At 52.4% G+C, this 61,323-nt stretch overlaps 2 protein-coding genes across 4 annotated transcripts; one reads left to right on the plus strand and one right to left on the minus strand.

Moving 5' to 3' along the window:
- Positions 1 to 3,138: 3,138 nt before the first annotated feature.
- On the minus strand, positions 3,139 to 15,642 carry LSG1 (large 60S subunit nuclear export GTPase 1). Of its 3 annotated transcripts, none has more exons than XM_065674851.1 (14): positions 15,516 to 15,642; positions 15,321 to 15,438; positions 14,997 to 15,117; positions 14,330 to 14,416; positions 13,499 to 13,585; positions 12,076 to 12,136; positions 11,177 to 11,362; positions 9,528 to 9,953; positions 9,121 to 9,222; positions 7,368 to 7,511; positions 6,939 to 7,062; positions 6,224 to 6,303; positions 5,404 to 5,577; positions 3,139 to 4,046 (listed from the first exon to the last, which is right to left on the minus strand). In XM_065674851.1, the coding sequence occupies exons 1-14, from the start codon at positions 15,594 to 15,596 to the stop codon at positions 3,867 to 3,869; spliced, it is 1,971 nt and encodes a 656-aa protein (XP_065530923.1). In that variant the 5' UTR covers positions 15,597 to 15,642; the 3' UTR covers positions 3,139 to 3,866. The 3 variants fall into 3 exon arrangements, with proteins under 3 accessions (XP_065530923.1, XP_065530924.1, XP_065530925.1); XM_065674852.1 differs by having other exon boundaries at positions 11,186 to 11,362; positions 15,516 to 15,641; XM_065674853.1 differs by lacking the exon at positions 11,177 to 11,362 and having other exon boundaries at positions 15,516 to 15,641.
- An 8,972-nt stretch (positions 15,643 to 24,614) lies between these two features.
- FAM43A (family with sequence similarity 43 member A) lies at positions 24,615 to 26,704 on the plus strand. The gene has a single exon (XM_065674854.1). The coding sequence runs from the start codon at positions 24,857 to 24,859 to the stop codon at positions 25,943 to 25,945; it is 1,089 nt and encodes a 362-aa protein (XP_065530926.1). The 5' UTR covers positions 24,615 to 24,856; the 3' UTR covers positions 25,946 to 26,704.
- The last annotated feature ends 34,619 nt before the right edge of the window (positions 26,705 to 61,323 follow it).

The following is a 61,323-nucleotide window of genomic DNA, read 5'->3' on the forward strand; positions in this document are numbered from 1 at the left end:
CCTGTGCACAGGGCAGGGTGCGTGTGCGGGGGGGCTCCACCTCTGCTGGGGTCCCTGAACGGGACAGGACCCAGCTGTGCCGTGCCGCCTGCGCGGCAGGGCTGCTCTGCCTCTGCCTTGGAAAGGCCGGCCCCTAACGGCAGGAGGGCAGGATTTCACCCTCCTCCGAAGTAACGAAGCGTTTTTGGACCAGGCACTGCGGCAGAGCTGGAGGGATGTACGCGTGGCAGCCCCGTGCTGCAAAAGTCATCGTCCCAGAGGTCCCTGAGCTGGTCCTTGAACCGGGGCCAGTGTTGCACCAGGATGACCTGCACTGAAACCTTCTTGCAGCCAACACCAGCAGCCTGAGTGGGAAAAGCTCTTGGGAGAAAGTAAGACTATCAGGAAATAGCATAGAAACTTTGAAAATGTACCAGTCTTGTCCCTCTTCTGGTAATAGAACTCCGCTGACCAGTAGGCAGACAAAAAGAGAGAGAAGAGCCAATGTAACACCACCAAGAGGACTCCTACAAAATCCATTCCTTTCACAGCAGCTTCTCTGCAGGACCACACCAGCTACAGTTCACAGTAAAAAGACCTCTGAGTGAGCTTGAGACAGCCTGGAGCTCACCCTGGCTCCAGCCTTGAATGGGCTGCAAGCAAGGCTGGCATATGTGAGATGTAAAGATGCTGTGGTGGTTCACCTATGCCTTGATGTGACAAGCTAGCCTCCATGCTCCTTTTCTGACCTCTGCTTTACAGAGCAGCCCATGTGCCTTGGCAGCATCCTGTGCATTGTTCTGGGATGGACCTGTCCAAATAGGACTCTAGATCTGCCTGCAGCAGAACTGTCACAGTGTGGGGTGGATGCCTCAATGTACACACTGCAGCAGGGCAGAGCGCTGCCATCTGGAGCCAGCCTGCCAAAATCTTCTACCTGTCGTGTCCCCCCCCCTCCCCAGCCCAGCATCCCAGAGCAGCAGGCAGGTGTGTGGCCCATGGCCACCACAGAGGTGAGGCAGGGTGCCCACCTGGATGCCAAGCTGGCTGCCAAGCAGTCCCCCCCAAAGGTGTTGCAGATGTGGTCCAGGAAGCTGTCCAGGATGCAGGACAGATGCCTGCCACCAGCAGGCACCCGCCGGGCAGGTTGGACTTCCAACCAAAACCACTCTGATTCTGCTGCAGGTATCAGTGCAGCAGGCAACTGCATTAGCCAGGAAAAGAACTGCATTAGAAAGAAAAGCCCCCTATAAGGAAGGCACACTGCTGGGATGCCACAAGTGCTGCAGATCCTGAAGAACAGACTGGAGCTGGCTGCAGCCTGCACACCCACTCCACATGCACAAGGCACTTTTAAGTAAACAGCACTCAAAAATGGAACTTGCCTTCTGTAGAAAGCAGCAGGAGTAGCAGAGCAGCTCATTCAACAGGTGGCCAGGGCAAAGCACAATGTGTCCTTTGTGCAGGCTCCTCACAACAGCAGAGTCCCCACATTGCCTCATGCCTGCCAGCTGCTCGAATGCACCGCACTGAGCTGTCAACACAGCCCAGCTGGCATTTCCCAGCAAGGGTAGGGCAAGGCAGATGCTGTTCAGCAACAGACCAAACCACCAGAGGAAAGCATTAATTTAACCATGGTCTTTGCCTATTACCTCATTTGCCCACTGCTCAGTAGCAGCCTAAGATACTAACAAGCTTTTAGGTCCACAACTGCTTATGGTCCTCCTCTTATTGAGGCAAGAGTCCTTCAGCACAGCAAGGAGCAGCTTGCAATTCACAAAACTGAGCAAACATTATTTGCTCAATTGTATTTACATTATCCTCTATTCACTCACACACACTGCAAGTGGTTTGGCAGGTCTTGTGGCCAGAGGTTTCTGCAAGCAACAAGCAGAGTTGTCTCAAGCCTCAGGCCCTGGAGATTTGTTAACTCCCTAGATTTGCAAGGGTCTACACCAGGGGAGAGCCTCTTCAGCAAGGAGGTTCATGGAGACCCAGCTGGCAGGAAGGGGCAGGTACATGCAACATGAGCCAAGAATTCGAGATGCTTTGAAAGAAGAGAAGCAGAACAGAAAAAATATTTTAGAACTTCAATAAAGGATACCCCAACTTCAGTTTGACAGGTAATAGCTTCACACAGGACAGGACAAAAAGACATGGACACTTCTGAGCAATCAGGCCTCTAAAGTATTATAAGGGACAAAGGCAGAAACTGTCTCTCCAAGGTGGGTGGGGAAGCCTGGTCAGAGACTATTTGGGTAGGGCACAACCTCTTCAGGAAACAAAGGCAAAGATCACCTTCTCCAGGAGAACCAGATTAAACAGTCTCGCCTGCAAATCTAATTTCCACCATGATAAACTGACTTAAAACATCAGTGACCATATTCATTCAGTATAATTATGCCTTAGCTGTACAGGTGGCAGGGAAATACCTTCCCTCCAGCGATGTAATTAAGAGCTTGAGAGTAGGGACTTCAGGGGAAGCAGAAGCCAAGGTGAGAGCTCACTGTGAGGGTGCTGAGGCACTGGCACAGGCTGCCCAGAGAAGCTGTGGCTGCTCCATCCCTGGCAGTGTTCAAGGCCAGGTAGGTTGGGGTTTTGAGCAACCTGGTCTATTGGAAGGTGTCCCTACCTGTAGCAGGGGGATTGGAACTGGATGAGCTTTAAGGTTCCTTCCAACCCTCCACACACATAGTGCAAACTGGCTGTACAGTACAAGCACACAAAGGGTCACAAAGTCAAAACCAGCTTGGTCACGCATCCCACATCTGCTGTGGCTTTGCTCAGCAGTTGCTTTCATCTCTCCATCCACACTTAGGGCCTGGAAAGTACAAAATTACAAGAGAGCAATCCCTTTTTTAGTATCAGAGACCAGCATCATCTGTTAGCTTGCTCCACCACCTAAGAACAAAGCACAGTTTGTCTTTGTGAGCCTTTCCAGTCCTATTATTACTCCCTGTGTGCTGGACTAGGAATGAACACCACTCACCAAGCGCACATTTTCTCAGCAGGGTAACCAAGTAGTAAATCTCACTTAAGTCTGACCCAAAGTAAGTGCAGTCTTTTGAGAGTCAAATACTAATTAGTCTCAGAGACAGTTAAAATCTGCTATTACGACACTTCTGTGACCAGGTCCGTGCAACAGAACATGACACCATATAGGAAGTAAAATCTCAAATATATTTAAGGACAAATTAGCACCAGATTGTTGGCCAGTCACACAGAGCTTGTGTTTTAAAATACCAACAGGAAGTCACACAGAAAAACAACTGACACCAGCTCAGTGTGAAGGACCTAAAAGCAGCATTTTCCTTGCACAGTGTGCCACGCTCTGCTTTAAGCTGGGAAAAAGGGAGTGGTTTCAGTACTGGATTGCATGGAATAGGGCTGGCATAGCAGAGAAGGAAGAAGGCAATAAAGATCCTTTACTGTGTTTTTCATCAGATTGAAGAACTGTGTTAAATCAACAAGCTTAAAAAGCATAATGAGCAACAGTGCTACAAAGTGTAACAAACATCACTCACTGCAATTCAAATGTTCCAAAATTTTAGTCAGTTTTACAGGTCTTGCCTTGATCCCAGCTGCTACAAAATACATCCTTTATGGAAGGAAAAAACATTCCCACACAGTTCCATCTGCTCCCATTGAAAGGATGTTTCAGCAGCAAGCAAACGCCTGGGCTGGCTTCCAGATAACACTAACAGCCAGGGCTCTTTTGCCCTCAGAAGGGGTGAGCTCAATTAGCAGAGCCCAGTGTCATCCCCTGGCCGGGACAATCCAGAGCAGGTGAGCTAGTGATGCCCACTTATCCTTTTCTCACCCGCCTCAGTTCAGGCCTGTAGACAGCACAGCACCTGCCCTAAAAAGGCCAGACACCAGTGCCACAGCTAAGCCTCCAGGTGCTTAGTGATCCTGCGGATTTTCTCCTTCTTGTTCCTGTTTCCATGTTTCTTCCAGGGCTTTCCTACAACATTCCCAGGATTGGGTGTAGTCACAGGCACAAGGCCACCGCTGGGCCGGTATCCCATTGCAGCCCGGACCCCTTTCACGAGGGCACGAACATTCTCCTGGAAGAGAAGACAATCACCAGTGACCGTGAGAGGACATCTAACCGCATGGAACTGTGACATGTTAATAAAACCAGATACAGACAAGCTCAAACCCATCAAGACCTGCTCAGCCCCACCTCCAGACCTGCAGGAAAGGTCACACCACACAGCTGAGTTAAAGCCTGCCAACACGCTCCAGTTCTGTCTGCAGCTACGCCTCACTGTGCCAGGTCCTCAGTGTCTACCGCTGCTAGCACAAGAGCGCTGACGAGACACTGAGCTCTGACAGACATGAGCTATGGCACCAGGATTGATTCTCACAGTCTCTGCTTTGCACACAACAAATTGGCTTTGCAAATAAATCTGGTGTGTGTGAAAAGCCAGAGACTAAAATAACTTGCTGAAGTCTGGAGCGTGGGTAGCACTGTCGGGGCTCTCAGCTCACACCAGCACTTTGGGCAGCCAGAGGAAGAGTCTGCTAATTCCAAAAATTCTCTTCAGGTCATAGTTTTTGAAACAGCTCACTGGGGTTTTTTTGAAGAGAGCCTGAATTCTTGTTTTCAGAATGTCTGGCTATCTTTAGCTGTGCTGAAACAAATACTGTTCATATCCAGCTAACCAAACAGACTGGATCGTGCTGTCTATGACCCATCCTCCTCACTGCTAAACACCCTGTTATGATCCCCGTCAGGTATGCAGACTTAATCAGTTCTGGATTTGACATTTCGTTTTGAGCCACTAACAATTCTTTCTGTAGTGTACAGGCAAAACAGATCCCTGTGCAACTTAAAAAGAAATATACAAGTTAAATAATGAAAAAAAAAAAAATCCCATTTTCCATTTCAAGATTTCTCAATTAGAATTTACATCAGTTTGTGTTCTTTTCATCTAATTTAAGGCTTTGAGTCAAAACAACCATATAGTACTAAATCAGTTGTCTTAAAGAAGCTTATCACATTGCCTAAATATGTCATCTCAAGAAAGGAAACTCAGTTTGAAGGACCTGCTAGTCCAAAACCGTGTTCCTGCTAGGTTGCTGTGTCACACCACCCTCCTTCCTTGTCCCAGTCACAATCCTGTTTGCTCAAGATCGATGTCAGGCCCATGATGACAGGTGTCACCCTGCTGACCTTTTAAAAAAAAAAATCAACTCTGTGTTCCTCATTAGCTGTCTTTCAGTCGCCCAGGACATTCCCAGTCACTTAGGGGATAATAAAAACAACAGAGAGGTCTTGGGTAGAAATTAACACGCAGCATATCACACCTTTAACTCAACCCAGCACCCTTCCATCCTCAAAGCTATATGTTTCCCAGTAACTACGGCACGCCACTGCTGCAGCAAGAACTCCTACAGTAAGTCTCCTCCAGAATTTACCTGGTGGAAAAATGTTTTGTCCACCACATTTTCAATTTGTTTTGCTTTGGTGTTCTTCTCAGGCTTCACCTGTCCATTGGCCTGCACAGTTCTGCTCTCTGGGCACCTTTGATGCTGATGCTGAAAATCATTGGGGTCGATGCCAGGAGGTGGATGGCAATATAACAGCTTCCCCTGTGAAAGCAATGGGATACAGTTATTACAAGAAAAAACAAACCCAAAACCTCAGAGATACACAGAGGAAAGAAGACAACACCAAACCCAAGAGGGCCCTGGAAGTCCAGGCACTCACACCGGCTGATTATCAGTACACTTTATTTCTCCTTCCAGGCAACAATTGGCTCAGTTTTTAAGTTAAAGTACCTTGCCACCTCTACTTCAAAGCACCATTTCCAGCTGCAATGTCCAGCTACAAACAGTATAGTGCAAAACTCTGATCCCATTAAGAAATACCCAACAATAAGTTGCTAAGAGGTGCTGTAAAAGCATGCAACATTACAACACCACAGTCCTTAGTGCCAACTACAGGCCCAATTATACAATATGGGTTTGTTTCCTGAATATCTCCTGCCTGTTTTAGAGACACGATTTATTTAGCTGGCACCATATTTTTAAGCAATCATCTTTTTAATATTAAGCAGCTCAGAAGGTTCCATTTATTCTTTTAAAACATAAAAATAGCCCAATTTAAAGAACAGTTTGATATATGGCGATTTTATTCAGAGAAATAGAATTAATTTTACTGTGGTCCTCAGGCTCTAGTGAAACCTTCAATTCATCTCCCAGGGAGAGAGAAAACCCAGATGCAGGAAGCACTTACACTGACATAATCTTTTAACACATATCGAGCTGATCTTGGCTGGTCTGGCTGCCCATGAGCTGTCATAAAGCCTCTCATATCTGTAAATCAAATCCAAAGTACATTCTGTGTCAGTACAACCAGAGAATTAGCAATGTTGTTCTCTGTTGCCTAACTGCGTATTTGTATCCTTTCTCAAAAACAACTCACCAAAAAAAAACAAAACCCCAAAAACCCATTAGAAAGAAGCTTCTGTTGAGGAACGCAGGCACAAAAAGAGAACCTGCTGACTGCAGAGGTACTGCAGAAGCATCCTAACCTGAAATGAGCTCCCTACAGCTCAGTTTTTATTTTTGTTTTAAGGCCAGAGAAGATTGACTGCCTCAGAGAATCAAACAAGGGAGATAATCCTTCACTATATTCTTCAAAGTCTAATTCAAGACAGAGTTGATGGAAGGTATCTAAAAGGATGAGAGCACCACACTGCATAGGCTGGTAGGGCACTTCAACATCCTCAACACAATCACATCATCTGTCTGACAAAACTGGCAAAGCACCACTGAAACAAACACATGAGATTAGCTGTTACCAAAGGTCCTTCCTGAGAGGAGTGCAAGTCTTAATGGGGACTTGCATTCAGTGTGTGACAAATCTGAGTTGGGCCTAACTTTAAATAGTTCTCCTATGGACCATGCATGCAGTGTAGGCAATAGGCTTTGAAGGGATCATCACTCACATCCATATGCTGTTAGCAGCTCTTCAGCTGTTGGTTTTCGATCTGGATCCTCATCTTCCCTTGGCCTTATGATATTTATTCCATAGGTTGCTTCCAAAACATTTCGTGGGATATGCTGGCAAACGTAAGCTAGTGAAGGAAACCACCCAGTTGATTTTCAGCTACACAAATAACCTTGCCCCAGTCATTCCAAAAGCATACATGAAGAATGACTTTCAGGTTTTACTGCAAACCAGAACAACAATGTCAGTCTGACAAGACAAACTTGAAATGAGATGGTGAAACACCAACACAGCAGGGCTGTTTTATCCAATGTGTGTCCCCACCATCCTCAACACATGAGCATGTGTGCCCCTGGCAGGGCTGGAACATGCTAAATTGCAGATCCAGCACTTGCAGATACTCTCACAAACCCCACGCAAAGGATATTAGAGAAATAGGTGGGACATGGTCCCTCATCTGATCTATAGGCAGAATTCCAGAACAAATCATTTCTGCCTTGGTAGAGATGAAAGATGGCATCACCAGACCAGGGCAATCACAAAGACACAGGCCAGGCTCCACATATAGAGTCTACACAATAAATAACCAATTAGTTTACCAAGGCAAGTCAGCGTCCATGGAGGAAAAAGTAACAAGTCAAATACACAGAAGAAACATGGATGCAAATGTGAATAAGCAGAAATTCTGCTAACACAGACATCTGCCCTGCTGGCCTCAGCCACTGAATTAAGGAAATAATAGGATCATAGAATGGTTAGGGTTGGAAAGGACTTTACGATCATCTACTTCCAACCCCCGTGCAATGGGCAGGGAGACCTCACACTAAACCATGTCAACCAAGGCTCTGTCCAACCTAGCCTTGAACACTGCCAGGGATGGAGCATCTATCACTCTTGTGGTTTAAGCCCAGCCAGTAACTCAGAACCATGCAGCTGCTCACTCACTGCCTCCCTTCTTCCTCCCCCTGCTGCCAGAGGGATGGGGAGGAGAATCAAAAGAATGTAACTCCCACGGGTTGAGATAAGAACAGTTTAGTAGCTAAGGTATGATACAAAACTACTATTACCACCAATAATAGTAATGGTAAGGGAAATAACAAGGGAAGAGAATACAACCGCTCACCACCCGCTGACCGATACCCAGCCCAACCTGAGCAGTGATATGGGCCTTCCGGGTAACCCCCCCAGTTTATATACTGGGCATGACGTGCTGTGGTATGGAATACCCCTTTGGCTAGTCTGGGTCAGGTGTCCTGTCTCTGCTTTCTCCCAGCTTCCCCTTCTCCCTGGCACAGCAAGAGACTCAGAAAGTCCTTGGTCACAGTAAACATGACTTAGCAACAACTAAAACCATCGGTGTTATCAGCGCTGTTCCCAGGCTGAAAGTCAAAAACACAGTGCTGCACCAGCTACTAAGAAGGAGAAAAATGACTGCTACTGCTGAACCCAGGACAACCACTTCTCTGGGCAACCTGTTCCAGTGCCTCATCACCCTCACAGTAAAGAACTTCTTCCTTATATCTGACCTGAACTTCCACTGTTTAAGTTTTAAGAAATCTGATTTGGAAGACAGCAGCACTTCCAAAGTTCATAAATAAGGTGTCCAGATGGGGGCAGCAGGACCTTCAGCTCTCCAATCTGATGGGAGAGAAGAAAGCGCTCCAGAAACCTTCAGACCTTTTGAAACATGTAGGAAATTGCACAAGTACAAATCCCACAATGCTCATTATAGCACTGGAGTTGCTACCTCAAAATTAAATTTAATCAGTATGAAATCAGTAGCATAACTACACTCACTCACAGCAATGGCTGTGGACAAGGACAGTTTGAAAGCTTGACCTTAAGCTGTGCAGAGGAGCATTAACTTTTCAGAGGTGGTGTTGAAAAAAAACCAGGGCTAAACTACCTAAATAAAATCAGGAGATGGAATGTACCTCCCACTGCAGAGCAGCTTTCATGAGCAACTCTCAGACTGTAGCAAGAGTCTGGAAGCAAGAACTAAAATTCCAAAACCATATACATCAGCCCACCCCTCTTCAACTTACTCTGCTTGGCAGAGTTCACGTTGGCAAAAAGAGTTCTCAGTGAGCGCACATGGTTGCAACTAATTCATAATGAAGCTCTCTTCCACCGGGGAAAAAAGAAGTAGTAAGAAGTTCAATGCTCTTTGTTAGTAATACCTGAAAGTGTTTTGTATGACCTGGTGTAGCAGACACTGACACCTTCTTATTTCCAAGGATTGTGTTGATGGTCGAACTTTTGCCAACATTAGGGTAACCTACCTAGATGATAAAGAAGTGGAATGGTAACAATGATATCAGGCAGGGCGCTGCCAGAAGACTGGCAGAGCTCTGGCACAAAAGTACTTTAATAAAATGTACTAAAAAATGTAAGGCAAGCAGTGGGGAACACCGAGCTTTAAGAACTTCAGAATTAAACTTTGTACAAAACCCTTAGTAATTTGTGCTTGCTAATCTTTTTACCCCCTCCAGGAAGCCAGGCTACAGGATGAATTTTTCCCATGGAAGGCATATGGAATTAAAATTTAGATTAAGTAAGTTCCATTTAAGCACAAAGTCCAACTCACCAGCCCAACATTTACTTCCCCATCCTTCACCCTTGGTCCATTGTGCATGGTTTTGAATATCTCCAGCAGCTCATTTCTCTGCACCAGATGACTGAAGTTCCTGATGTTCCTGTTCTGCTCCTGCACAATATGCTGCACGTCAGCACCATCGGTCCTGATTTCCGTCCTCTCTGGAGCAATAGCATTTACTTTGTCCCCACCTTCATCTTCAGAACAGGTTTGCCAGTCCTCCTCCTCCTCATCTTCACAGTCCTCATATTCACCACTACTGTCATCATCACTAACCAGAACTTGGTTTACAGTTTGCAAAGAGTTGCCTGGGGATGTACTTTCTGCACTATCTTGTTCTGTTTCACCTTCTTCTTGAATGGAGCCTTCATCCTCAGAATCACTCAGGTCTTCTACTACATCTTCAGCATTTAGTTCCTGCATGAACAGTATTTCACAGGTGAAATGCAAAGACAGTGCTAAGTCTTGCTGCTGACTGCAACTGCTGCAGCGCTGTCCATTGTGTTTTCATCAGCCAGATCCCAAGGACTGACAATTCACTACTTAAATCACAGAGTTTTTTTAGGGGTCTTAAGTAAGACATAAAAACAATTGGCCTGTTTGAGTAGAATGACAAAAGCATACCAAGGGAGACTGTTAGCTTCATTGTGAAGTTGTTAGGGGTTTCTCTCCAGAAGCACAACTGAATGCATGCACACCCACAGCACCCATATGCACAGCAGCAGCAGAGCCTAGCAAATAGTTTTTTAAATTATCCAATGTTCTCAGTAAGAGGAATCAATACAGGGTTTTTTCCAAAATGTTCAGAACACAAAGCCATTTTTTTTTTCAGGTCTAAACATTTCATTAAAATGATTTCAAGTTTTTTCAGTCTAACTCTTCACACTTCTTCCCTGAAAACTGCAAACAGTTCACATTCAAAAAGTAAGACCTTTTCATAGCAATAGTATTTTGACTTTTCTTTCTGAAAAGGAAAGCACAACCAACACTTTGAATCAATCTGTAAAAAGATTTTATCGAAGGGCTGTAAACCAGCTGAACAGACTAGTTATTTTTGGAGGGAGATATGGGATATTCTATAACCGGGTAGCAATGGCTGTAACTAAAACCTGAAAGTGGCATATATGGATAACATGTTAACTTGGGGCAGCAGCAGTTTGTTCCAGTGGGCAAAGAAAGGCCCTCAAGTATTTTAGGTTCTCTAAGAAACACCTCCTCTCCCTCAAAGATCCTGTGTGCAGATACATTCCTCACAGCATCCCTCTTGGAAAGGATTCCAATTCTTTCAACAAGTCAAGGGTTTGCAAACAGATCTACAAGGCATGTTTCTGTAGCTATTCAGCAGCAACCTCAAGGAACAGCTACATTTAGTTCAGCATTACTTATTCAGTCGTAAACCTTGAAATTGTAAGCACTACAGTGACCAAAGGGTGTACCATTTTGTTCACAATTTTACTGTACTCACTTTTGGTCTGAATCAATCATTGAATTACTGTTTATAGCCACATAGGTCCTTAGAATAATGCTTCCCTGAGATAAGGGCTGTTCCTTTGCTAGAAAGGTAATCAGGTATATCACAAGCATAACTGCAAAGGAAGTTAACAGAGGCAGTCATCAGACACCCAGTTTGAACTGGTCACCTGCAGTACCTTTTCTTCTCCAGACAGCCGTTTGCACTCTGCCAAAGCTGACCAGAACACCACCTTAACACCCTCTTTCTCAAAGAACTGTGCCCAGGCAGCCCGCTGCTCCTCACTCAGCAAATCTGCTTTGTTTATCAGGATCATGTTCTCCTTGTCATTGCTGACTTCCTTAACATAACTTTCCTGAAGAAAACAAGAGAAAGATCAGTTTGTACTCTGGTTTAGACTCCTCCTCCCCCTAAGGTGATATAAGAGCAGCAAGACAAGCTATCCCATCCAGCTCCACACCAGTGACAGCTAAGCTTACCGTCCCCTGCACTAGATGGAACTGGTGTTGAGCAGACAGCTACATGAACAAATCAGAACTACAGCAATACAGGGTGTTTCTGGCCACCTGTGCCAACACCTTGTCTGCTTAGAGCTATGACAAGATATTAATCAGCACCTCACAGCAGGAACTCCTGAGATCAGTTATTTGAGCAATTCCGTTAACTCACTGATGCACAGTGTTCTAATTATTACAAAGTTGTCACTTCAATAACTATTGATCCTCCAATTTCAGCGCAGTAATCCTTACCCATTTGTATTCCACCAGGCTTTTAAATAGGACAATTCCTTTAAGTGTGGACACTTCTAGTGAGTAATGAGGAGCAAAGTAATATCTGCAATTTAGTATCTGCAGAACTGCCTCTAAATCCTGAACACTCCATGTGAACGACCAAAAAACATTGAAGAAATATAATTTAATGCCAGAATACTTGCATAAATAAATAAGACATCCAGTTAGGCACAATAGAAGAACAGCTTCAATGTGGATGAATGTATTAAACAAAAATAAATCACACAAACTGTAAGAAATAAAATGAAGACAATATCCAAGAAAGTGATTTACTTACCAGATCTTGGCATCTAAACAGAAGGGGGTTTCTGGCATCTACTATCTGGACTACAATATCACTGCAAAAATAAAAGCAAGCCATATAAACTTTTCCCCTCCTTTTGAAAAAAAAAGAGTAGTTTAACTGCAGGCACTTCCATTAGAAGTCTCCAGGCAGACAATTTTGGTTGCTACATGCTCATTTTATTTTCTTTGACAGTGATTTCCGTTAATTCAGGACAGCTTCGGAACACCACAGGGTGAATGCAAGAATTTCAAGCCTCACTAGGCAGTTGGTTACATATAAAAAATAAAATAAAGATAAAATTAATACCCTCCCAAGGGAGTCATTTAATAAGCCACATTGGTACAAAGAGGTACTGAACAGTTACAGAAATTCCAAGATGAACATGTGAGAAAGCTGACACCATGGTAGTTGAGATGAGATATCGAGAAGTTACTGAATCACACTCCTGGGAGCTAATCTGAAGCAAACACAAGAAAAGGCTGACAACAGATCAAATTATCTGGTAAGGTAAAAGACTGGAAAACTTTTGTTTGATTCTGAGACAACATTCTCACTCTACATGAAATAAAAACCTTCAACAAGAGCGGAAAGGCACTGATAACATATTCCAGCTCCCTCAAAACACACAATATACATACACTGCACGTAACGATACCCTACAGTGGATGCTCCTGACCCAGCTCTGTCCCAGCCAAAGGCTCAGCAGCACCCAGTACAAAGCCACTTCTGTGAAAGGACCAGCTTACCATGACCTCACTGGTGAAGTATTTTTCAATTTTAGAAAATCAGATGAGATGATCTCAAACTTAATTACTAGCGAAATTAAATGCCCCAGTTGGATTAACAAAGCAGATAGCACTCTTATTGTATTATAGGTCTGCAGAGCAAACAAAGCTACTTCTGTGATGTGACAGGCTTTTGCCTTTTGTGCTCTGCTGCAATTTTTCTGTATGGCAAGAAGCCAAGGACCAAGAGGCTCTTTCTTTCTTAACGTTACTTTAGTTGATCTCCCCTGCCACCTGTCCCTAGACGTCAGGCTGCAGCTGTGTGGCTGACAAAGAGGGGAAAGGGTTAATTTGGCTGAAGACCTCAAAGACACATTCTCAGAAGAGGCCTCCCACACAGAATTACAGAAGAGGTCAAGAGCAGCAGCATCTGCAGAACCATCACAGACTCAAGCGAACCGCCTGCAGAATCACAGTGCTGAGGGCAAGCATGAGCCACTAAGCAGCCACCTCTCTTCACATCGCTTTGTGATCACTTTAAAACAAAGTCACTTCAGTGCTGACAGAAAAATGTTACCGACTGTAATTGTTCTTCCTGGGCTCAGACACTTGAAACTTGACTCAGAAGCTTTAATTCAGGAAAACACATTAAACATCACTTTTAAAAAGCAGAGAGAGATGTACTTTACCTTCTTTCAATGACTCTCCAAAGCTGACGCCAAAATTCCAAGTTGCGTTCAAACGGGGTTAGAATTAACTTTTTTTCTTCCTCAAGGCTAAGGTAAAACAGAGCAAAGACATCCCATTTGGCCCTTGTCAGGCAATAAGCACACCACCAGTTTTTTCCTAGATCCAGAAGCTTTTAGTTTCAGGGATAGTTCATAGTTTAGTTTCAGAAGTCAAATCAGACTCATCTATAGGTACTATTTCTGACAGTTTTGCAAACAGATTAGCACCTAGGTAAATGTTTGCCCATGGAATATCAGAGCCGCAATAATAAAACAGAGAAGTTATCCCAAATGTCAGCAGTTCAATCGAATATCACCTGGAAAATCTGGGGATGGTACCTGAAATGGCTCTATGCAACCCTTGAGCTGCTGTTACCACCAGCTGAACAACTTTACTCAGGGCAAGAGTAGGTCTGCTCACAGGGTGTGAGCAGATACCACCTGATTCTGCAGGACCAGGACAAGCTGGCATGGGCTGGCAACACTGCACCCTATTAAGAGCAGCACTGTTGCTCTTAGGAGAACACATTCACCACTACCCCACTGCACAGGCAAAAGCAGAACATCATGCTCCACCCTGAAAAACTGTAACTATAAACACTATAAGAACAAGCACACACAAGAGCTTTGTAGAACTCACCACAAATACATGTCTGGACTGTGGCTAGGACTTCCCGAAGTACAGTGAACTATTGATGAATTAACTACTGGTCTAGCAAGGATAAACACAAGCCACTGCTTCCTGTGTCTCCAAATGCCAGCTACTTAGCCAGACACAAGCAGCATACTCACTGGGCAAGCTGTCGCCTCCATTCGAGAAAGCTCTCCCTCTCAGCTTGCTGCAAGGCCTCCGCACTGGTTGTCTGATCCCAGCGTGGCCTGTAACAAGCATATTTTGGAGTGGTCAGAGGTAGCAGTCACATCAGTTTCACTGCTGGAAACATCTATAAAGAATGCAGGCACCACACATTCAGCTATGCTGAGATGGTTACAGCTCAGATGCAGTGCATTTGTCTTCAGCAGCTTTAAGTATACCTTTTTAACTTGTTCCTTCTAAACCTCGCTAGCTGTTAAGACACTACCCTATGCACACCAGATCTCACAAAGCTGTTTTTTCGAGCTAAGATTTTCAAAGCATTTAAGATGGAAGATGCCCCTCTCTGCCTAGCATGCACAGAGCTGGAAAGGTTTACTAGGTGGCCTGGTTGCACCAGCTCCAGCAGTGCCAGGCTCTGCACAGAAAACCCACATAATCAGGACAGACAGCCTAGTGCTGGCAGCACCCACATGGCACGCAGGCACCCATGCTTCAAGTTACAGCAGGCTCATGCAGACTAGGTAGTGGTTTCCCCGGAAACAGGGTACTGGCAAAGCTGGGCACTGTCCACATGCTCGCAGGCACCGAGCGACTGAACCCACTCAGCAGAGGGGGCTCCAGGCCCAGCCCCACGGGACTCACCTCCGCGGGATGCGCAGGAACTGCCGGTTCTCCTCATGCAGCTGCCGGATGTGCTGGGCCTCCTGTGCCGTGAGCAGGCCGGTGCGGCTCTGGGCAGACACGATCTGGACGTTCAGACGCTCTGCAGGAAGGGACCACAACCATCCAAAGGCAGCTGGCCCCATCCCTGCGCGCCACCCCCCAGCCCGGGCTAAGGACCCCATCCCCTGGTCCCCCACCCCGACAACCCCATTGCCAGCCTCATCCCCGGGTTCCCCTCCCCAGACCCTGGATCTTCGCCCCAGCCCCAAAGTCCCCCCCGCCGCCCAGGACCCGACCCCTCACCGGCCACGAAGCGGGTGCCGGCCAGCTCGGCCGTGGCCAAGAACTCCTCCAGCGGGCTCTGCTCGGGAGCCGACCGCAGGTCCGGGCCGCGCTCACCGCACACCTCGCTGGCGTGTAGCTGCGGGACAAACGCCGAGGTCAGCCCCGGGCCTCCTGGTCCCCCGTCGCGCCCGCCCCCCAGCCTGCCCGCCCTACCCATGAGGAGGCGCCGCGGCGATCCAGCCCTCGCTGCCGCTGCAGGGAGCGGCCCAGCCCCGCGCCCCGTTTCTTGCCCATGCCGCCGCCGGAGACGGAAGTTCCGGTCCCCGCCGGGCTCCTCCGCCGCACGCCGCCTCCCGCGGAACAGCGTTCCGGGCAGCCGCGTTCCGGGACGGCCCCGTGCTCCCTGCGCCAGCCGCCGGGCGGCGCCAGGGCACCGGCACCGCCGCCCACTGAGCGGCCCCCGGGGCCTCCGGGCCCAACGTGGAGCTGCCGGTCCGTCCCATCCACCGGCGCACATCCGCACGCTGCACTGCCCGGCAGCACGCCCCTCCACCAGTACCCCTGCGCATCCCTCCGATCATTCCCACACTGCCCTGCCTCTCCACCCATAAGTCCATCCATCCATGCATGCATCCATCCGTCTGTCCACCCACCCACCCATCCCCATATATCCAACCATCCATCCATCCATCCCCATCTAGCCATCCGTCCATCCATTCATCCATCCACCCACCCATCCCCATTTATCCAACCATCCATCCATCCATCTAATCACCCTTCCATCCATCCATCCATCCATCCATTCATCCATCCATCCATCCATCCACCCACCCATCCATCCGTCCATCCATCCATCTAATCACCCTTCCATCTATCCATCCATCCGTCCATCCATCCATCCATCCACCCACCCATCCATCTAATCATCCATCTAATCATCCATCTAATCATCCATCCATCCATCCATCCATCCATCCACCCACCCATCCATCCGTCCATCCATCCATCTAATCACCCTTCCATCCATCCATCCATCCGTCCATCCATCCATTCCATCCATCCACCCACCCATCCATCCATCCATCTAATCATCCATCCATCCATCCATCCATCCACCCACCCATCCATCCATCCATCTAATCACCCTTCCATCCATCCATCCATCCATCCATCCATCTAATCATCCATCCATCCATCCATCCATCCACCCATCCACCCACCCATTCATCCATCCATCCATCTAATCACCCTTCCATCCATCCATCCATCTAATCATCCATCCATCCATCCCCACATTGCTCTGCACGGAGACATGCCTCTCTGACACCCACCTCCAACCCCCTCACTCCCTCAGCAGCCACCACCCCACCATTAACACATAGCACTAATAAAACCTGGGCACACCTGGAGCCCTGCACTGCTGCAAGGAGCCCTGGCAGAGGGACAACACGCAGAGCTGCGAGCCCTGGCAGAGCCCACAGCAGCACTGATGGCTGCAGGGGCCGGTTTCACTCACTGGTTTGGCCTGGCGCAGATACTATCCCCGGGAAGCAAACAGTGCTGGCAGCGAGGCATGTGAAACCCTGTCCTGGCAGCTGGCAATGGAGGCAGAGGTTCTGTGTGTCCCTCCAGGGAAAGCGGCAAGCTCTGGGGCTGAGGTTGCCCCTGTACCTTGTAATACACGTAGCCCCACGCAGGTTTCCATCCCCAGCACACCAAACAGTGCATATGAGGAATGATGGTGACAAAGAGGGATCTCGGATGTGGAGATGTAGCAATGTACCTCAGATGCCATGAGGTAGCTGCCAAAATTTGATCAGAGTCTGGGCATCTCTGCAGGATGGAGAGCATTGCTTGCCCAGCCAGGGAACCATCAAATGGGATTTGGCAGCAGCCATTGCCGCCAGTCTGAGTCAAGATGGGAGAGAAGGTTAAATTAATAAACAACTTGACCTCTTCTTGCACAGTGAACTGATTTATGAACCATTTCTCTTTTATCAGTGTTGGGTTAAGGCCAGACATTTTTTACTCTAACTCTGTACTGTGTGTCACTTGTAACTGGAGAATAACCTGGCTAATACTTGGAAAACACAGGTACTGCCTACACAGGCAGGCAGAGCTTAACTTCAGGTACTGTCCACGAGCAGCACGGCAGCGTGCAACACCCTGTGGGCAGGAGTGGTCTTTTCTCATGCTCAGCAATACGTGATGCCTCCCTGTGATAAATGCTCGGTAAGAAGACAAAGTTCTTCCTTTCTTCTCATTTTCAAAGCCAGCAACCATACAGCATGAATTTCCCACGTACATCTGAACCCTTGCCATGCTCATCCCAGGCTCTGCCACCACTGCCAGCCTGGCCCAGCCCCTCCTTTGCTTCCTAAAGGCAAATGAGACAGATGAAAGGGGACTCAGCATTCACCTTTTCATTTACATGAGGTACTTCAGTGAAAGGCTGGTGGGCTGCAGACAGCACGCAGTGATTTAGTAAATTCATTTTTAATCAAGTCGTCTTTAATGAAACCATTTCAGGTCTTTATGTGGGCACCGAAGCAGTAATGTAAGTGCTCATTATTGTGTTTCTTTTGTACTTCAGTTAAAAGTTACCTTCCTTCTACACTGCATAATCATCAACCAGAGCAGCCAGCCAGTCCGGCCTTTCCCCACACCTTGGGTCTGGCAGCACTTCTAACTCCACAGCCGAGGCACACGCAATGCTGTTTTCAGGCCGCCCAACCAGGGGCAAAATGCTTCAATCATCCCATCAGCACAGCCCTGGCAGCACAGCCTCGGCACCGCCGGGGTCCTCGGCTGGTGACACAGCCACTGGTACGGAGTGCGGGGCTTGATGCACCTCCATGGGACATGGGCAGCCACAGACAGTGGCATGAACTGGAAACAGAGACACATGGACACAGGCAGAAGGGCTGGTGTGGTGGGAAAAGGAGGCTGAGGCTTGCTCCATGGCCTGCAACCCTCTGTGCATCCTAGGGCAGTGAGGTTTGAGGGTAACCTGAAGAGCAAAGACGTGTGCATTTTTACTGGAATGTTTTTCCCACACGTTGCCCTTTTCCCCACACCATTCCCCATTTCCAGACTGAGGCGCTCCAGGGACAGTCACTGCAGGTACTTTCTGCCACCTTTGTGGGAGCTGCTGAAGAAATGCCCAGATTTCCCTCATTCTTGCAACAGAAACATTTCTGAGCTCTCCATAAACACTAAGGAATTATTTCTTCCCACTGATGCCAGCAGCACAGTGAGGATCACTTAAAGCAGAGAAGTGTTGAAGGAGGTACAGACTGGGTGATCCCAGTGACAGAGACATCAGAGCCTCGGCTAGAGTCTTAACTGCTTATTTCTCACTGCCATGTTTCTCATCCCCCTCCTAATGTTCTGCTGTGCCTACCTCAACAAGACAGGCTGCTTCTGGTTTTACCTAAACACAACCACCTGCTTCTTCTAGAAGACATTGATGCGTGGATTAATTGCACGCAGTGAAAAGGGCCACAGCAAGATAAATGCTGTCACAAGAGAATTAAAAGGCAGCTTGGCACCTGTGTGTACCTGCCAAGAGCGCAGACAGCCAAGGAGAACACGGAGGAGAGGGGCATGCTGCTGAGAAGTCCAGTAAAGCTGTTGATGTGCAGCCCACTTCCATATAATGCAGCAGCTGCAAAGTGAAGACTATTTTCACTGTTGGGCCTTGCTTTTACAACTCAGGTCTTTGACAGCAGTGCTCAGGATGGAGTGCAATGCTGTCCTGGGACAGCAAGCACCACCTGTGCATCACTGAACCTCTTGCTGCTCCATTGAAGACTGTTAACTGAGTGCTCAACGCTGCCGGCAGTTTGGAGGGCAGCCATAGCTTTGGGACTCTCACAAAACCATTGCATAGATGAAGTAAAATCTGCTGCCCTTCTCGCACACTGTAAGCACTGACTTGTGTCAAAAGGGCTGGCTTCCCTCCCAACGTCTTCCGCCTTCAAGCCAGACCATTGTTCCAGTTTTTGATGCAAATCCTGAGGATTACTTAGCAGCAGCAGCTCTTTGCCAAAAGCCAACTACACCAGTGCATTCTTGCCTAAAGGAAACATCGTTCTTTCTGGACAACTTTTCCTCCATTTTCCTCTAAGGCAGCTCTGGGAGATCTCAGGGCCGTGCCTCTGAAATATTCATGTGATGACTATTCATTATTCATGTAGGCTCACAATGCTTGATTCAGTGGTACTGCCAGCCTCAGCCTGACAAGCAGACCCATTAAGAACCCCCCCAAATCACCCCTGCAAGAACACAAAGACAAGTTTGCTCTGTGCACAACTGCAGCTGCTTGAACCCCTTCTTTCCAGCCTTAATCAGAAGCATGCCAGCACAGTAAGAAAAGGGGGAACCTGCTCTGCAAGCTGCTGGTGAAGGCCTTGGTCCCCTCTAGAAAGAGCAGCACCCTGGGGAAGCTCTGAAGCGTGGCCCAGGCTGAGCCCTGACAAAGCACTAATCCTGCTAGAGCCCTCGAGCAAGTGTTTTAGACTCTGCTAAAGATAAAAATCACTTCCCTGCCTGACAGGGTGAGGGAAGGTTAATTAGAAAGAGCTGCCTGCATCTTCGACGGTGCAAAGCGATGGGCAGGATCTGGCAGGGGATTTCTCCAGCTCCCTTTGTGCTGGCTTTGCCTGGGCAGGCTCATCCCCGCTGCCCACGGCTGCCTGCACTATCTTCCCCTCCACACAGGCAGGGATGGCCCCGTGGTGGCAGTCCCTAGTACGGGGCATCGAGCAGAAGATGCCGCCCCGACACCACCTCTGCACGCGCTGGCTGGCAGCATGGCAGGAGGTCGGGTGGTGGCACAGCCCCACCATCCCGGTGAGCAACCCCGTGGGTGCTGTGACCCCTGTGGGAGGAGGGCTCTGTGCCCCTGGCCGCCGGCTGCCCTTCTAATTATAGCTGTGGGTGCAGGAAGTGCCGGGGCCGCCCGTGCAGGAAGCGGGTGTGCCGCCCGCAGCAGCTGAAAAACAACCATGGTGGAGGTGTGCCACCCCTGCCATGGCCCTGGGGACCCTGGCGCTGCTGCTGGGCTGCTGCACCCTAAGCTGCACCGGCATCACTCTCAGTGCACACAAGGGGATCCAGGGCATCAGCGTATGGACTCCCCACAGTCCTCACACCACTCCCCCATCACCCCCAGAAACCCTGCCAGCACACGGCGGCTGGCAGAATAGGATGCTGATCCCCTTTGGAAGGGCAGGAGGGTAGGTAGCCGGGGTGTCAGGAGGCATCCATTATGGGCTGTTAAGGACCCTTCTCCCTGAGCAGGAGATCCTGTTCCGTACCCCACCAGCTCATCTCTTGCTGCCCCAGATCACAGCAGCATGCAGCCATCTACAGCCAGTGCTGGTGAGACCTGGATGATGGCCAGCAGGGCTGGAGGATATAGCATCCTGCCTGCCCCCTTTGATGGCCCACAGGGCCCAGGTGCTGCTCAACCTTTCCATTTCATGGAAAATCCTGACAGTTCAGAATTTCCTTTGTTCCAGTCCGGAACAAAGAATCGAAACGCTGACATTTAGCATAGTTACAGAGTCTCTGAAATACTTTGCTTTGGAAAATACTGAAATGCCAGTTTGAAATGTTTCACTTTGACTGTGTCACCCCAGTTGCTGTTGCACGAGCTCCATTGCTATCTGGGGGGTTTACATAAGCTGACAAAACCAATACAGTCCCATGAATTATTTTTGGCTTGTCATATCAACTTTTCTCAGCATCTTTTCCTTCTACTCTTCCCCAAGCAGAGACCCACATCAGCTCCAGTTCTGGTTGCTGGGCACAAAGCAGGGCTGCTCTCCGTAAGGTTTTACTCTCCCCCATTGGGCAGATGCTGTCCCTGGGCAGCCAGCATGGGCAGCCAAGCATCCCCCTCCAACAGAGGCAGTGGGGAACCTGCACCTATGCCTCAGCAGGGCAGTTTGCACCCCAGAGCCCACGGACTCATTCTGGAGTGCGACCATGATCTCCAACACTGACTGGAGCAGCCAGGGGCAGAGGAGGATGGAGCAGGGCAGGGACAGGGGTTCTGCCAAGCACCGAGTGAAGCACTCGCTGCGCTGCCGGCACGGGGCCGCGGGGAGAGATGGTATCTGACAGACTTTCCCACGCCTCACACAAGCCCTCCTGCTGCATGCATGCAGGCAGGTGATGCTCAGGAGCTGCTGGGGTATTGCACAAAGAGAGCAGGCTGCTGGGCTCCCCTGGGCTACAGGGCCATGCAGATAAACCCCCAGCGTGAACGTCCTACACAGCACGGGTGCTGCTGGCCTTGCAGGTAGGGAGCGAGCCTCGTGCTCACTGGGAACCAGGCAGCATACCCTGGCTCCCCTCTTACTGTGCCTCAGTCTCTCCTCCTGGTAGTGAAACACGAACATCCAATGTCACAGGAACAGCGCTACGCTTAGGGCAGGTGCCCCAAGCTTCCTGCTGCTGGACTTCTCCCAAATGTTGTGGCGCAACCCCTCAGCCAGCGTGGGGCTAGGAGGAGTCAGCATTTTGTTTGGGAGTTGCTGTCACAGGCCACCATGACTTGCAATGGACTCTTCTGCTGCTGAAGCATGCAGCGATCGTCCATGCTCAGGACTGAAGCAGCCACTGCACAGCAGGAAATAGATGGTCCTGAAGATAACTGGGCTCATTAATGAAGCAAGGAAGGCTGCGATGGTCTGGCACACCAACTGGTGAGCAAGCATGGCAAGGAACTGAGCTGTGACAGTTTCCATCCTCGAGTAGGGCTGTAACCATAAGACACCTTCCCTGCTGCTGCGCTTCCAGCTGGCCCAGAGGCAGCTATGCCAAGGATGCTGTTGCTTCCAAACCAACACTGGGAGCCCCCAGTGGGTCTCTGAGAGGCTGATAGGGAAACCTCTGCCCCAAGAAGGCAACGCAGAAATACTGCTGACCTGGGGACTGGGGAGGTGGTGAAGAGGGCAAGGGGGTCAGGGTTCCTCCTCACCTTACACACCACTGGGGCTTGTAGAAAGGTGTGCCCAAGTGCTGTTGGAGAGACACAGGGATTGGCAACCTGCACAAACCACACTGTGAAAATTGAAGGTCTTCATTTCTGAACCCAGGTCACTTCCATCAGGACAGTGGAGTTCAGCACGGCTCTGCAAGCCGCTCCATGAGAGCCATTATCACAAGGGTCCATGTACCAGCTCCCCCAGCACTAACCTCCCTCCCGAGGCAGCGCTGCAGGGAGGCCTGGGGGGGATCCTCCCTCGCTCCATCCCACTCAGAGCACACCCTGCCTGTGGAGCCACCAGCCGCGGACCCAGGAAGGGCTCCTCAGTCCATAGCCGGAGGCAGGAAAAAAAACCAACTCCTGCTCGCACAGAGGCTGCGGGGCCCATGTGTCTCAGAGCAGCAGCCCGGGGTGCTCTCGGCCTTGCGGCTCGCAGGCACTGCTCAGGGAGGTGGCAGCGCTGAGCGCTGTGGCTCTCGCCGCCCTGGTTCAGCAGGACAGGTCGAGGGGAGAAGGCAGCTCCGCGGGAACTGCAGGAGTGCCGCGCCTCATGTGAGTGTCACATGTCACCATAACCCGCTGGATTTATTCTCTGTGCACAGCAGTGTCTTCCCTTTTCACATTGCAAGACAAAGGAGACAAAGGAAAAGCACCTCAGATGCTTCTGCAGGTGAAGTGAATAAACGGTACAAACCAGCTCCCGGTACTCAGGAGGACGGTCCTGCAGGCTGTTAGGAGCTGCCTGCAATGGACTGCAGCATGGCACACATTCCCTCCTGCCCTCTATGCCAGCAGTGCCGCAGGGGCTCCCGATGGGTGCCCTGCCCCCAGCCCATGTCAGGCCAGGCAGGGCTGAACTCAGGGACCCCCAGCTGGGGCGGCTGCTGCTGGGCACCACCGGCGGGGGTGGACCTCAGCCTCTCACCGGCCACTCTGGACTCCTGTGGAGTCCCGTGGGACTGTGCTCCAGAGGCCAAGCAGGCACCTCAGTAGGTGCTGGGCTTTACACCAAGGGGCCAAGGCAGCTTCCTCTGCCATGAACAGCTCCTATGCACTGACTAGTGTGCCCAGCCTATGCAGCAGTTTTCCCATAGGAAAACATAGCATCAACACGCTCACTTCTCAGGGCCAGCCACAGCCTTGCTAAGACTGCAAAAGTGCTGCGCTGCTGAAGGCAGGAAATGCAGCGTGTTGCAGATCCACACCCACCACCCGCCTCTGGAAACCGTGGATGCGGTCAGGTGCCCCCTGGTACCGGCTGTGGCCAAGCAGCCTCAGGGGATGGTGCTGACCAGGGAGGGGGAGTTTTGGAAATGTAAGCAAACGAGAGATGCTTTGAACAATTTGACGCCTATCTCGAGTCGTTACTTGCAGTTCTCAAGTAATCTGCTAGATGGCATAATGCTATAACAATAATAATGGTAATAACCATAATGATAACTATACACGGGTTGATTTTAATTCATCCGAACTCCAGAACTGATTTGTCAAATAATTTAAGCAGGCCTTTACATACCACACTGCACATGTACGTACCGCTTCCCTTTTGTTGAGCTTTTACTCAAACACTGACAAAGTGCTGCTCTCCACAACCTTGGAATTTCTCTTCTTTCTGGCAAAGGACATGATACATGACATAAGAAGCTAGAGCGACAGAGACCAACTTTCTCATTATGTCTGTGCCTGTACTCGAGCAACCCCAGCAAGAAATTACAAGACAGCTTCTTGTTATTCGGCTGCTGCGTGTAAATAAAGAGCAAAGCATTACTCATGCATAATAGCTTTTATACGCTGCAGGCTCTTCAGCTCTCAGAGCCGGACTAACCAAATCAAAGGGAAAATTATGTTGCAAGAGTGGAGCTCCTGCACTGCACGCCCTGGCCGGGAAAGCTGCCGGGGTTCGGGTTCTCCTGGAGTGTGCGGCCCCACAGTGGCCTTGAGATTTTTACCCTTTGGGGAGGTTTAGAGCTGCCGGTTCCAACACACCCCCCGGGCCCCCGCTGTCCTCTCCATCCTCCCCGCCTCGGGAGCGTGGCCACGGGTACGGCTCCCGTGGGGACGGAGCCGGACAGCAGGCGCGGGGGTCGCGCTCATCGCGGGCCGGGACCCCGCAGCGCCCTGCTCTCGGGCCCGGGGGGCAGCGGCCGGTGCTCCCGCTGGGGGCCGCGCTGCGCGGGGCCGGTGCGAGAGCGAATCCGAGGGGGGCCGGGCTGGCACCGCCCCGTGCCCGCCCCCAGCCCGCCCCACGGCGCGCCGGGGCCGGGGCCGGGACGCCGCGGCGGGCGGCGCAGACCGGCGGCGGCGGGCGGGAGGCGAGCAGCGCGCCGCCGGCTCGGCGGGCCGCGGGCAGCGGGCGCTCCGCCCTCGGTGCGCGGGGCCTCCCCTCTCCGCGCCCGCGGAGCGCCGGCGCCCGCCTATATCTACGACCGCGGCGGCCCGCAGCCCGCAAGGATGTGAGGCGGGCGGGCAGCCCAGCCGCCGCCGCCGCCGCCGTGGCATGCCCCCCCGCGCCCGGAGCCGTCGGCGCGGCGCCTAGCCGCGGCTCCGCGGGGCGATGCTGCCCTGGAAGCGGAGCAAGGTGGAGCTGGTGGCGGGCGAGGTGCGGCGGCAGAGCAAACCCAAGGGGTACGCGGTGAGCGTGCACTACTCGGCGCTCACCTCGCTGGCCCGCGCCTGCCCCGAGAGCGCCCTGCACCGTGTGGGCAGCATGTTCCGCTCCAAGCGGCGGAAATTCCGCGTGACCAGCGAGGACCCCACGTACACTGTGCTCTACCTGGGCAACGCCACCACCATCCAGTCCAAGGGCGAGGGCTGCACCGACCTGGCCGTCTGCAAGATCTGGAGCAAGAGCGAAGCGGGCCGGCAGGGCACCAAGATGAAGCTGACCATCAGCGCGCAGGGCATCCGCATGGCCCACGCCGAGGACAAGGGGCTGCGCCGGCCGGGCCACCTCTACCTGCTGCACCGGGTCACCTATTGCGTGGCCGACCCGCGCCTGCCGCGCGTCTTCGCCTGGATCTACCGCCACGAGCTGAAGCACAAGGCGGTGATGCTGCGGTGCCACGCCGTGCTGGTCTCTAAGCCCGAGAAGGCGAAGGCCATGGCCCTGCTGCTCTACCAGACCTCGGCCACGGCGCTGGCCGAGTTTCGCCGGCTGAAGAAGCGGGACGACGCGCGGCACCAGCAGCAGCAGCTGGTGGGCGAGCAGAGCATCCCGCTGGTGCCGCTGCGCAAGCTGCTCAACGGGCAGTGCTGCTACAAGCCGCCGGTGGAGCGGAGCCGCAGCGCGCCCAAGCTGGGCTCCATCACGGAGGACCTGCTGGGCGAGGAGCAGGAGGAGCGGGCCATGCACTGCGACTGCGAGGACATCCTGGAGGCGCTGGGCGAGCCCGAGGGCGAGCTGCTGCGCGCCGGCGCCGGCCGCGGCGAGGGCCAGGAGCTGGGCCAGCTCCTCCGCGACCTGGGCGAGCTCAGCCTGGGCAACGACCTGCGCTCGCTGCGCGCCGACCTCCGCGTCCGCCGGCTGCTCTCCGGCGAAAGCACGGGCAGCGAGTCCTCCCTGGAGAGCAACGGCCCGGACGGCGCCGCCCCACCCTGCAACGGCGCCGAGCAGCCGCCCCCCGGCGACCCCGAGACCGGATGAGCGCTCGGCCGCGCCGGGGGTCCGCGGGCCGTTCCGGGAGTGCGCGGCGCCGTCGGGGCGCGTCGGGTGCCCTCCGGTCCTTCCGGGAGTGCGCGGCCCCGCCGGGATGCACTGGGTCCCCTCCGGGAGCGCACGGCCCCGCCGGGCGCGCTGGGTCCCCTCCGGCCCCGCCGAGATTGCCTGGCCCCGCCGGGCCCCCCCGGGAGCTGACGGTCCTTCCGGGCTCCCCGCGGCGCCCCCGCGTCCCGCCGCATCCCGGGCAGCGGCACCGGAGCCGGGCCCCAGCGCGCCGTGGCCCGAGGAGGGGAGGCTGCCGCGGGCTGTTTACCTCCGGCTCAGCCCTTGAAGATCTGCCAAATTCCTGGAATAGCTTTCCCGGGGGAGGGCGGCGGGAGGGAGGTGTTGCACCTTGTTTACAGTCAGAAATCTCACATCCGAGAGGGCCCCCCCCCGCCGTTTTCTCCATTAAAGTCACTCCATTGTGCTGTCGTGTCCGAGAGGTTTGCACTGTTGTGAAGGTTCTGTTTTTTTAATTATTGTTGTTTCTAAGTTAGACCTTTTTTGGGGCCCCAGTCCTGTCCCCGGTCTCAGTGCTCTAGATCTTTTGCTGTGCAAAAGAAGACTCTACTTGTGGCTGTTCACCTGTACATAGGGAAATGTATGCAAATACATTTTGTTATTTTTAAGAACACCACCATTGCGATCTCCTCTGTTTGCACATACATGAAGAAAATAAAGATGACAGTAATTTAAAAGAAACTGGGGTCACTGTGGTGATCTGGCCTCTTGTGTGTGCATTCCTGTAAGGAAATGGGGGGCGGGGGGGGGGGGGAGGAGGAAGGAGATCCCATGGGATGTGTTGTAGCTGCAGGAGTTCGCTGCACAGAAAGGCCCTTGAAAACACTGGTCGCGATTCCTGAGCCAAATTGAAATCTTACCCTGGGGAAACAGCACCGGGGACTTAAGGTCTCATGAGACACACGGATGAGGTTTTCTTTCTGCAGCCTTTGATGACAGGGGCAGGAACGTGCGAGAAGCCTCGTGTCGGGGGCTCTGCCTGGATTGCAGGCTCAGCTCGAGCAGCCCTCACGGAGTTCGCATTCGTGCGCTGCTGCTGGAGCTGGTCTCCCCCAGCTCGCAGCGCCAGCCCGAGACAATTTCATAACCTCACCCAGGGTAAGCAGTGAAGTTGATTAGCCACGGGACTGCCACGGTATTTTTAGCTGTAAATCTGTTTGTAAGTGGCAGGCTCCCGGGGTAGTAGAGATATTCCGGTTTCATTTGTCCCCGAGTAGAGGTATCAATTAAAGGGTAATTAATCAGGCATTTCTGATGTCTAAATGTTTTCCACTCTGCTGCAATGGGGCGAGTTGCAGGAATGTCAATGAAAAGCCCAACCAGCTGCCAGGGCCAGGCCGCACTCCTTGTGCAAGGAGCCAGCTTCCAAACTTGTAAATACCTCATTAAAACAGATTGCAAAATCTGCCACCGCACCAGGGAGAAGCTTCTACCATTGCCTCAGCATGAGTCAGTCCGAGGAGGGCGGCACGCCGGGGTGGTTTGCATGGGAAGGGGTAATGGCGAAAGGGGGACTCCCCATCCAAACAGGCACCTTCCTGCCAAGGTCATGCTCAGCCCATAATGGGCAGCAAGATGCAGCAGGTGACTGTGGCCGCTGCTGGCTTTGTCACTGCTGAGATGTGCCTCGCAAAAGAAAAAGTGCATCTTGCTGCTCCTTCTCAGGCAAAGCTCCCTTTGCCTTTCCTGGGGAGAGAAGGGGCAGGTGATAAGGGGAAAATGAAACACCAGGGAGGCCTTATCCTGCAGTGCTTTCCCCAGGATGGGAGCTGCAAGGCTGCCTTGCTTACAGGGGCGCAAGTGCCCTAGGTCTATGCCCATGGCGCTCTGTCACTGCCTGCTGTCTCCTGGGGCGCAGGGAGCAGGTAGTACTTGGAGCAAGGCTGTGATACAGCACCCCAAGAGCAGGGCAATCCAGGGAATTCACAGGCTGGCTTGAGCTAACCCCAGGTGCTGAATGACCAGGAAGTGTTTGCTGTACATCCTCCATGTGTGCTTTAAAGGTGGTTAATGGCATTAGCTCAGTCAATTCCTTTCCTCTGTCCAGAAGAGCCATCGTGTCTGCAGCAGTAAAGAGGTTTTTGTTGCATTCGGGAACTGAAAGCATAATTTCCTGAGCAACACCAGAAGCAGCCAGAGCCTAAATCATTCCTACTTGAAGCCATATTCAGGGTTACTATGTAGTTTCCTTAGACTCCTGTACAGATCATTAGCTGTAAATGTAGGGTCCAAATCCTTTTGTGCCTGAGATATTTTGGTACTAGAGCCACTGGAGAAAAAAAAATCCCATACAGATATCTGCAGTGGTAGTGCAAGGTTATTATGTATGCTTAACTGCCGTGGCCCCTCTGTAGCAAGATGCATGGGCCTGCAAATGAGAGCATGTGCATATGAGGAGAAAAAAGGTCGTATTTTCTGCACAGCAAATTTAAGGAGCATCTTCCAGGATAAAGAGAGGAGGAGAGAGCGAGACCTTCTCTGCAATAGGTTTGAGTGAAGAGCTGAGCTGCTAATGATTTTCGTTTGAAACAAGTAGCTTCTTGCTGAGCTGAAAAGCCTACTGCTGGCTGATGGGGAGGCAGGCCAGGAGAAGCACAGGGCTTTGGGAAAGGCTTCTTGTGGGGGACACAGGCTGTGCTGCCTGCTGCGATGCCATTCTTGTCCCAGGCGCTGCTCCCATTGGTAGAGGACAGACTGTTCTGTGGTCTCTGCTCAGTGCTGAGGCTGCTCCTCGCAGACAAGGTGCAGCGTTCCCCATGGCATGGCGTGTCCCCTGCTCAGGTTGTAGGCAGAGATGCACAGTCCCCCGTCCGTCAGGCTCCATCCATCAGTGCTAAGTCAGCTTTACAGCTGGCAATGGTGAATCAGTCCCTGACACAGTTGAGGCGTGTGGGCTGCACAAAGAGCAGCTCAGCCCCTGGAACTGCTCTGTGACAGTCAGCAGCCCCATCCCACCGCTGCTTCCCAAGGATGGGTGTGCAAAGGGAGAGCAAAGGCAGCCTGATTGCTCTGCGGGTAGGTTTGGACCGTATGGGGAAGTCAGATGTGGGAGCAGATGTTTGCAGAATTACACGTCAAGTATTGCTATCTGCCACTGCTGCAAATCACTGCCCTGCTCACTGACACATCAGTCACGGCTTGGTGGGCCTCGGTCCTGCCTGGGCTCGGGCAGCTCTTACAGCATGGTAAGGTTGAATGCTGAGCTTCACACAGGTCTGATCTAGCAGGCAGCATGTGATGAATTGGCCGGAAAATATCCATAACAAATGATGTAACACCAGGAAAGGCAATGATCCTGCTCTACAGGCTTCAGCTTCTGGTCTCAATCTGGCACATAAGATGGATGCTTCGGCAGGGCAGCTTAGATACTGCACCAGGTGCCTGAGATTTTCTGAGCATGTTGTGGCTAAATACAGCATGTGATTATTCCAGGCAATAGTGGTGATTTCCAGAATATGAAGAGATTAAGGGGGAAAGAGCACCTGTTGCTAATACTATTTGTTCACTTTGTGTATTTCATGGTGTACTACAGACTTGCTCCTGCACATAGGTAATGAGACGGGGGGGGACGGACACAGAAATGTGGAAGTGTTTGCAGGATCCCACGTGCAGCTTCTTGTTTTGATCTTAGCATGTCCTTCTTCTGTCCTCACATCTTCCTCAGCCACAACAGGAAAAAATATCATTGACAACCAGAAAAATTAGCCGGTCATCAAGTGGAGTGAGCCAGGACACGGAGTGACTTTTAGCCCAGACTGCAGGACTGATTTAGATCCAGAATTATTTGCAGTTCGGTTTGGAGACATGCCCTGCATAGAGCACATCCAGTTTGCTGGGCCAGGGACAATGCTGCAGGAACTGCTGAGGGCTGCTTTGGGCTTCCAGGTGTGAGGTCTGGTCGTATGTCACCAGGTCAGTGGTGAAACCCTCTTGTTTTTGAGGTCTACAGGCAATAATACCCAGTACTGACTTACGGCTCCAGCCCCTAGGGCGGTTCCGAGTCACCTTCAGCACATACGCTGCGACTCATGCAGGAAGGCGTCAGGATTTCCTCCTCGACGGTGTGTTGGGGAAGAGCAGCTGACCTGTTCCACTGCTGTTAGTCATCCCTAAGACACCACAACTGCCCCATTTCCTAGTTCTTGGCCATCACACTGTATCCCCCAGTACTTAGTGGGAAAACACCCTAAATTTCAGCCTGCAAATTAGGTGCAGGGCAGGTCTCCTTCCTACCTTCACACCACCCAAGGGGGTGTGGGTGACAGCACTGCTCAGCCCCTGGTTTTCTTGGGCGAAGGTAACCAGGATCCCATTGGTGACCTGCGGTGCCTCAAGCAATGCGCAGCGCTGGCCGGCTGTGCCTCACCTCCCACTTCTGGAGCTGGGAGGAAAATATCCCTGTACTTCCAAGGCCAGAAGCAGCCCCGGCTCCCGCAGAGCTCATGTGCCATGAAGGCGGCTCCCCTTCCTCACCCCAGCCGCTGGTAGCAGTGGGGGCTGTTTTCCCCAGCAGCTGGAGGGAGATGATGTGCGGGGACAGGAATGCGAGGGCAGGCAGGCAGCCGGGGCAGGGCATGGACAGCGTGGGGTCCCAGAGGCCAAGCCGGGTCGGTTCATCTGCAGCACTCAAAGAGCTCAAAGAGCTCCACGGATGAACCGACCTGGCCTGGCCTCTGGGGTTCTGCTTCTCTCACAGCTCCATCACCCACCTCAGGCAAGGTGACACCTCCAGCTTGCTGGCTAGTGGCTAACAGAGGGCTGCGTCTTTGCTAATGCCCTGGAAGGTGCTTGCTGGAGGGGAGAGGGGGGGTAGGTGGAATTGGCCGCTGCTACGGCCCAGTGTGAAATCAAAGCTATGCATTCAAAGAACCATGACATTCCCCTTTGCCGGTGGGGGCTCTGCCTGGCAGGAGAGCTACAAAAACACATGGAAAAACAGTTATATAATGAAGGACATGGGCCCAATCCTGCCCTCAGCTCAGCAATGCAGCTCTGTAAGGAGCTGAGCTCCAGGCTGCAGCTGCCCAGGACCGTCCAGGATTTGGCCTTGGTCACTGCGCTCCATGCTGCTGCTGAAGGGTGGAGGCAGCGGAATGGCTGCAAACCGCTTTTTCCCAAGCTGGGAGATGCCCTGCGTGCTCAGCCTTGGTAAGCCAGAGCCCAGCTTCCATCTGTGGGCTTAAAACAAGTCCCATAGCAGGAGCTGGGCAAGGTCTGGGATGGAATAGCACAGAACTGCTGAAGGGCAGGGGCTGTTTGATGCAGGCATTTGGGCTTTCATGCTACTGTCCCAGGTGTTCCAGACATGGTGGTGGCACATATGGGGACACATCATCTGTCCCCACACCTTGAGCATGTCCTCAGCTCCATGGGAAGGACATGAGCTCTCCCCTCAAGAATTGGCCCCAGCAAAGGGCTGTTCTTAAAGAGCTTCTCCCATGCTCTCCTGCTGCAAAATGAGGGGCAGCTGGGCAGCCTGCCTCTTGCAGCTGATCCTGTTGCCACCCCAGACAGAGGGGTGACATGCTCATCATCATGTCCGGATCTGTAAATACCTGCCCTTTGGTGTGGGTACTCTGAAGACCCCAGGGGATGCAAGCGGATGCTCTGGGATGGGATTCATCACTCTTCCCATAGCACCGTGAAGTTGCACACAGTCTGCTCAGACGCATGAGCAAGTTAAACTGTGACATTAATTAGAGCTGACAGTGTTCCTGGAGGGAGCTGGCAGAGCAACAGCATGAAGCCATTGCTGCTGGGTCTGTGAGCAGAGCAGAGCTCTGCAGCAGGCTGGCCTGGGCATGCCACGGGCCTCAAGTCCTGCTACATTGAGCTCCTTGCCCATGCCAACTCCGGAAATCATGGTGGCAGGTACACCCTCAGCCCCAAGGGACAGGAGATGTGGTGCCTGAATCCAACCCTGGCAGTTGCCTCCTGCTGAGCATCTGCCCAGCATCGCTCTGCCCTTTCCAGCCAGCCCTGCCCACAGCTGGGCACTGCCTTTTCCAGCCCTGCATGCTCCCCTCTGGCTCTCCCCTCCTGCTGTGTTCCCCGGATTGCTCCAACCCTCAGGACTGCTGTCTGTCACAGCGATTTTCCTATCCCAATTTCATGCTGAGTAAGGGCTGCCAGTCACTGCTGTTTCAGCAAGTGCCAGAAGGAGTTGCCTGGGCTGGCACACAGTACAGGCAGCCCAAAGCTGTGAGGGCTCCTCCTCCTCTGGGCAGGGAACAGTTAAGGGAATTAGGATGAAAAGGTGATACAAATAACTTGGTAGCTCCTGTAGGAAGATTGCGATTTAGCTTCATTATCATAATTACATTTTCAGTCTCTCTGCTAATAATTAAGAAACAATAGAGCCAAAAGCGAATGCGTTTGTCTGCTTTCCCCACCAGTGACTTCTCATTCTGCTGCTTAAAACAGGTCCACGGGGACAGCAATGGGTAGGGCAGACAGGTAGGGATGTGGTATTTCCCCAGTGCCTCGTTCTGGGCATTGGGAAACCTCATTCCGCTCTGCCTGTCGCAGGGATTTTAACTTCAGCTCCAGGGAGAGCAATGAGATCATCTGAGAGCAGCCTGCTTTGGTGCGACAACATTTTCTCTTCCCCTTGAAGCAGAGAGCAGTCTGGAAATACTTGTTTCTGAGCAGGGAGAGACCTGTGCTTTCTCTGCCCGTGCACACTGTGGTTGCTGACCATAGGGGCAGCTCCATCCATGTTCACCGTGGCCAAGGAGGTAAGACTGGCACAAGCAGGGAGCCGGCCCAAGGCAGCTACTGGCAGGAACATTCATTGGCAATAGCTAATTAAAGCTGAACGTTAGTGATGCTGACTTAGGAACATGGACAGGACTGTGTTTGCCCTGCAGCCTGCTTCTACATTTGCCTAGAATGTAGGGGCAGGTTCTGGGGTCTATGCCCTGCCCACCACCTTCTCTGGGGTCCTAGGCAAGCCCACACCAAGGGCAGCTTGCCAGGGCCCCAGCAGCAACAGGCACTGCGGCCAGGAGGCAAATGAGCCAGTGGAAGATGCAGTTGTAGAGGGCAGGGTATGTGCTGCATCTCCATCACACACAGAACCCAGAGGAGCGGCCAGGGCCATGGGAGGCCCTTCTCCATCCCACCATCCGCTTTCAGCTGGGAAGTAGCCTGACCTCCCTGGAGGAATCCCCAGTGCAGGAACATACAGGTTCCTGCCCTGCTCTGCCCTGGCTCAGCAGCAGCAGCAACACCCCACGTCCATGTCCTGCATCTGCAATACCTCCGCACATCCAGCTCTGATCAGTGCAGGGCTGGGGCAGGTCTGTGTGCTCGGACCGCCCCAGGGGCAGGCTGCCACTGTCCCTGCAGGTGACACTGTCCCATCCTGCCTCCTGCCTGCCACACTCCTCCAGCAAGTTGAGATCTGAGCTGCTTATCTTCAGTGCTGCTCTGATCTAATTTTACTTTCTTAAGCAATGTCCAGGCTTGTCTTGTAATGCAAAGGCTCAGCACGGCAAGGAGGGGAGTCCCTGCACCAGCACAGCAGTTATCCCCATACGACTGCTGCAAAAAGCCTCTGTGGCTCCAGTGCTGGCTGGAGTGAGGTCTCAGCAGATTCCTAGCAGAGCATACAGTGTGCTACAGCAGTGCAGGAGACCCTAAGGTCCACCAAGATCTGCTGGAGCTGGCAGCCAGGAGGTACACAGCCATTGCTAGGAAAGACCGCCAAAGATCTGCCTTCTCCCCTTTTGGACTCCCAGCCCAGCCCCACAGAGACCTCTCAATTACTGCTGCTTTGAAGTGAGCTGAACCCAGCTACCTCTGCCTGGCTTTCACTGCTCTTACTGAGGGGAGAAACACCAAGGAAACCAGACCCTCCAAGCTGCAGTGGGTGAGCGAGGCAGAAGAGCAAGGAGTGCTGCAGACGCGGGGTATTGCCAGGACCTGCTGCACAGCAGTAGAAGGTCTGCAAATCCTTACTGTACCTCTGGGCTAACCCAGACTTGGGGGTCATCAGCCAGGCCATAGATGGTTGTTAGTTCTGCTCCCCAGTTTGGGCTACCAGGGCTCAAGACATGACCTGAGCTCAGGTGCCCTCTGTGGCCACACATCACCCCAGTGCCTGTGAAAGTATCTCCTTGGACACTTATACCCCTGCTTCCCCATGGTGCCTTTGTGAGTAATACTGAGCAGAAAGCTATTTCAGGACCCAACATGACTCTCCCTGATGTCAAGTCCAATTAGTTACATCCTGCAAGGGAAAAAAAGTCCCCTAAAGCCAGCCCTGGTGGGACAATGACATTAAGACATCACAGGTGATCATCTGGATTCCCCGGGCAAGCCAGGAGCTAAACATTGCACTGGGAAAGTGACAGGAGGGGGTGGCTGCTATCTTTTGCCCTGAGGTCTCCTGGGGATATCTGTGCCTGCACCCGCCGTCCCTTCTCTTTTGTAACCTGGCCTTCCTCTGATCTGCCCCTGAACAGGCAGGCAATGGGCAGGATTCACCTGCCTGCAGCAGAACTAAAGCAGGGACCAGTCTGGCCTCATCTTGGGGGGCTTTACTCAAGCTTTACCCCCCCCATTGGTGTCCATCACATCTCACTGTAGTTTTTCAAGGAAATACCCATTGGGAAGAAAAAAAAAAAATTAAAAACCCAATCAAAATAGTGAGAGACAGAGAATTTTAGGCATTTCATATTCTCATTGTCTTCCCCCACAATGGCATTATCTTTCTCTAAATAGACACTGAGCTGAAGACATAACAACACTCTAATTCCCCCCAAAGAGCTTGAGTGAAACAAATGCAGGAAGTTTGGGGGGGTCGGAGCAGAGCTGTGGCCAGCCCAGAGCCCGGCCATCCCAGTGTGCTCCTTGGGGCCACTGGGGCTTCAAGGGGCTGGTAACTGAGCTGCAGCGAGCCAAGGCCCTCTGTGAAATGAGGGTGCTGCCTTTGCACAGCAAAAGAGCTCAAATGGGGGCCTGGGCCTCGGTCCCCATGCTGCCCCTCATCCTTGGGGAAGCGCCAGTGGGGCAACCCTGAAGCATGGGAAAGGCAACAGCAGAAACACAGACCCCACATCCATCCCAGTGTGGCTTGGTCCTAAAAGCTGGTGGTGGCAGGCTGGTGGCAGCCCACCATGGAGCACCACTGTTCTGAATAGCACCAGTGCCAGCTCCTGCTGTGGGGTGATGGGGAAGAAACTGGTGTCTCCTGGTTCAGTGCAGCCAAGCTTTGCTGCTGGCACCAGTGACTGTCCTGTTCCAGTGTTGGGAGCTGTGCTCCTCCTGCTGTGCCGTGCATGGGGTGATGGGGATGCCCCAGGCTGCAAGTAGCCACTGCAGGGAGATGCTTCATATTCAAAGGCTTGTGGTTCCCCGTAAGGGCTGCGTGCCATGGGGACAGTGCCCTCCTGCCCTCCATCCCAAAGCAGGGGTGACATTCCCCCTCCCAGGACAGTGCCGAGTCCCCACCAAGCAGCTGGGGCTGTGCTGGGACCCTCAGAAGGAGCTGTTTCATCAGGACCAGGGCTTTCACACACAAGGGCAGAGCCCCCAGCAAGAGCCACACTGAGACAGATAGATGGGGTTCAACCCCAGGGAGAGGCAGCCTAAAGCTGGAGGGCTGGTGCCCAAGGCAGGGCTGTGTGGGCCCCTCTGGCAAGTGTCTTCGTCAGGGTTTGGATCTAGTGCAAGGCACGGAAAAGCTGCTGCTGGCAGTTACAACACTTAAGCAACTTTTCTCAATCATCTGTAATGGCAGAACCAGCAGTAAGTCACTCGGAAGTGCAGTTAGACTTTCCCTCCCCAAGGAATTCTGTTAACTGAAACCAAAGTGCAGAGGCAGGGAAATTGCTCGATGAAGAGGTTTGGTAATTGTGAAAAAGAAGAACTTGTTTTCTTTGTCTTGCAACAGCAAATTGCACAACGTGACCTGCAGCAGCTTCAGCTCGGCAGGTTTTCAAGAAGAGGCTGTGGGGTGATTTAAAACTCAGACTGTGAGGAAGAAAATAATTCCGAGACTGTTACGGACCATATGGTATAAGGAACATAGCTGTGGGTGATTGAGATGGCAGTGATTGTGCTTGCTTTGCCACTCAGGTGCCATCCTCTCCCCTTCGGGGGGGGCAGCTAGGAAAGAAGTTGGCTCAGCCCCAGGGCTTGCCCGTGTTCCCAGGGGTAAGGTAAGCATAAGGGCCCACCTACGAGACATGCATTAAGCAAGAGGAGCTTTTAAGAGCTCAGTTTCCTGGGTTGCCATAAGAACCATTATGGTGATGATGACTTTTAGCAGTGTAACACAAAGATACTTTCTGGCAAGATGAAGAGATGCACTCGCAGCCCAGGGCAGAAGGCGAACAAAAGCCACGAGGCCAGCTCAGTTTGGAGTGTTTGTTTTGGTGTCGCTGCTATGTACCTGAGGCCCAGACATGAGCTGGGTGTGCTAAATGCAGGATGAAAAAGAAGAGAAGGAGTTAAAAAATAGTAGTGCTGAGAGGAGCTGGCAGCAGAGAACGGGACAAGCCCTGGCCAGGAAAGCAAACCCTAACAGAGGTCCCTCTCCTCCCCTTCTGCATCCTTCTCTCCCCAGGTACTGCTGCCTCATCCTGGCTTTGCCATTCAGATGTGAATAGGAATGTTCCAGTGTGAGGCAAAGGCCACGGATAATGTATATTTAATTCAACTCAAAAAAGGCTGCTGGGTGTTAAAAGGGAAACGAAAACAATAAAACCCCACAAAACCCTTCCAGCTCTGTGTTGTCCCAGTTTTAAATGGTAAAATCTGTACTTTGTTCTCAGCTATTGTTGCAAAATTGAACCACTTTCAGCCTCTCACCTTACTTAACCACAAGCTACCTTCATGCAGAGCTGCTGAGTGCAGCATGGAATGAAAGCTCTTGCTTGGCCTAGAAATCTGATGTGTGTGAACATCACTAAAATGCACAGAAGGAGCCTGGGCTTTGAAGTGAGTGAAGTCAAAAGCAAGTGAGCCCCCAAAGAACAGCTGGTCTGTGCTGCTCCCAAGCCAATGGGTGCACCTCCAGCTGAGAGACATGCTGCACCTCACAGCCCCATATGCCTTCCCAGTAACCACCATGGCCTAGAAATAACCTGGTGCTAGGTGATGCTCCTAAGGGGCTGATGGATGTTGCTGACTTTATGCAGCAGCCCAGCAGTTGCATCCCTCCTGGCCACACTGCCCCTGGGCTCAAGGGCCTGCAGCACCCATGTCTGATGAGCGCTGAGCTTTGGTCACCTGGCTAGGCAAGCAGCTCCTCTCCTGGGACAGAGGGAAAGCATCTCTGGTCCTGTAAATGTTGCAGGTGCATTGGCTTCCCTGGAGGCTGTGCCTCCAGAAGCAAGTCCAGCACGCAGAGCTGCCAGGATAGCGTTTCCTTTTCCCTTTGAAGATGTGCCCCTGGGAGCGGACTGAGCTCAGGCTGGGAAAATGCCAGTGCTCATCAGGAGCATCCCAGTACTGCCGGCTGGTGCCCTGCCGGTGGCACTGAATCCTGCTCAGCCTTAGGCAGCACACTCCACCGGACTCTGCTGGGCCAGGGATGCTCCAGCAGTGAGACCAAGCTCACTCCAGCCCCATCCCCAGCCCTCCACACCCCACTTTTGCTGCTGCCACTCCCCTGAGCTGGCTGGGGGGTGGCTGCTCCCCAGAGTCCCTGAGCCCTCCTGCACCCAGCACCGGGCTGCTGCTGGAGAAGCCATGGCCCCTGCCAGGAGCAGGGTCGCTGCTTGGCCCTGGATAGAGGACAGTGAATTGCAACCTGCAGCTGAGTTCCTCATGCACAGATGCATGCTTTCCCCTGCTCTGCAGGATCAGAGTGCAAAGCCAAATGGCTGCTGCACTGCATTTCCCAAGCAGCCACTATTTATCAATGAACCAAGTGAGTCCTTGCCCATGTGAGCACTGCTCATAGGTATTTCCGCATAGAGCAAGCAACCAGCAGCACTGGAGGACTGAAGTCAGTAAAGCCATGTTCTTACCCATCCATCCACTCTCTGCAGAGAAGGCAGGGATGCTTCTGCTGTCAGCAGGTAATGCAGAGAGGATAATTCACTTATCAAGTCATTTAGTACAATTCTTAGTTATTAATACTGTGCTTTCTGTTTTGTTTCAGCCTTGTGCAATCTCTCTCCTCCTCTGACTCATGCTATCCCCAAGAGTTCTGAGCTCTGCACTGCGCTAGCACTGCTTGCAAGACGCATGAGCTCCATAGACGCTTCATGGCCTTGTGGAGGGGACCGTCTCCCCTTCCTCCTTTAGCACTAGACCCTGACCTGTCCCCTGCAGTGCAGTAGGAACAGCCCGACCTCTGTAACCTGCCCCAGCTCATGTCCCCAGGCTCCTGCAGCAGCCCTGATCTGTTTGCAGTCACTCTACAGGGAAAGCAAAAAGCTCTCTGGCATCTGCTTATCCGTGTCCATCTTTAAGCACTAGAGTAAGGTGTTAGTCAGGCTTAGCAGAAGGGCAACTTCTTTTTTTTTTTTTTGTTTTTTTAATGAATAAAACTAGAGTTCTATTTGCAAAGTCACAAACTGCCTGTCCCTTATCAGCTCTTGCTCACCCACAGCATTACTCAAATACAGGGTTCCAGATCAGCACCATGGGGACCTGATTTGCAAACACAGGTCCCTGGAGACCCCAGAATACGAGGCCTATCACACTGCTCCCGGAGACAGGGCAGGCGCACACAGCCTGGGTTCTGACCCAGGCTCCAGCACCACAGCTGGGCTCCCTGCCTCAGCCTCCTGTTTGGAGAGCTGGGTTGCCACTATCCAATCCCTCCCTTCCAGACAGAATGTCTTGCTGATCTGCAGCACTCATAGCTTAATTAAAAATGATGTATCTCATACTGGGGGGATGTTATTTGCACAACTCTTGTTGTCTGACATCTGCAGTGAGATGACAGCATTGCCAGAGGCCAGTGTGGTGCGTTTGGCTCACCACTGGTGCTGCCTCAGTTTCCACTTCTTGGTGTCTGAGCCAGGAGCCACCACTCACATCCCTCTGTGCTTCCCTCCACGGGAGCATAGCAAAGACTCTGCTGCTCCTGCGACTGTCCCTTTGGCTCCTGGGGCCCGTCAACCCGCCTGCAGGCAGGGAACCACAACCTGCACCAGCCACCATGGCTGGAGCCAGTGGGACCATCAGGGACATGCATGGAGGCATCCCACAGTAGGCCAGTGCCACCGTGCATTGCCACCTTCTGCCAGCCCTCTCCTTGACAGGGCCTGGAGGCAGAGAATGCTCTGCCGGGGGCAAGATGCCTGGAGCTGGCATGCAGCAGCAGCCGGAGCTGCTTTAGGTAGCTGGCCATGGGCTGTGCGGGGCAACCAGGCTTCATGAGTTATTTATAAGCTATGGGAGGGAAGCAGCAATAAATAATACATTGGCACTCTCACATTCTGCACGCGTGTGGCTATAGATAAATATTTCATTCTCCCAGAGTACACATAGATGCTTGTTGATAAATAAAAATTGGAAAATGTTCTATTGGATGGTTTTAAATGTGACTCTCAACTTGCATCCAAAGAACAGAGTGTACCTTGTGTACAGCACAAAGATGCTAATTTTCCTCAGCAGAGCCTGGCTTAAATGTATCACTGCAGTGTACTGGGCACAGTGCCTAGTGTAGCGGGTGCACCCCAGAAATATAGGGCCCCAGCTTTCTCATCCACACCATTATTTTAACATCACTTTCATAACAACACTATTCAAGCAGTTTTCTAATTATACCTTGTACTGACTGGGCTCAGGACACAGCTGCCAGCCTTCTAAATACTAGCTGACAGACCCAGAAGGCAGCATGCTTCCTCTTCTAAGTGTCACTGGAGTTTGCAGTCTGCTTCGGCATGGCTAGCAATGCTGTTTAATTAGGCAGGTGATTTCTCCCATTGGAAAAGCAAGAGATACTGAGTGGGATGTGGGCAAATCCATGTGTCCCACCAGCACTGCCACTGGCAGGAAGCCGCCATATGCTGCTCCCTGTGCCAGCTTTGGGGATGCTTGGACCCAGGGAGCTCCTGGCCTTCAAGGCAATTTGCAAGGCAATGCAGCCCTCTCCATGGAGAGTGCAGGGAGTTGCCTGCACTTGGTACTTGCTGCTCAAGCCAGGGCCAGCATCCCTACTGCAGCATCAGCCTCCACCAGCCCAGCACTGGCAGCGAGAGCAGGTGAAGGGGTCACTTTTCCCCAGCACATGGGAGGTTGGGGTTCCTGGGACAGGTTGCTGTCAACTGGCCCTGAACACAGCATTGGAAGTGGAATGATTTGGCAGGGTTGCTGTTGAACTTGGCCTTCACCAAGAAGGCCACGAGCTGCACAGCACCACCGCCCCTGTGCCAGCCAGCAGCACAGCCAGGTCTGCACAGAGCAGCCAGCCCCAGCCAGCAGCATGCACACTACCGAGTGCCAATTCGCTGTTGCTGGCCTGGTAGGCGCCGATGTAGCACACTGACATATTTGGACTTTTTCCAGTGGGTGGTTTTGGCTGCACTGACTCAGAATCTTTTTGAGTAACCCTTTTTCTCTTCCATGCCCAGTTAGTTATCAATAACTGGGTGCTGTGCCACGCTGGCTCCTGTCCCAGTGGCACGCAGACAGCTCCCAGCGCTCTCCACACTGTGCTTCATGCCACCACCCAGAGCAACACCAAGGGATTTCCCACCTGGAAATCCCAGGGACGGAGCCAGGCTGCAGCAGCAATGCTTGGTGAGGAGACTTTGATCGTTGGCCAGGGCTCATCCCCATCAGCCATCCCAAGCAGTGGAGTGCCGCACATCAAAGGGCAAAGAGGAGTAACTCCTGCTGAGCATAGCAAGGCTCCGTGCTATGAGAGACTGCAACAGGCCCCCCAGGAAGGGCAAGGCGCAAGGAGCCACTGCCCCAGGGAGGGGAAGGTCCAAGCGGCTCCGAGGGGCTGCAGGGCAGATCCAAGCTCAGGGAGAAAAAGCCAGGTAAGAAGATCCAGGAAGCAGAGCGAAGCAGCTACGCTGGGAGAAAGCCAGGAAAGAGGCCGGCACTGCGTCTCCAAGAGCTTGTCTTGTGCTCCTGCAGCCACAAGACACCAAGACACTAGGGTCTGACTTCAGCAGCCCTTCTCATCCTCCCCATCCACAGGGAGCAGGGAGGCCCTGGGGGCAGCAGGGCTATCCAAGGTTTTGGAAGCTGCACAGCCGAGGTGACACATGCACACCTGTCAGTACCCCAGGGGATGCACAAAGTGCCCCAGAACCTGCCCAGAACACATGGTGGTGCAGGATCGCACCATGCAAAACATGGCAGGCGATGGGGGAGGCACTTTGATGCCGTGTCAGCCAGCTGGAATTAGAGCCTTGTCAGCTCTTCCTTGGTGGGAATCTCTATTGCTGGGAGAAGGTTTTGGGACAGGAGGGCACCACATCGACAGGGCCAGGGGCCACACTGCCTCCCTGCTCACCCTGGGTATGCACTGCCAGCCTCAATCACACTGCACCTTCACCTCCTTCTCCCTGCTGCTGTGTGGCATCGTTGCCATCTGCCAGAAGAGGTTCATTTTCCTTCTCCTCCTCCTTCGCAAAGCTGTTTGTTCTGCAGCACCTTTTGCTTTCCCCCCACCTGGTACTTGCACAAAGCACACAAAGAATTCCGTTCAGCCCAAGCAGTCTGAAACCACAGTACATTTATCTCTAACGTAGGAAGTACAGGAATTGTATTTCTAGTTTGAGCTAGTTTGCTTCAGGTCCCCACTTCTTCCAGCCCCATTAGGACATGTTCAGGCTGTATTATATGGCAAGAAGTAAGTTCAGAAGGAAGATACATCACTCCCGTGCTTCATCTCGTTCTTTAATACTGGTTTATCACCCTGAATAAACTGGAGTAATTGTGCATAAAATTGCTCCGTCCATATCATGCCCATGAGGAATTTCTGCTCCGAGTGACTGACTGTCGCCACTGGCCAGACCCACCCCTGACAGCAGTTTCCTGGGAACATCAGGCAGTGTGAGGGTGCTGAAGGGGCCAGGGGCTTTACTCCCCAGGGCAGCAGAGCAGGACCTCACAATGGGCCTGTCCCACCACCCCAGAGCAGGGCACTGGGGACAGCCCCGACCCCAGGCAACCGCATGATTGAGGTCAAGGTGGGAAGCCCACCTGTAGGTCTGGACCAGCGGGGCTCATGGCTGGGCAGGTACAGCATCTGGGTGCTCTCCTGCTCCCTGCTGCTCTGCAAAGTGATGCCATCGCAGGGGTAGGGTGAGGGCAAAAGCACCGTCTCCTCAAAATACAGGTCTCTTTGGGCTGGGGTTTGCAGACTGAGCAGGCAGTGCAGCCTCTGAGCAGTGCCCAAGCCTGCAGGACACTGACCCCCTGTCCTGTCCTTGCTGGTCCCAGTGTGCTAGGCTGGCAGGGGCAGGCACATGCAGGGCATAAGGACAAATAGCTGAAATGTCCTACATAACAGCACAAAGGAGGAGAGCCTCCGCCCCAAGGACATTTGTGCTGCCTATGTCAACCAGAAAGGGAATAAAAATAGTGTCTATTGTAGGCAGCAGGCTGTGCAGGGTTGTGTAACGGTGCCAGGCGGTGCAGGCTGGCTCTCCCAGGGATGGTGGGACTGCTGCAGGGATGTGGGTCACCCAGACAGAGCTCAACAGGGGACCAGGCAGCAGCAGTCCCCAAGGTAGAGGAGGGGTGTCACAGCCACTGTCCTTATGGATCCCAGCTGGCTGCCCCAAGCCACAGCCTGGGGCTGACACCTCTTGCTGCCCAACTGCCAGGGGCAGCTGGCTCCATCCTCTACCACCTGCCTGCACCCCCCCAAGCCTGCCCTACCCCAGAGAAGCCCAGCTCCCTCAGCAGCTCCTCCAGCCCTGACCAGTATGCCAGGTCTCCTCTGGATGCTCTCCAGCTCCCCTGCCTCCTCCTGAGCCAGAGAGCCCAAAGCTGGCCAGGAGCAGCATCAGCAGCTGCCCAGGAGAAGAGGCACTCACTCCCCGCTGCAGCCTGCACTGCACAGGGACGTTTTCCCCTTGTGCTTGTCTGCAAAACTGTGAGAGCATGAAGGGAAAGAGCATTGAGCCCTCCCCAGCCGCCAGCATGGCACTGGCAGGAGCCAGGCGGGTTGGAGCTGCGGCTGTGCCAGGGCAGCTGTGCTTATGTGTTCTCCCTGCAAAGCTGTCGCTGTGCCCGATTTTGCAGCTGGTGTGCTGCCATGCTTTGCCAATTGGCTTGCAGATTGCTTTATGAGACCATGGTCCTGTCAAGTGTTCTAGCAAAACCTGGGTTCTACTTTTTGTATGGATTAAACACAGTACCAGCAGGAGCTGGTCTCTGGCAAGACGTGGCTGCAGAGTAAGTGGGTCAGTGAAGCGGTTTTTCAGACACCAGCCAGAGCCAAGAGCTGTGTGCCTGCAAGAGCTGATGTCCAGCACTCTGCTTTCCTTGCAGAGAGGCTCAGAAATCACTTGCAGACGTGGCTCAGCACGGGTGAGCACCAGCCACTCAGGTATGCGTGGTTTTTGATGTACCACTATGTCTTAACCTGACCATACACAGCCACTGCTGTCAGTGGGCAGTCAGGCAAGTCCCAAAAAGAATGCAAAGTAGGTTGTCATGACTGTCACATCCAGCTAGCATCTACCTGACCTGCACTAGGGACACTGGAGGGGTGAACACCCACATCTGCAAGACAAGGGGGGCTCACCACACCACCCCCACCCTGCAAAGCATAGCTTGGCCTGACTCTCCCATCTGGCTCCTCTGCTCTCCTTAGTGTTGGGGGAAAGCAAAGAGCTCAGGTAATAAAAGCAGAAACACCAGTACATGCCTACCCAGAGCATCTGAAACACACTTCGACCTGTGGCAAAGAACCCACCAAAAGCCAGCACCAGTGTGGCCAGTGCTTTGCATGTGCTCCCAAGCTGGGTTTTAGTGGGGATTGTGCCAAGAGAAAACAAATGGCATATTCTGTGTGGGCAGTGTCCATGTTTCTCACTGCCACATCCCACCCTTGGGTGCACACAAGAGCAGACCCAGCCAGAAGAGCATCACTACTAGAAGGGGTGGCTCAGGCCAGTATTTAAGCCATTTACCCCAGCAGCAATCCCCACCTTGCTGCTCTGTGACAGCCCTGGTCACAACTTCTCTTATAAAGCACCAGGAAAGCGTCTTGCTGTAAATCCTCACTGTCCTCACCAGCACTTGAAGTTTGTCCCTTCATAATCTCTGTGTGGCTCTTTTCCTCCTTCTGGGAAGCATGCAGATACCTTTAGAGTTGATAAGTCCTTTCTATGTCAACTTTTAGGTCTATTTATACAGCAAAATGTCACTTCATTATAATGCAAATGGAGGTATCCCTGGGAATCAATCAAAGCAAGCAGAGAGGTTTGTTCGCACTATTTCATGTCAGACAAGCTGGGATGAAAGGACTGGCTGGCAGGAGCTGCTGTCTACAAATGCCACCGCTCTTTTGCTGTTCCTGTGTTGATCATGCTCATGCAGGCACAGGGCTGGAGCTCTTCTCCACACTGGCTCTGCAGATAACCCGCTTTCCCCTTCGCCCATCTGGCTACCTGGTGCCACCAGAACAGATTCCCATCTACTGCAGCACTTTCTGCAGCAGATGCCAGCACATTGCATGCTGCCCGTCCAGCTCAGCAGCTGCTGGCATCACCTGAGCACCATGCAGCCCTGTGCCCAGCAGCCACCCAGCCCATTGCCCAACACCTAATCCTGCCCGACAGCCTCATGCTCAGTCCTGTCTCCTCACCCTGCTCCAGCATCTCTATTGCCATTAGAAGAACAAAGCCAGCTGAGCAGCCCACCCTATCCCACACCAGACAAATAAGCAGGAGTACTGGAAAACAGGTCCCCAGAGGGGAAGTGCTGGGGGCTGTTGCTCCACTGCCTATGCATGCAGCAGGGCAGCACAGCAGGCAGTGGGAAGGAGGGACAACAGGAGCAGCACCACCAGTAAAGGAGCTGGCACAGGAGGGCACAATGCATGTCAAGCAGCCACCACAAGCACCAAGCCACTGCCTATCCCCAGGGAAAGGGATGGGGACCGTGGCCATCATTCCCTAGCGCGGGAGCTCCCAGCTCCCCTCTGGGTCCCCCAAGAACGTGCTGGGGCTTGGGGACAGCATCCCCTCCCAGAGGCACTGTCACCGCGGGGACAGCCTGCAAGGCCAGGGGTGTTAGCTGGTGTTGGTAAAGCAGGTAAGCTGGTTCTAGCTGGTAAAGCAGGGTGCAGTCCTGGGCATGGGCAGACAGGAAGGGTTCTAGCCTCTTTGTGAGCAGGGACACGGGCAGGATCCATGAAGGAGAGGCTGCTGGAGGCTCACAAGCCACAGACCTCATGTGCCATTTGAAGACTGAATATTTGCAGTCTAAGGGGAAAGCCTCTGGCACAGCTTAATCCAGTTGAAGCAATTGTGCTTAGATAGTCACTAGGTGCAAATGGCTCATAATGAGGGAGTTTAGCTGGATGAATATTTCTGGAGTAATTGCAGCTCTGCCTGATAAGACAGCCTAAATGGGTTTGCACTCTCCCATTATACCAGGAGTAGAGAGCTCAGTGCTCAGTGAGAGAGCTCCTGGGCCAGTTTCTACCTGCGGATAAAAAGAGTGGTTTCCCTGGGATCTGATTGTCTCTGCTGTCCAGAGCCTGCCACAGGAGTACCAGCCGGGTCAGCAGCAGCAAGGGCCCCACCTGGGCAGCATCAAGTATTTAGCTAGAAAAGGTCCTGGGACACCAGGCCATGTGCCCCTGCCCTCCCCAAGGGGGCTGCAAACCCTGCATGAGATTGACCTGCTCCAAAGTCCTGCCCTCTAGGAAGACTCCAACAACCCAGAAATAATCAGCCCATTTTTAAAGGTTAGGAAGGCTCCCAGCAAATGATCCCCTGGGTTTCCTTCCCTCAAGCTTTTTCTCACCCTCTGCCTCTCCCCTGAGATAGCAAACAATGATACCACAGGTTTAATTAATGTTTTTGACTTCCAGCACAGGGACGTGATTTCTGTTCTGTGCTTTTGCCAGAAGCCATCTTACCCTGCCAAGCAGGCAGGTAATCTGGGCAGGCAAGACTGGCTTCATACCTGCAGCTGCTAACATGGCAAAAGGTTGTGCCTTCGGGACCTCTGGGAGTGCTGGCAAGGCAGCAGATCCCCAGAGCTTGTGCTGAGCATCACGTGCTGGTGATGGAAATGCTGTGAGCTGAGGTGGGACCTCTGCGGGGAGGAGAGGAAGAGGAGGCCGCCCCTGCAGAGGGGCTGCCAGGTGGGGTTTCTCCCAGAAGATGCCCTGGTGCAGGGAGGGCAGTAGGCAAGGGACACAGGAATCCAGCACAGGGGCACCCAAATAGCCCTTATGACAGCTGGCATGTTGCTGACATCCAGAACTGTTTTGGGGCCTTTCTACTTTTGTCCAGGGTACTCAGACAGTGTAAAATTAGGTTTAGCCTTACTGCTAAAAGGAAACGCTAATAGCATCCAGCCTAAAGGCTGAAGATGGAGCCACATCTATTAATACACTGGCGCCTTCACCCTCCAGAGTGGGATTTCCAAGCCAGCCTGCTCTAGCACAGCCGAGGACTCCCTGTTGCTCAAGAGCTGGCTTTAGCCACAATTCCCTTCTGTGCAGAGTGGCAAGAACACATGACGCAGGTGGCTATTACTAATTACAGGGAGGACTTTTTCCCTCAGGTTGTTTAATTAATGCTGATCAGCAGAGATGTGCCATTAAAGCCAAGGCAATCTCCGTAGGTCAGCATGGTCTGGAAGACCACTCAGCCCTGGAAACAAGGCAGCAGTGGAGGCAGAAGGAGGTAGCTCATTGCACTGGGTGCACTCGGCAGGCGCAGGGGCAGCAGGGGCTTGGACATACCAGTGTCAAGCTGGGAAGGCAACCTGTGCTGGCTGTGGCAGGGAAGGGAAGAGGACTTGGTTGATGCACCATGCCATAGGTCTCCTTCCTTTGTGCAATGCATGTGCAGAGGGGAAGGGGAAAGCTCAGACCTGCTCCCTTCCCAGTGGCACCCACCCTGTCCTAGGTGGAGCAGGGAGACACAGGGTAAGAGGAGGTGATGATCCTTTTTTTCCTGGTCCTGCCTGCATTCCATTGTTACTGCATTTTGAGCTCCAGAAAACCATCACATGGACCATAGGATTTTTTTAAGTCTATATAAAAACATACCTCTTACAGTGAATGAAGAGGCCATGGACTGATCACATATCCTGGGAGCAAAGCCTTGCCTCTTCTCGGCCATAAATCGCCTGAGTGGGCCGTGACATTTCTGCTGCGCTTGTCATCCCCATGATGCGTGAAGCTCTGCTGCAAGCACCCCTGGTTCTGTAGGCTGTGTGAGTACTGCCTCTGGGATGAGCAGGCTGCACCCTGCGTCACTTATTTTGCTGCCCAGACCCCCAGGGTCCCTGGATTGCTACAGCCTCATGAAGCAGGAGATCAGCTAACCACTAGTGTCTCCATGCAGAACCAAGGATGGTTTTGCTTGTTCTGCCCCAACGTGTGTGCCGTGACATAACACCTGACGCCTCACAACCACCACACCTCTTCTCCATGGACCCTCTGCTGCTGCAGTGTCCACAAAAGCCCCATCTCGCATTGCCCTCAGCTGCCTCCTGCCCACAAACTGCAGGATGGGAGGGGAGGCTGCTGGTGCCCCAGCCAGTCTGTGTGCACGGTGGGTGAGTGCTGAGCTCCTGCTTGTCTCTGGGGCACCCAGAATGAAACATGCCGGTAGACATCCCTGTAAGGGGAGATGATCAGGCAGGCACCCATGATCGCACAACCCTTGTTTGCTTCGGAAACCAGGACAACAGCAGTCCTATTTCTGCCGGAAGAGATGACAGCAGGGATGTGGCTTACTGGAGTTGATGGGGAGCAGTGCCAGGGGCAGTCACCTGGTACTGCTGGGAGAGAACAGCCCTGCAATGGCTGCGGCAGCAGAGCCACGCTCCGCAGGCTTGTACTAACCAGGCTCAGTCCCTGTGAACACACCTTGGGGATGGCCGTGCTGAACCGCAGCCCCTGCCTGCAAGGAGGGGGCTGGCAGCTCTTCCCAAAAGCATCCAGAGCAGTAAATGCTGGGCTGTGCTGACAGCCCTGCTGCTCATTCATGCATCTGCACAGTGCTGCTGGTGGTGACTGCGGCAAGGCAGTAACTGGAAGTGCTAAACACAGCATGTGCTGCCCACCAGCCAGCTTTACACCTCTGATGAGCAAAGGGCTGGAGGGACAGCAGGTTTCTCTGTATTACCAGCACGTGGCCATGCCACACACACATGATGACGGGAACCATCAGCTGGGCTGGAGGGAGCTGCAGTTGGGGCTGGGGGATGAAAGAGGGCAATTTATTGAACACTTGCCATGAAAGGCTGTGGTTTTGTGAAACTCGTGGCAGAGACCTGCTCACTTCCAGGCACGCAACTCGAGATCAGTGCACACCAACCTGGCAGCTCATGAGGCTTTCTGGGCAGTGAGCTCAGCCTGGCTTTGGCTGTTTCCTATCAGCTACTTCACCATTTTCCTGGCAGCATTAGAGGGGCACTGCCAAAGCTGTGGCCAGCAAAGACAGAGTCATGGACACTGGGGGCTATGCAATCTCTGGGCTGGGTCCCTGCTGCACTGTAACTGGATTGTCTGCATAAGGCCAAAGCAAGCCTTTAGGAGCATCCTTGGCCCTTGCTCCTGGTGGTACCCAACTCTCCCTGGGGACCTTACCCCAAAGGTAAGCTGATAGGCAGCAACATCCATTCCCTTGCTCTCCATCCATCCTGGCTGTGGCAGGGGTGTCCTGGGGGAGCCTGCTCCAGCCTCCCGTCGTGGCTGGGCAGGGGAGCAGCAGAGCCAAGCCACTAAGCACAAATCCCATTAAATACTCCATGGCACTGAGCAGCAGCTCCAAGCTCTGAGCCTCCTGAAAGACATAAGGCTGCTTAGGACACCCTAAGCTTTTCATGCAGGTGAATACTTGGGGCCATCAAAGAGATCTTAAAAGCTTAAGGTAGGTAAATGTTTAAACTGCTCTAAGCCCTCAGTGCTGTAGCCAGGTCAGAAGGGAAGCACAAAGCCATCCCTGCGTGGTTGCTCTCTGCCCCAGCAGATGCCCCTACATCCTCAGCTGTGTTTCTCCCATCCCTGTCCTCACCATCTCCCCAGACCACATCCACACAGCAAAGGGTTGGGCCACCACATCTCTCCCAGCACCGTATTTATTTTCTGTCTAGACACTAGTGGATTTGATATGCAGCTCCCTAAACCCCAGCCATGGCTTCTGCTCCCTCTCATCAGGAGAGCAATAAAACAAATGTTTTTTTGTGGGCAGTTACACACTTAATTCAAGTTCTACCCACTGAAAAGCCTGAATGAAATTGCACAGAGCACAGTCGGTGCCCCAGGAGCATTTTCATAAATAAATCTGGAGGTTTCAGTGGGATCTTTAATACACACTAAATTGGAGTCTGTCACAAATATGTCCTCTTGCTAAGAGACAGCAGAATATATATTGTCCACAACAGCAGATCAATCCACACAGATTTTCCTCAAGTGGTTTCTCAGTGTCACTAATGACTCATTCCTTCTGGTTGCAGAGAACCATATTTGAAGTAATGGGATACCGCAAATTACTTCACTTGCTTCCAAGATGCTGAAGCTGCCCTTAAGCTTAATAATGCAAGTTATTGCAGGTATCTGTTCTTCTTTCCACTGAGGTACCATGAGAAAAGCCTTGCTGCCTGCCTCCCTCCCAGGTCTTGCGTTCCTACATGTTTATTCTCTGTGTGGGAACAAATCAGGTTCTTCAGTTCAGTCCATGCATCTGCCCTAGAGAGGTCCCTGGGTGCAGGGTGCTCATCAGCTGAGCTTTAGCTCTGCACCCACAGACATTTCTGTCCCCAGACTCCGTTAACTCAGTGAGTGCCACCGGCATAGCGTTTCCAACTGTACTCACAGAGCAGGAATACCATGTCCCTTCCCAGAGCTGCCTGCCCTGGAGCAGGGCTTGCTTTCAGACTCTACCTTTAGGGATACTTACTCCTACAGCATTAACCTTCAGTTTGCTATTTAACTTTGCTGGGATACACACCACCTGAAGTACAGGGGCATTGTAAACCCAAAGCAAAGTAAATGAATGTTTTATTTTGACACAAGGAACATCACATCCAGCCAAGTGATTAGACACCTGCACACATCCTTTTCAGCATCCTCCCCAGCCCAAGCCATCTTCCACCATAACATCCCATCCAGTGCACAGCACTTCTGCCACTCCTGCAGCCAGCTTGCTCCCAGTCTAAAACGACCCCATCAAAGACCCCTTCTGACCTCCCCAGCTTTTGCAAGGAGATGATACTACTATCAGCTGTGACCAGTGCTTCCTGTAAACACACTGCTCCCTATGAAGTTCAGCCTGGAAAGCACCCCAGCGGCCAGGTCCCCAGCACTGTGCTGTGGGAGGGAGCGACGGCTGGCATGTGATGGATCACTACGTTCACATCTGACAGGCATGGGAATCTACTGTTGGGTCTTTCATAGGTTTTATCTCCATGCAGAGCCATACAGAAAGTAGAAAAGACAGCCGAGCACTTTGATGTGGATCTGCACAGAGAGTTCCCAGCATTCAGGCAGCCAACTCAGACTCCCCAGGTTACCAGAGGACTTTTGCTTCTTCCAGACCTCTGAGAAAACCTCACTCCAGCCCCAGGAACCTGGCATGGGTGAAAACGTATTTGCAGGGAGGAGTGGATTTCCATATGAAAGAAGGAGTCGACTTGAGAAGAAATAGGAAGACTGCAGCATGATGCTAACATGAAAAGCACACTCATGAATATGGACTTGGTAGAAGAGCCTGTAAAAACCCTTTCCACACTTGGCTAATGCAGATCTATTTTGCATGCAGGATAAATGCTTGCATGCCCCAGCTCTGTACTGCACTGCCAGAGAGGCTCCAGGCCCTTCCAGCAAAGACCTGCAGCAGCATGCTCAGGATGCTCCTGTGCTGCTGCCACAAGACTCGGACCCTGTGGATGTGGATACACCTGCAGGTCTCACCCCAAGAACTGCTGCTTCTCATGACTTCTGCTGCTGGAATAGGAACAAGGGACCAGCAGCATTCTGCTTACAACATCCCCTATTCCTCCTCTTCCCCTGTATGAGACCCCATTCACTAATTCACAGTCGCAGTCTGGGGGACCCAGGGACCCCAGCACAGCAGCTACTGGGAGGTAAGAGTTCCCTAAGGCTGAGGTACCTTTTGTGCTGAAGGAATTCTCACATGACTTTCACAGTCTCTTTAAATAAAATCCAAGCCCAGGCCAGCAAATTGAATCCTTCACCATGGTGCTAAATTTCACACACATTTCTGAACCTAAAAAAAGCAACTAATTATGATGCTATAACTATGCAATTACATCATGAGGGACAGGAAAATACAGAGAGAACTTATAAAAAAAGCCAGGCTTACTCAGCTTTTAATGTAGCACAAGTGTTCACTCAGGCATCCTTGGAATGAGATTTCTGAATTAAGGTTGATGATAGTCTGCAATAACAACCTCCATACCATCTACGAGGCTTTCATTCTGTTAACTCCTGCATCTCAAGCAGGATGATAAATTCACTCAGTAGCGGTCAATTAGCACTTTTTCTTACAGCTGGTATTTTCTGCAGATCCCATCTCCACAGTCCAGCCTGGGCTGGTGCCAAGAGCACTTGCAAAAAGCCTTTCTATACTGCCTTGTAACGACTGAGGAGCTTTGCTGCTGGGGAAGTTCTGGTCCCTGGGAGGAAAGTAAGTGGGACATGCCTTAATGTCTCACTGCTCTGTGCTTTGCCAGTTTTTCTTGTACAGAAATACCACCCAAGTGCCCAGCACATTGTTAGCCCTGTCCTGGGTTCAGCCCTCTGGTCTCTGTGAGCTGGTTCAGCTTCATTTCTCTTCTCTAGGGTCAGACCCCCTCACATTTTTCAGGAATATCTTGATCCCCTGAGTTGTCATTTACATCTTACACCTGGCTTGTCACCAAGTTTGTACCAGCATCACTGCAGGGGTAACAAAGACATGCTGACAAGTGAAGCCACGGAGAGCAGGCACCATGAGGCCTTGCTTCATTGCACAACCACCAGCATCCCAAGAACCCTCTTCTGTATGGTACCCTTGGAAGCTACTGGGAAAAAGAGAGAGAATGACTCACTGTTGAGAGCTACAACAAAATAAGAAATACTCAGCAGAGGAGCAGCTGCTCTGGGTTGCAGAAAGGGGCTGCCTTGCTCGGGACTCCATCTCTCCCAGCATCCTGGCTCCAGCTGTGGCACACAGCACGTTCAAAGAAGGGTGCAAGGAGAGGCCAAATTTAATGACACATCTCAGGATGTGGAACCAGTACCAAGAGCTTGCTGCCCTGGGACTTCTTTGAACCAAGGCCTCCAGTGGCCAGCAGTGTCAACTGCCTGTCTGGCATTCAGCCCCAGTAAGGGACACCAACCAAGGTCCTTTTGCAAATGGCACAGCTCCCCCAGGAATGCAATCCCCATGTAAGCAAGCAACACCATGGAGAGGCACGGAGAGGCTGAGGAAGGAAGACAGACTATTTCAGATAAGCTCTGGATAGGAGCCAAGCACAGCATGGACGTCCCCAGCACACCAGTTCCTCCCGCAGCACAGGCCACAGCAGCACATCTGCTCCCAGTGTTCCCAGGATGCTTCTCCAACCTCATGTACTGATCTGGGCAATGATCTGGTTCGGAAAAAAGCACAAGGTCCATTTTCAGCTCATCTTCCCCAAGCGGGGACATTCTCTCCCAAAAGGGATGCAAGGGGAGATGTAGCAGGGGGACCCTGCAGGGACTGAAAATTGCCTTAGCAGCAATGACTTGAAAGACCAGGGCCACAGGAGATAATAAGTGAGGAGCAGCAGGAAGCCACTGACCTCTATCTGTGGTATACCATGGAGAGGAGGAACAGGGTAGACTGGTCCCTGGCACTGCTGTGGGAATGCAGACGTGACTCAAACAAAGCTTTGCCTAAATACTGTGTCTTGTCTATGGACAAGGCAGGCAGCAGCAAAGAGCTTTTCTGATTTATACTCAGGACACAGGTACAATAAGCAAGTTGGTAAATAAAATGAAAAGCCAGTGGAAAGGGCTCAAGCTCTCAGGGAATTTTCCCCTTAGGAAGAGCCAATTCTTCAACAGTCAGACATCTAAGGTGTCCTAAATTCCTTAAACTAGACTCATGACTGGAAAATGCAATGGTGGCTATCATCTCTGTAGTGACAGAGCAGAAAGTTCAAGTCCTGATTCCCCTGGACCCTTCTCCTGCCTGGTATTTTTCCATGGCCTGGTTACCCTTTGGACACATCCCAAGTTCCTTCCTGTGGTGGTCTCTGAAATTCATTTAAATCAGGAAATTACCCTGCCTGTTTTTCTCCATAGATTACATGTGCCCAGGCTGACAAATCACAGCAAGACTGGATGTCAACCATGATTTAACTCTTCATATCCAGGGCCATGAAGGACCCTGCCCTCTCAGCTCCACAGCACAAACTGTGCCAAGACCACAACTTCTAGGAGAAGCTCATCTCAGTTATACTTTGCTGGATCCTCCCTGACTCCAGTTCATCACTCCTGGGACTGCTCACAGCACTCAGGATGTGGGCACACAGTGTTTTTATGCAGGTATGTGCTCTACTGCATGGTGGCAGCTGAGGCACAGAGCAACATGGATGCTAATCGCATGCAGGGTCCTGCAGATAGTCCCAGGACGCATGGCAGGAGACCAACAGCACTGCTATTGCCGGCTGTACTCAGACAGGATGTGTCAGCATGAGTGAAGCCACAAGGCTGTGCAGAGGGCAAGGCTATTTCTCGAAGAAACAAGAAGTACTGCAGGTGTTGCTAGGAGAGGGGACGTGGCATTCTGCAGCCAGCAATCTTGTGGGGGCTAACAGATCTCACCTCCCCAAGGAGAGCTGAGCTACAAGTCTTCAGTAATTAACATCAGCTTCTTACAGCTACATCATCCTCTCTGGTGCATCAGCTCCAGGGGCAGGACAAGTGAGTCTAGAGCATCCCTGGCAAAGATGCACCTGCAGTGAGCAGAGGTGCCACGTGAGCTGCGAGCACTGCCAGCTGTGGAGGCCATGCCTACTTAACAATGGTCACTTCTGCTTTTTATAAGCCTTTCCCAGTCCCCACATGGGATCAGATCACACCCATGGTGGGGCACAGCAGCTGTGGCTGATAGCAGGGTACAGAACTGGGGTGGACTGTAGCCTTTAAGGTCACATTGGGAATGATTTGGAGACCCAAGGTCCTTCTGTGATGTTCATTCATTCGGCAAGCTCACATATATGGGAAGCCTTCTGACCTTGAAGCACATTCCAAGGAGAGCAAGTGGCCGGTGCCCAATCCTATCACCAGCAAGCTGCCCAGATCAGTGGCACACATCCTGCCTCACAGGGTTCTATGCAGAGGAGCAGGGTCAGGAGGAGGGAGCTTAAAGAGCAGGTCTAGACTAAGGCTAATCCCAGCCAAAGGTCCTGTATCCTCCAGCTCAAACAGCCAAGCAGAGGCTGCTGCTTGAAGACAAGAAAAGCTGGAAAAGATGATTAATAGAGGCTTGGAAAATAGCTGGCTTGATTTCTTTTGAAATGGAGAGCAGTTCCTCAGACAGCAGCCTGCATGAACCTGCATGGCTTCCAGTAGGAAGGAAGATAAGCATTGGCTGGATGCAGTCCAAATCACTGCAAAAGAGAGATGCATCAAGGAAGCAAGTGTTTCACAAACCAACCTGTGGCTCTCCTTTCAAGGTACTAAGATGGGCTCCCACTTGTGGGACAGCCACATCATCACCCCGCACAAGGGCAGAGGCCTTCAGGAGACAGACCCTTCCAGCAAAGCCAGCTGGGCCAGGAGATGCAGGAAGCTGGTTTACAGCCTCTGGCAGAAGCTCCAGGAACTGTAACAGGAGCTGGCCAGGATGGAGAGCGGAGCTGCTGGCTGTTTCAAAGTCTACACTGCACTGGCCCTATAAATCAAGCGGGGGCATGTAGTAAACTCATCACGGTGGGATTAAATGGATTTCTCATTGGTATTATGCCAATGCCATAGAGCTTTGGTTCATCTCACTCTCATTGCCAGAGGCTTTAAAGAGAGCCTTCTCCCCTGCAGTGTTTGTGATGTGGGTGAACAGAGCACCAACTCCTGGCTGGAAGGATGTGGAAGGCAGTGCCGAGTACCTGTGCTGCACACCACCTTCTGTGAAATGGGGAATAGATCAGGGTAAGCTACTCCATGCCAGCATGGGAGGGGAGCTGTGGTCCCCCTCACCCGGCAGGACTTGCAAAAGACCTGGTGGCCTCCACAGGACTGCTCCAGCTTGCAGCTGAGGCAGGTAGTCCAGCCACAAACCACACGGGCCGAGGGAACGATTCCTTTAATTAGAAACAAACCCCATCTATTAAATAGCCTGCAACACTTAAAGGGCTGTTTAGAAAGAAAATGTTTTATTTCCAGGGAGATGGCTCACTTATGACAGCTGTAAAACCCCATTAATGAGAGCATAAGAGCTCTAGAGCTGTTACGAAATCCACTGGCTCATTTGTCGCTTTTACTGTTGCTTACAATTCAATTTGCACTCCGGAACATTTGTTTAGCAGATGTTAGTATGGCAAAGGTGAGCTAACTGCATCCAGCACTCCTTCACTCCCAAAAGCCCATCTGCATGACCTAAAGGTGCAGCTGTGACACCCCTGCTCAGACAGGGCCAGCACAGAGCCTCTCCACACTGCAAGCACTGGTGCTTGTGGTCCCAGGCATTGTCTGCTGGTCCCTCAGCAAACCCGTGTCATGCCAGGCAGCTGTCCCTCTGCAGCCACCTCCACACAGTGCCCATTGGTGCTTGGGGCAATTCTAGAGTCCCACCATCATCTTTTGGGCTTTACTTCACCACCTCCACGGTGCTCAGAGCACTTTGGATACCCATCCCAAGCAAGAGGACATCCCTTCTTTGCAGCTCCTCTCTTGTATGGGGCAGCAGCCTGGACTATGGTATGATAGCACTGGGGGTGGGGAGAGCGGGGCAGTGCCCCATCCAAATCCTAGTCCCTCTCCCACAAAGACAATAAAAAATTACACCGATTCCCGTAGGAACACCACTCAGCTTTGCACACTGAATAGAGAATCAAACTAGCCAGCCTCTCCTGGAGTTTATTCTGTATAGCATAATTAAACACTACCAACAGCTTCACACCCCCAACTTTAACAAGGAGGCAGGAAAACTCCACTACAAAGACTCCCATACAAAGTTACACCAGGGCAGAGGTTCAGACCCAAGTGGGTAGGAAATGTGTGGGGCAGAAGGGCTGCTGAAGCCACCAGTCCCAGGCACCTCCTGTCATCAATGCCTTTGTGACACTGAAATTTGACTGTTGCACTGAACTGCAGTGAGCTGTCTCCATTTATTTGATTTGTGTTGCCTGAAGGAAAATGCTTTTGCTGTCTTCATGCACTCTAAGCATTTGGCTTCAAAACAGAAGCTCTGGGGACCTGTCATCACACACTTTCCTTCCCATAAAGAAAGGGCAAGATGCAGTCTTTTTGAGCTGAATCGCAGGAAAGCGCTCAAGCCCACTGCTGCTGCTTCGCCTTGCCCAGAGATGACCTTGCAAAGGTTGTTTCTGAAAGCGGCTATCTCCTCCTGCTGCAGTTTTACATTAGAGCTGTCATGTCCTGACTTTCCCGCTTTACCTGGAGGACTTCAACAGCCTTTGGAAGAGTCAGAAAAGCAGCAGCACAGCTCAGGCTCTTCCACCCTGCACAAATCCTCTCGGGACTTGATCCAACATACCCACACACATGAATGCCTCTTCTGCTGGCATCACACGGGTGCTCACAGGCACAGAGCGGCCCTGTGCATCTCTGTGGGATGGGGTCAGGCCATATCTGCTGCAGGTCTGGGTCATTCCCAGTGGGGTCTGGCAGGATTTCTTCCTCTGCAGTCACGCAGAAGGGCACTGGGGAGGTATGTGATGGTGCTCCTCCTGCCTTGTGCACATATGTGTGACCCAGACTGCAGCTCCCAGGGACAGTGGCATGGATGCGAATGGCCTGTGTGAGCCCAAATGAGAAGCACAGGACAGAGCTGCTGAGATAGTCTGTCTCTGCTCTTGGGAATGAGTGGAAATCCAGTTTCCCAATTGCTCCCAGAGCAGGTACTGGTTTCTTCATCATCTTGGACACCTCACTTTTGTGCAATGCACTTTCTGTGGTCCATTAGCCAGACATCTATCCTGAAGCACATCATGGTGGGCATCACTGCCTGCAGGGACACCAGGCAGCTGCAGTGGCCCCTAGGCTCCTCTTGCTTCCACCTTCACGCCGCACCTCTACAGCCATGCACACCCAAGCACTCACCCCCAGGAGCACAGCCCACAACCAGAGCCAGCCAGGGAGCTCATTCCTTACTCTTAGAGGAAGAAAAAGAAGTATTTGAATTATTTACTTTGCAATTGACTCCAGTCCCTCAGATCAGAACAAGTTGGAACAGCAAATCCAACAAATGCTTCCCTAATTCTGCATTACTCTAAAGCACTGTTTTGCTCTAAAATATTTAGCTTGCTCCAACAGCAGCGTTAATGTTGTACCAGATCTCACTCCTCCTGTCTCTCACTTTCTCCTCGCCTCTCCTCCCTCCCCCTCCTGTTTTTCCCATCTGTGTTTGGAGCAGAGGAAGCGGAGATGAAACACAGACTGCTGACTCTTCCTGCAGGCTCCAAGTCGCCCAAACCAGTCGACTCAGTTCAGGCTCTGCCTTTCTTTGTCCACTTCTGACAAGCTCTAAGATCACAATGTATTTACTCTTCTCCTGGTGCACTGAGGAAGATGAAATATGAGCGTTCAGTGTATTGCTACAGAAACCACAGAGAGGCTCTGCAAATGCCATGGTTGGAGGATCCAGAAGGGCTCAGACCTGACCCAGCACAGGGGCCTGGTTAAATAACTTCCCAAGGGGCCGTGCAAGCATCATGCAGGGCAGCCTGCTGCCGGCTGCAGAAATTACCTGCTTATTCCCTTTGTCTGGGTTTCCCCCCCACCCTATAGGGGAGAAAAAAAAAGGGGTTCTTCAAAGCTCCCACCAACTGCAGTGAACTGCGGCATCAGGGATGCGGACAGGGGTGACCCCACCAGATCGCAGCTCACTCAGCAGCAGCCCCCGGGCTGCGCTCACTGGAGAGCGGAGCCCTCCCTGGCAGCTCCCTGCCCTACTTCCCTTTCAGAATACACAGTTGTGACACTGCGTTACATAATTTATCCTGTTACATCCAGACTGGGGCCGTCCTTGTGCAGCTGATTCCTCCGGGTGCGCCGGCTGCCAGGGAGGAGAGGCAAGAACGGCTTGCAAGGGGTTTTCTCCACTGGAGGACTGATTTTGGGAGGCCCCGTGCTGCAGCCCTGGAAACAGCCACTTCTTTAGAAAAGGCTTTTAGAGGTCGGAACAGCCCAAGAGACCCTATCCCACGGCACGTCCCAAGCAAGATGAGTGGCACAGAGTCCCACGTTCAGAGCAGACCTTGGCCCGGCACAGGGGTGCATTCCCTATCTGCTCCACACACATCAGACCGGGCACAGCTCCCTGGCATGCTGCTCTAACCATGGGGTGCAAGGAAAGGCTCCATCCAGTACATCAGCAGAGCCTTCCAAACAGCAGACTGCTTTTGCAGTGCTCCCTTCTGCGCTGACCAAGGACACAAGAAAGGCACAAGAACTGATGGGTAAAACCCTCCCCACCTGGGGTGCCTGCAGGGCCAAGCGAGCCCCAGCGTTTGCTGGCCCAGCATGCTCCCAGAGAAGGGTTACACACTCGCAGCCAGAGCCAGGCTCAACCGGCCAGAGCACATCCGTGCCGAGCAGCAGGAAGTACGGGCGAGGGCTCAACCCCCAGAAGGTGCCAGCACAAGCCGGGGCTCCGGGTGCCAGCCCCCCCCGCAGGACACGCTGCAGGTGCGCCGTGTCCCGCCGCCTCCACCGGCCGGAGCTCAGCCTGTCCCCTGACACCCGCTGCCTACTCCCGGCTCAGCTCAGGAGCCCTGCCGTGCTCTCCCGGGGCAGGCAGCGCGGTGCGGGCTGCAGCTCCCTGCCCTTGGCACATGGGGATTGGCAGGGTCTCAGTAACCTCCCTCAGGCGGGGAGCTGCCGCTCTCACCCCACTGGCAGCAGGATGCTCGGCTCCAGCCCGCATCCCGCCGTGCGGGGCGGCTGGTGCCTCCCCTCTCCGCCAGCCCGCTGGGGTGATGAGTTTCACAGGCACAGCAGGACTTCCCTCGTCAACCCGCTCAGCGCTGAACCTGGGAATGGGTCTGTCAGCCCCAACAATGCTGACACGGCCCCAGCCCTCCAGCCTCCGACCTTCCCCCAGGCAAACCACGTCCAGCTGCAGGACCTACCCATCAGGGAGGGCAGGGCAGAGGTGCTGCTGGCAGTCATCGCTCATGCCGTTTCTTCCAGTGCCACAGCAGTAGTTCTGTGCGCACACACCATCGGGGAGCCCTGACACAGCCTTGTAACCACCACCTTCCCCCCCCGACCTCCTTCATGAGGCAGGGATGCTCAGCAAGGCACCACCAGGGACTAATGGCAGACAACAAACAGCCCTTGTTGTTCTCAAAGGGCACTTGGTTCTCCCATTAATATTTTAAACCGGCTGCCACCGATTTTTGCTGTGTCGAAGCCTGTACAGCAGGGGAGCCAATGCAGCTGCACACCCAGCACCAGACAGAACCTGGGGCCTCAGCTCAGAGACAGACAGGGCAAGAAACACTCCAGTGCCAGCAGTTCCCACCCACAGCCAAATGGCTAAGGTATGGGATGGTATCCAACATAGTTACACACCTTATCCTTTCTGCCAGCATGGCTCGTGAGAGAGAGGCTCAAAGCTGTTGCCCCTTTTTTGTGGCAGGGCGAAGACTACAGCCCTGTCTGACAAGCTGGGATGCTGCCTTGCAATCCACTTTCCTGGAGGATTTTAATGCCACCTGACATTCTGAACAAAAACATCATGTGCAAACAGATGCTCTGACCAAGTCTGAATTGCAGGAGAGAATTAGAGAGGCCATTTCCCTGTTACAAGCAGCTCCTAGGGGATCAGCTCCTCAAGTTGCATAATTTAATACTTAAACCCATTGACTAAATAGTTAGGAAAATCTTTCCTGGTAAGACAAGCAGATGACACAGGCTGGTGGTGCCATTAACAACAAGGAGCTCATGCTGCTAGTGCCAGTGATCTGAATCACTCAGGGAACAGCCACAGCCCCAAATACACCTTGAAACCATGAGCACTAGGTCAGGCTTGGACCTGAGGGCACAGGTAATATGAAGGGTGAGGGATTCAGTACAGGGAAGCAATTGCTGAGGGCATGACCTGGAGGCCACAGATGATGAAAGCAACCAGGCTGCCCTGCAGTGGTGAGACCACTGATAAATCAGTGTCCTGTGCTGGACACAGCACCCGGAGAAAAACAGAACACAGGTCAGAAAGGACCTCTGGAGGTCTCTGGTCCAACCTGCTGCTCCCAGCAGGACCATTGCAAATGCTGTGTGAAGACATTTGAGTTTTGGAGACCTCCAAGAACAGAGAATCCCTTCCCCCCGCCCCCCCAGCCACTTCTGTAGTGACCCGGTCCAACCCCACACCAGCCTCCTGGCACAAGAAGTACAGGAAAGCTGCTTGACCAGCAAAACAACCTTCAAAGCAAATGGTACGAAGAACAAGACATTGCGGGCACAGCTGGCGGACACAGACGCATGGGAAGGAGAACTGAGCCCTCCATCGCTGCTGGGCTACACCACCATCTCAGGGCTGCAGCCCATGTTGTGACATGACACTCGACAAAAGCCACCTCAGAATCATGAGCAATTTTTCTACAGTGAGATAGTCAAACACCACCCAGCTTACCAGGAACTGCAAGAGTGACTGCCACTGCAGGTCTTGAGCACGATGAACAGCAAGCCCTGCTCCACAAACACAGGAGGAACAGTGTCCGCCTGCATTGCCTAAATAGCCTGACCCAGACCAGCTGGGGTGCACAAAGCCACTGGATGGCCAATAGTAAAGCAAGTGAGGGCGATGCACAGGTGTTTTGTGTGGTGGGACTGCGTTTGGTGTCAGGAGAGCTGTTCACCATACTCAGCTGTCAGAGCCCTCCCAAGGTAGCTGCTGACGTGCAGCTGTGAGAAGCCCCTGTACCAGCGAGATCATCATACCTCTTGTCACGCTCATGCTTACGGGCATCTGTCACTGTGGTTTCCCGGCTGT

The sequence above is a fragment of the Lathamus discolor genome, chromosome 3 (genome assembly GCF_037157495.1).
Source record: "Lathamus discolor isolate bLatDis1 chromosome 3, bLatDis1.hap1, whole genome shotgun sequence".
In the NCBI taxonomy this organism is placed as follows: domain Eukaryota; kingdom Metazoa; phylum Chordata; class Aves; order Psittaciformes; family Psittacidae; genus Lathamus; species Lathamus discolor.

What these genes read in the sequence shown, in the direction of transcription:
- LSG1 (XM_065674851.1), bottom strand. Translation starts at nt 15,596, where the DNA reads ATGGGCAAGAAACGGGGCGCGGGGCTGGGCCGCTCCCTGCAGCGGCAG. An exon ending in CGGCACCCGCTTCGTGGCCG is followed by an intron (nt 15,118 to 15,320) that starts GTGAGGGGTCGG and finishes CCCTTCCTGCAG; the next exon opens with AGCGTCTGAACGTCCAGATC. An exon ending in TGGAGGCGACAGCTTGCCCA is followed by an intron (nt 13,586 to 14,329) that starts GTGAGTATGCTG and finishes GTTTTACCTTAG; the next exon opens with CCTTGAGGAAGAAAAAAAGT.
- FAM43A (XM_065674854.1), top strand. Translation starts at nt 24,857, where the DNA reads ATGCTGCCCTGGAAGCGGAGCAAGGTGGAGCTGGTGGCGGGCGAGGTG.